This window comes from Lissotriton helveticus, chromosome 8 (assembly GCF_964261635.1).
Source record: "Lissotriton helveticus chromosome 8, aLisHel1.1, whole genome shotgun sequence".
NCBI lineage: Eukaryota > Metazoa > Chordata > Amphibia > Caudata > Salamandridae > Lissotriton > Lissotriton helveticus.
Genome location: NC_136069.1, coordinates 1,713,282,515 through 1,713,354,603, shown reverse-complemented (window position 1 = coordinate 1,713,354,603; position 72,089 = coordinate 1,713,282,515). Strand labels below are relative to the sequence as shown.

At 46.8% G+C, this 72,089-nt stretch overlaps 1 pseudogene across 1 annotated transcript; it reads right to left on the bottom strand.

The window, feature by feature from the left end:
- Window positions 1–39,723: 39,723 nt before the first annotated feature.
- On the bottom strand, window positions 39,724–51,017 carry LOC144772172 (uncharacterized; annotated as a pseudogene). Its single transcript, XR_013599680.1, has 2 exons — window positions 48,908–51,017; window positions 39,724–40,999 (listed from the first exon to the last, which is right to left on the bottom strand). The product of XR_013599680.1 is annotated as an uncharacterized LOC144772172 (transcript).
- Between the last annotated feature and the right edge of the window lie 21,072 nt (window positions 51,018–72,089).

The window sequence follows — 72,089 nt, the reverse complement described above, 5'->3', positions numbered from 1 at the left end:
CACTGCCGAGTTGTAAACCAATCGGAACGAACCACCGTCATCCGACCAAGTCGTCACCTGATCAGAGAGTGCAACACGAGCGTCTGTTGTCATGGTAATATATTTTCTCCGATGCCATTTCCCAAATGTTGTAGGTATTTGGGACAGCCCTCCGTTAAAGTATCAAAGCGGCCGTTGCAAGGTAATCATATGTGGGCATCAGATGTGGCTAGTGTCGCTTAAATACCAAAAGTGCTTCGTATCGCTTATAGTTACATGTGATAAGGATATGAGGGGAATAAAACCGCTATGCTGGCAGTAGTCTGACCCTTCGTATTACTTGTGGTTAGATCTGGCAAAGCTCAGAGGGAGTTGAGACCACTAACATAGCTGTCTGATATTAAGCTACATGGATCGTTTGTCTTCCGTTCACTGCATCACGGAATTCCATGGGATATCATCATTGAGTCCGAGCTGGTGGGTTGTACGTAGCAGATTTTGAAGCAAAGCACATCCTACAACCTAATAACCCCTTCTCTAGTTCAATCTACTTTTGGAAACGTTACATTGACGATATCCTGCTCATATGGATTGGTGATAATGAACAGCTACAGGCCTTTTTCATCTGGGTCAACACCCGAGACCAAAACTTAAAATTCACCCATGCCAGCAGTAAATCTGAGGCCATCTTCCTTGATGTAACAATCCATGTTAGGGGTACGAGGCTTACAACCAAGGCATACCACAAACCAACCGCTAAAAATAACCTTCTTGAATACACCAGTTTTCACCCTCGACCCCTAAAAGAAAATCTCCCATATGGCCAGTACCTACGGTTGTGACGGAACTGTTCCGAATTACAGGATTTCAAAACGCAATCTGCTGACTTAACATCTAAATTAAAGATGCGAGGTTATCCACAACCGATACTGGGAAAAAGTTATAAAAGAGCACGGAACCAGCCGAGGGAAGCTCTCCTGGAGGATAAGATCGTCACCACCAGAGATATTCCATTGACATGTGTAATGACACATAGCACCTTATCCAATTTCATAAAGAAGTCTATCAAAAAGAACTGGAGGATTCTGTCCAGTACTAATAAGACTTGGAAAAAACCTCTTTTTTCCTTCAAGAAGGGACGCAGCCTAAAGGATGCCCTGGTACATACCCGGCCTAAACAACAAACCACGGTGACTCCTAGATCTGTAACTGAAGTCTGGGGCTTACCAAAAGTAGTTGGCCATTATCCTTGCTCGAATTGCAGCGTCTGCCACCTGACAGTACACTCAAAAACCCTGGAACTTGAACCCGGCAAAACCTGGACTCAAAGAGATCACACTAACTGTAACACTGAAAATGTGATTGATCTCATTACCTGCCCTTGCAATCTACGCTATGTCGGCATGACTAGTAGGAAGGTAAAACTTCGAATCTGTGAGCACCGATCAAATGTGAGATGCCGGAAAGCAACAACTAAAATGAGCAGACACTTTCTCGAACTGAACCATACTCCAAATGATATGCGATGGACCATCATCGAACACTTGGATGGCGGCCACGATAATAACAACCGCCTATTTGAGAAAGAACAGCGATGGGTCCATAGGCTTGGGACCCACCAGCTCGGACTCAATGATGATATCCCATGGAATTCCGTGATGCAGTGAACGGAAGACAAACGATCCATGTAGCTTAATATCAGACAGCTATGTTAGTGGTCTCAACTCCCTCTGAGCTTTGCCAGATCTAACCACAAGTAATACGAAGGGTCAGACTACTGCCAGCATAGCGGTTTTATTCCCCTCATATCCTTATCACATGTAACTATAAGCGATACGAAGCACTTTTGGTATTTAAGCGAGAACTAGCCACATCTGATGCCCACATATGATTACCTTGCAACGGCCGCTTCGATACTTTAACGGAGGGCTGTCCCAAATACCTACAACATTTGGGAAATGGCATCGGAGAAAATATATTACCATGACAACAGACGCTCGTGTTGCACTCTCTGATCAGGTGACGACTTCGTCGGATGACTGTGGTAAATAAATAATTAATTACCGGTACTATTTTTCTATGCATTAACTAAAACAGATAGCTCAATAAATAAGAGGCAGGATCCGTGATATCTGAGTCAGAATGGGCTTTAATCAGATGGCTCGAGCCAATGGACCATCGGGTTCCATCACCTGTAAAGGCTCAGGAAGGGACAGACACAGGACAAAGGGAAGTAAAAGCCGCATGTCATATTAACATCATACAGTATATATAGTAAAATAGTATAATTGCATTGCATACAGTAGGCGTAACAAGTGACAAACTCTAGCGCCAAGAAACCGTATGGTGCACGCTGCGCTTTATAAATGTTTTAAATTAGAAATTAGAAGATAAGAACATATGGGCGTACAAAGAAGGCGTGCACAGGGCGTGCACGGAGACATGTGATGTAAACGTCACAGAAGTGTCATAAATGGGTGGATACATGGAGGGGGCTACCTGGGCAGCTGGAACCTTTAACCTACTGGTACGCGCAAACGGGCCATGACGTGTAACTGGGGAGAGCTGGGGGCTCTGACTTCTGCACTAGAAGAGGAGACTAAAGTCTGGGATGTCAGGACGACATGTACCTATAGCATATCTGGTATCTTGTGTTTGGAGTACATGTTGATAGAATCTAAATGTCATCAGAGCAAAGGCTACTTGACACTAAGGCTGGTGCATGCATATATTCTACATGTATTGCGTGTGCTATGAATCTTCTATGAATATTAATTCAGTAATTCTCTTGCATGGAGACAGGAAGACTAGACTATAGCTGAAGATGTTTATGCGGTTCGTTAGCTTAGGAATGTGAAGCCGGGGAGCTGGACTGATAACTAGAGGCATAACATATTCTTGGCAGACAGGCAGGCAGGCCAGGCCGGGCCCCGCGCTGCTTGGCAGAAAGTAAGTGAAGGGTCAGGGATGCGGGAGGGGCTGTATCGCTCCTCGGAGTGGTTTCAGGAGACTGGAGCTCGAATCTGGTGTCCGGGCCCCATGAGGCCTAGAAACGGGGACAACTCGATGAATTAACGTGCACAATGTAAAACGTTGGCAACATAGGCCTAATACTCGTTGCTTTCAAGAGGACTGGATAACTGGCATACTAACGTTGGATACAACTATAATTGCGTCTTTATTCGGTCAAGGGGGAACATATGCATATCGATCATGCACATATAACATATAATGGGGAACACGTAGGGACACATGACAAGGCAAAATTCAATTTTCCTCATTCCCTCCTTTTTCCCTACGTTTCCTTCAGGAAACATCAATATTCATGATACCATCTATCTGTTCATAGAGCATCATTTGCTCGTCTCTTATCTTCTTGGAACGGGACTTAGGACTTGGAATACAAGAGGTAGCGCACAAGCCGCAAATCGCAGGGCCACATTGTAAACATAGGCAACAACTGAATATGATCATTACTACTATTCCTAGGAATGACAATACTTTCCATCCCCAGGCAGATATTATACTCCAGAGCCAACCGGACCATGTCCAGGTGCCTGGATTCTGGTGTAACTGATGGGCTATTTTATGAAGTCTGGTTATAGCTGAATAAACAGACGGTGCGTTATTAGGAATGAAAATGCAACAACTAGATCCGATGACTCTACAAGCTCCGCCCCTATCGGCCAGTATGACGTCAAGAACAAGGCGGTTTTGAAGGACAACAAATCTCATAGCAGATTGTTCTTCGGTTAAGTTACCTAGAGCGGAAGTAGTCTCATTCACTACTGCTTCAAGGGTTCTGGTTAACCTACGTATTAGCTTACTATTCTGGACAGGACCTATGAAGAAAAAGAAACCTTTATTGAAGTCTGTATACTGTTCTAATGCAGTTTCAGTTTGATCGACAATTGGGGACTCGATCTCCCTTCTATGTCTAACGTGTACTAGATGTGTGTTTCTGTGATAATCGGATGGGGCTAGGAAAACTGGTGGCAGTAGGAAGGCAATGTAACATGTTCCATCCCAATCGAGGGGCAGACGTACATATGCGGTCTGACCACACACAAAATACGAATGACGTGAGGCTTTGAAAGTAGACTTCCCACTGTCACTATACTCGACCACAGTAGTACAATCACTATGTCCTAGATGTACTGAACCATTCTTTCGGACACATAATTCGCCTTTCACTGGTAGGACTGTAATAGCAGGCAAATCTGTAGTAGTCTCGGACTGAACATTCAAAACCATGAAATTCGAGGAATAATTACCTAGATCATATACTTCATTCTCTAGATCTAACCCTGTTCTGTGGGAAAGACCTTCCTTGTCTGGGAAACATGTTCTATTCAGAAGGGACTTATCGTCTGAGGATGATGTTAACGTAAACCATGCTCCACACGAACCATTGTGTGAAAACGGATAGGGAAAGAGTGGCAGAACTCCCTTCGGTGTCTGGAAAGGGGGGAGTCGACCACACACCCAACAATTAGTGGCATTGCTAGTCTGGTGTGAATAGTGTAACATTCGGATAAAAGTATTGTTGCGCATGGCAAGTCGATAGGATAACTCGTGAGGAGGTAGTTCACTAAAAGTGTGCTCTACTGTATAATTAGAGGAAAGATGTACATGTGAATCAATAGGAGGAAAATATACATGTAAAACATAACTTATGCATGTAATCGTAAGACTCAGAAATAACATAAACAATAAAGTGACGATACATCTGCTGCGCAGATTTTTACAGTAACATATTTTCTTGGGGTTTCGTCTAACTCTCTCACTATGGGGGTCTATCTCATACATGTCAGGAACCTGTCTAACCGCTTCACCCGAGAGGGACTTAAACAATTAAACTGTCTGACTTACTAGACCTGAGCTTGAGTTTATACTCCTGCTGTGGAGTTTTCTCTAACAGGGGGAGTTTAGAGTCAGTATCTGGGCAGTCTTTGAAAAAAGTCTTTGGACGGAGTCCATGAAAATGCTTTATGTGACTGGAGTGGAGCCATCCCTTTCGGCCCTCCACTTTTACGGTGGTCCTTGTGGTCATCAGAACTAGTTTCGGCTCTTTCCAGCGGGGCTCCAGCGGACTTGAACGATCAAAGTTCCTTATGAGTACGAGGTCGCCTGGTATGACCTCGTGCGGTTTTACTTGAGTGTTGTCTGGAAAGGCAGCCGCAACCTGTGAACGACAAGAGAGTAGTGCAGACATCAAGGAAGCTAGGTAATCTGTCAGCATATTACTGTCGACATCAGTTATTTTACGTGGCATTGGTGTACCCCACATGTTCGGGGGACGACCGAAAACAACCTCGAAAGGTGACAGACCTGAACGGGAGTGAGCGACCATTCTCATGTAAAAAAGGGCGACTGGCAGAGCTACCATCCAATCTACGCCTTTTTCTGCGCAAACCTTTGCAATGCGGATTTTCAGAGTCTGATTATGTCTCTCGACGAGGCCAGCTGCCTCGGGATGTCGTACACAATGGAACTTCCACTGGTACCCTAACAGAAGAGATACTTGTTTCATGAGTTCGGATGAGAATGGCTGGCCGTTGTCTGAATACACGACCCTGGGTAAACCATAGCGCGGGAAATACTCACGAACCAACTGCCTGGCAGTGGTCGCAGCAGTGTAATCTGGGACTGGATATGCTTCTGTCCATCTGGATAAAGCACATACTACTACGAGGACATACTTGAAACCTCGACATCGATCCATCTGAATATAATCCATCTGGAGGACTTCAAAAGGGTGGTCAGGAGGATGGAATACACCTTGTTCCACCGGAACACCTTTACCTGGATTGAACTGACAACATATCATGCAGGTACGTACTTTCTGTTTAGCTGCTGCTCGTAAATGCTTGTTAAACCAAATATTCGGGATGCTGTCTAACATGGCTTTCTCTCCTAAATGTGCTGGACTATGTGCGGTGTTAATAATGACTTGAACCATAGAGTCGGGGAGAAACCATGTGGCTTTTCACTTCGTCAACCATCCTTGATCTGTCTGGACCCCTCCTTGTTCAGACCATTTCTTGATTTCATCGGGAGTAGCATGTGTCTGTATGTCTAGTACATCTCGGGTAGGGTCTTTAACTGTCATACAAGTAGTCTGATCTAGAATATCTATCTTGATCGTATTAACTGGAACGTCTGGAGTCTGGGCTGTAAGCTTGGCTGTTCGATCTGCTAGATCGTTACCTTGAGAAATGGTGTCAGTATCTTTCGTATGTGCTTTGCACTTCATAATGGCAATGGCTTTCGGTAAATGTATTGCTTCTAACAGAGCTTGAATGAGGGGGCCATGCTGAATCTTGGCTCCATGAGAGGTCATGAAACCTCTTTCTTGCCAGAGTACTCCAAAGTCGTGTACGACTCCGAATGCATAACGTGAATCTGTATATATGTTTACTGTCAGGTTCTTGGCTTGTATGCAGGCTTGGGTCAGAGCAATGAGCTCTGCTGCTTGAGCAGACAGGGTGTCAATACGATGTGTTTCTATAACTTCAGTTTCAGTAGTCACTGCATACGCGGCTACTAGTTCTCCTGTACTTGTTCTCATACATGAACCATCCACATAAAGTGTCAGGTCTGGATCAGGCAATGCAATATCTGTCAAGTCTTGTCTTGGCTTCGTCATGGTGTTAATAACTTCCACACAGTCATGTGTGGCAGGATTCGATGTAATCGAGGGTAACAGTGTAGCAGGATTTAAAACGTTGCAGCGTCTGATTTCTATGTGTGGCTGAAACAGTGTCAGCTCATATCCTGTTAAACGTGCAATTGTCAGGTGCCGAGTCTGTGTTCGGTTTAAAAGAACTTCCACGGAGTGTGGAACTTGTACTGTCAGGGAGTGTCCTAACACTATGGAATCACTTTGTCTGATAGCTAAAGCTGTGGCTGCAACTGACTTGAGGCACGCAGGCAGAGCCTGGGCTACTGGATCTAATGTGCTAGAAAAATAAGCACAAGGCTTGTGTTGTCCTGCTTGATCTTGTGTGAGAACAGACAACGCTGTACCATCGCGTTCAGTGACAAAAAGTGTAAAAGGCTTACTGTAGTTCGGTGTTGCTAATACAGGTGCATTACATAAAGCTTTCTTTAACTCATTAAAAACAAGTGTATGTTCCTGGGTCCAAGGGAGGACAGTCGATGTCGCTGCCTCCTGTGTCGTTAACTGTATCAGTGGTTTGGCTAGATATGCATACTGAGGAATCCATTGTCTGCAGTAAGAAGTGAGGCCGATAAAAGCTCGTACCTCCTTCTGTGTCTTGGGCTGTGGAAGATGTGCTATTAACTGGATACGGTCAGGTGTCAACTGTCTACCCCTCTTGGACAGTAAGTGTCCAAGGTATACCACTTGCTGGACACAGAATTGCAGTTTCGAAGGGGACACCTTGTGCCCCATCTCGGCCAGAAAATACAGGACTGTAAGTGACGCACGTTCGCAGTCACGTTCTGAACGGGCTGTGATTAATAGATCATCGACATACTGGAGCAGGGCAGTGTCAGTTGGCATGTGAATACTGTCTAGTTGTCTCTTAAGTGCTTGACTATAAATACTAGGACTTTCAGTAAAACCTTGAGGAGCTCGTGTGAATTTATAGCTTCTTCCATTTAAACAGAAACCGAAAAGGAACTGGCTGTCTGGATGAATGGGGACACTAAAGAATGCGTTCTTGAGATCAATAACTGTAAAGAACGTTGCTTCAGAATCAATGGCAGTCAATAGGGAAGAGATATCTGGAACCACAGGGTACTGGGGTATGATACATTTATTAAGCTCTCGAAGATCAATCACTAATCGATATACTGGAGGTGCATTTGGATCAGTACGTTTAAGAATCGGAATGATAGGGGAATTACATACATTGGAGTCAGTTTCCACAACCACTCCTTGAGCAATGAGCTCGTCAATAATTTTCGATAAGGCTGCTACAGCCTCAGGTGGCAATTTGTACTGTCGGATTCGTGGTAATACAACACCTTGTTTCAGAGTGACACGATATGGTGTAATGTGCATACAACCTACATCAGTTGGGCCTTGCGCCCATAAATGCTGTGGTACATTCAGTAATCTTGGATCAAAATCTCGTAACACATAATGACCTTTAAAATCACGTAAAAATAATCTCACTCCTTCCGGAGAGCAGCATATTACCGCTCCTAATTCTTTCAATGTTTTAATACCAAGTAAATTTTCAGGACAGGATTTCGTAAGTAACAAGTCTGTAGTTCGGGACAATGGACCAACTTCTAGGGAAACTGGTTTCGATATTTCATTAACAATAGGCTTTCCTGAAAATCCCAGGGAAACGTTTCTTGAGCCTGAGAGTGGAGCCCCTGGAACCTCGTCATGACTGATGGTAGTCCTACTTGCCCCTGTATCAATCAGAAACTTTCTGTCTTTCCCTAATACCTGACTGTGTACATAGGGACCCTCTTGATCTACAGGAATCTCGATGAGAGGCAAGCCTACCTCCCTCTCTAGGCTGTTTCATGAATACTGCTGATATTCTGGATAATCTGACTGTGCGTACTGGTACATCTGTTGTGTAACGTGTTGTGTGGCAGCTATAGGCTGCGGTACTGTAACTGTCTGTTGTGCGTTCTGCGGTGGCTGGGAATTCTGCGGAACATGTTCTTGTCTAGGCGGACGCGGTCTCTCTTTCGTCTTACCTGTAGCTATGTTGTGTTTCAGAACTGCGCATTCGTTTATGTAGTGACCTGGCTGTTTACAGTAATTGCATGTCCCTTTAACGGGAGCTGTAGAATGACTAGTCTGACTCGGACCCCTCTTCTGACTATCTGGTTGAACAGACTGTGCAACTAGTACTTTCATTTTCGTGTCTTTCATACGTCTCCTTTCGTGTTCTTGCTCTTCCCTGATTCTGTTCTGGTGGTACTGTAACATCTGGAGCATTTGGGATGGGGTATTAGCTTGCCAAGTACTCTCGACTTTCAATACTCTATTTTTAACCTGCGGTAAAGAATTCTCAACTAGTTTGGTAACAAAAAGATGTGGATACGATTCACTACTTGCTTTCAGACCGCTATTAATAATGAAACATTTCTCAAATCTGGAATAAAAATCACTAGTGTCTTCGTCTTGTTTCTGTTTACAGGCTGAGATGGCATCCCAATCTTCCTTTTTCGTGGCTAGTAATCTTGGCAAGACTTGTATTAACAGTTCGGGCAACTCTTTGGCTCTATCCCCAAGACCAGTACCTGGGACCCGTGCATTATCTTCGTTCTCTAACGCGGTCCAGTCTATCTTTTTCTCTCCCACCTCCCATTCTTTTTCTTTAAGTTTTTCATATATGCCCGCAGGCAACAGGACCTTTAACATTTTGATGATATCAGGATACGTGTATTCTCCCATACGGAGCATGTCATTTAATTCTCGGTGGAACCCTGCTGGATCTTTATCGTGACAGGGTATTAACTTTTTCATTTCAAGTAGTTCTATTTTCGTGATAGGGGTGTAAACAAATACTCGTTCGAGATTACCCCCCCCCCCCCCGCTCCCTTAACTGGATGCACTTCTCGCAATGGATTCTGTCTGTCTATGTAGAACGGAGGTGAAACAGGAACAAAATGCGGAGTCAGAAACGTTCTGTATTTGTGGCGCTGTTCTAAAATGACGCTAATTAGATCGGTACCTAGACCTTTCCATCTGTTTAGTAGTAACTCGTTCAATACATTATATAAGGGACCTGGATCAGAATGCTGACTCTCGTACAGTGTGATGAGGTGCTGGATCATGTACATACCCACCAGTCGCTGCTCGGCTGGGGGCAGCTTCAGAAACATTTGAGCCACTACTTCGTCTGGAAACGTGGCAGAATCACTAGTCCATCGGACTGCTGATCGGGCTAGTTCTTGTTCATGCATGGTACTAAGCTCACTGTAACCTATTCGTAGTTCCAGAACTTTATCGGTAGCCTGGAATACCTGTTCAAGAGAACACTGTTCTGGTACGGGAGGAGGAAAAACTTTCTTGTAATCTAGGCGTGAATGTCTATCGGAAGGTCTTGTTCTACCTACATACGCTATTCTGGTGGGATTCTCGCTATCTACCTCTTCGCCTGAAGAGTCATTCTCTTTCTCGGCTACTCTCTGCGCTTCCTCCTTTTGGTGTATACTTATAATTTCTTTGCGAATCTTTTTGTACATAGATTCTATACAATTTTGTGTTCTGTGTTTTCCTTCTGTTATATTGTCACTCCATCTTGTCAGGACTTTCATATCTTCTTTGTTTTTATCAGGATAATCTTGTTCTCTTATTAAGCAATTTATCAGAAATTGCAATATCATGCCTTGAATCTCGACTTTCCTGTGTGCCATAGCTTCGTGAATACTTTCTGGATTCTCCCCTGTTTGGATAAAGTGATATATTTTGTCTAGATGTTGTTCCATATTCGATATGGTAACCAGGAAGCTTGCAACTCGACGTAAACGTATGGAATATATTAACATGCTATCTTCGCCTGGTACTGGGTCATATCTACAATCAGGTCCACACTCAGTAAGATACTTTCTGAGGGCGTCATATGTAGCCAGTTTTGGCGTACGCTGTAACGCTACATCTCTCAGCGTCCGTCGCCTTGTTTGAGGCGGGGTGATAGGAGTACCTCCCCCTGCTCCTCCTGAACTGGAATCATCAGTTAATACTGGATGTGCGGCTGCTGGTAACATGACTGGTACAGTAGGAGTACGTAATGTGGGTTGATCCTGGGGAACTAGCGCATGGACAGGACCAACGACTGGAGGCACAGTAATTACATTAACAGGAGGTGGAAGTTGAACCGGTGCAGGATTCGTATTAGCATATTCTGGGACAGTCTCGTCTAAATAGGAAGAAAGAAAAATGTCGGCTGCAGTCGGTTTATGACGTAGCTTAGTCGGGACCAAGGGTGGCGGTAAATTACAAGATATTTCCGGGGTCGCCTTCGGCAAACCCTCGGCGAGAAGAGGATACATACCTTTAATAAGGGCATTTCTCTGTCTGTCTGACTGTTCTGCTCTAACTCGTTCACCTTCTTCGATTAATTCCCTTTCTTGGGCTTTTTCGGAGGATTCCCTACTTAATTCTGCTTTTCTGAATTATTTCTCGGTTCTTTTATGGGATTCTTTACGCCATAACTCTATGGCATCTTTGTGGGACTGTCTGGCTTTCTTTTTCCATAATGCTTCTTCTACTCTCATGATGCACTCGGCATCCCATGTTCCTGAAACAGGCCATCTATATTTCTCTTCGAGATGTTTGGTATAGTCCACCCATAAATCTAGATACAGTATGGCATCTAAGCCATGCTTATGATACATGAAATGTCCAGGACTGTCCCTGGGAGGGACAGGAACTGATTCTTCGAGTAACCCTTTTCTCGTTTTTATCTGACGTAACTTCGAAAACAGAGGCATATTTGAACCGTACTTGAACTTGAACACAATACACAAAAACACAATGAACACAGTAATGAATAGCAAAACAATCATTCATACCACGACATCAAGAACACATTAATAACAGTTCGAACAGAATACTACCTGATACATTGAAAACATAATACTTGAACTTCTCGAGAACGGACTTACTAGAATTACTGGATGCACTGATAAAACAGTACAGAACATACCGGTCTCCTAACGAGACACGTCATACCGTATCCACCTAGGTGAACACGTCGGACCGGATCTGTGTACCCAAACCCGTCGGACCGGGCACAAATTAATGAACCCGTCTAGATACCCCCAGCAACGGTACTCACCGGGAAGCAAAACTGAAGGCCTCGGACTGGACTGCTACGACGTCTGGTTACTGCTACGCACTACGCATGCGCTTCGGGCTTCGGGCTTCGGGCTTCGGGCTTCGGTTATAGGTGGGCCTCCGGATACCTCGGACCTTGCTCTCTCGGCTTGGGCTCTGGTCGGGACGACCCGCCTTCCTCACCGCCTCGTCTGGATGCCGGACCGCAGTCTCCGTCTCCTCCGTGGGCCTGAGGGAGACTTGAAGCAGAAATATCTGCACGTGCACGTAGGGTTCCGTCACGGCTGTAGAAGGGTCAGGGGGCCTGCGTTACATCGCCGGCGCGTGGGGAAGGGGCTCGTTCCTATTCGGGCGCCATTTATGTGGTAAATAAATAATTAATTACCGGTACTATTTTTCTATGCATTAACTAAAACAGATAGCTCAATAAATAAGAGGCAGGATCCGTGATATCTGAGTCAGAATGGGCTTTAATCAGATGGCTCGAGCCAATGGACCATCGGGTTCCATCACCTGTAAAGGCTCAGGAAGGGACAGACACAGGACAAAGGGAAGTAAAAGCTGCATGTCATATTAACATCATACAGTATATATAGTAAAATAGTATAATTGCATTGCATACAGTAGGCGTAACAAGTGACAAACGGAAGATAAGAACATATGGGCGTACAAAGAAGGCGTGCACAGGGCGTGCACGGAGACATGTGATGTAAACGTCACAGAAGTGTCATAAATGGGTGGATACATGGAGGGGGCTACCTGGGCAGCTGGAACCTTTAACCTACTGGTACGCGCAAACGGGCCATGACGTGTAACTGGGGAGAGCTGGGGGCTCTGACTTCTGCACTAGAAGAGGAGACTAAAGTCTGGGATGTCAGGACGACATGTACCTATAGCATATCTGGTATCTTGTGTTTGGAGTACATGTTGATAGAATCTAAATGTCATCAGAGCAAAGGCTACTTGACACTAAGGCTGGTGCATGCATATATTCTACATGTATTGTGTGTGCTATGAATCTTCTATGAATATTAATTCAGTAATTCTCTTGCATGGAGACAGGAAGACTAGACTATAGCTGAAGATGTTTATGCGGTTCGTTAGCTTAGGAATGTGAAGCCGGGGAGCTGGACTGATAACTAGAGGCATAACATATTCTTGGCAGACAGGCAGGCAGGCCAGGCCGGGCACCGCGCTGCTTGGCAGAAAGTAAGTGAAGGGTCAGGGATGCGGGAGGGGCTGTATCGCTCCTCGGAGTGGTTTCAGGAGACTGGAGCTCGAATCTGGTGTCCGGGCCCCATGAGGCCTAGAAACGGGGACAACTCGATGAATTAACGTGCACAATGTAAAACGTTGGCAACATAGCCCTAATACTCGTTGCTTTCAAGAGGACTGGATAACTGGCATACTAACGTTGGACACAACTATAATTGCGTCTTTATTCGGTCAAGGGGAACATATGCATATCGATCATGCACATATAACATATAATGGGGAACACGTAGGGACACATGACAAGGCAAAATTCAATTTTCCTCATGACGATGGTTCGTTCCGATTGGTTTACAACTCGGCAGTGTAGACCCCGGACCACGCCTACCCAGAAGTGAGTTTCCAGTAACTTTCCAACTTAATGCTCTCCCGGATCCGCGTTCACATCTTCGGGGTCCGGTAGAGGGAAGACATAGGTGCCGAGCGGGTGCCGAATGTCGAGGGCGTGAGTAGAAAGTATCCCGCTCTAATTTCATTTGCATCGAGCTAAGTATTACGAAAACGCTACACGATTGATTGTGCTGCTTTTCCTTATTTTGACAAAATAACAGGGTGTGCCAATTACGTTCCCACCCCCCTCCTGAGACCCATGGTGAGAATTTCGAACATCAGAAAAGTGAGATATGTTTTACTTGAAAATTCGCATTTTGCTAGCACAGCCGTGCCTGCATTTTAACTTGATAGATATAAGGTTCAACACCTTTTGTTTTTAAATCAACCTGTTCTATTTAGCATGAATAGTACACAGCACTTCCCAGTGTGTATTATCTAAACAACCCAGGGACTTTGGTGGTGATAACGATATCGGTATTCTCATCACTTCTGTCCACTAAATCACATGTTGGAGCATTACCGATGTACAGTGTCTAACATCATCACTGAATGTATGTCTTGTCCTATCTGTATGTCTTGTCCTTCTTACCCTCAGGTGCAGAAACGCTCAAGTCGGAAGCCTCCTAAACCAGGAGTTATTAGGTAGAATAATTATTTCTTCCTAATTATTTTTGCACTTTTTTCACCATTTTTGTTAATTTTCACTTTCACGTCCCTAGGTTGGGGTGGGCCTTAGCGCGTCCATTTCCACCAGGGTTTATTTCACTATAGTCCTGATGAATGCCAGGTAAAATCACACCGTTTCATGGCTGAAACATGTCGACTGATACCTAAGAAATTCCCACTCTATTAATTGTGGACGCAATTTCCAGACACATAATTTTAAGTCTTTCCCTAGTGATCATCCTAATAAAGTTATTATTTTTGATACACTACGGACTGTTTTTATCATTCAACACTCACTACTTACTTTTACTTTCGCACAACACTGCCTGAACTCACTAAACCCGCTCCGCAGTAGATCTGGCGTCGCAGCACACCGAAGAGACACTCGGTCTCTTTGGTGGGCCCAATGATGAAGCATGTCATCACTAGGTGGTGAGTGAGGGCTTTCTAATAACCACTGAAACGCCTTAAATTGAAGCCGTTGTTTTTGCTCCCCTTTTGTGGTTGTGCTTGAACCTATAGCATTTGACAGTCTTCTATTGTTTATTTGTTATTACTGGGGTCTAAGAGTGTCACTCTACGCTCCCTACCTCTCCTTCTGTTTAACTACACATCTTTAAGGCTCCGTATAAAAACCCATCGTCCAATTGAGAGTGAGGGTTAAAATCGTCATTGCCTATGAAGAGTTTGCCCTCTGAATATTTTAAAGGACATTCTTGTCCACAGCTCAGCTGCCACCGCAGAGATATATCAGCTGCTTTATACAGTTTGGCCTCAACCCTGGAGATCTTAAATTTGCCCACAACAAACCTATTCTACAGGCTACGACCCAACACTCTCATCTGCATATGGATTAATGTGCGATGGTGCTCTCCTTGTAAAGTAGATTGAAAGAGGTATATATGCACAACAGATATGGCTACACTTAGGAGAATAATGACTTGACAACAACAAACAGGCCTTCCCCAGGCAGAAGCACAGGATCTGCACTCATCGTTATACGGGGCATATCAAAACTACAGTGGACCATGATTGTGTAGAGAGACTTTGCTGCAGAGACTCAAATCAATTGTGATCCTTTCTTCACTGCGCTGGTTCCATTCTAACAGGCCCCCCCATTCATCTCTCCATCCTTTCTTCACTGCGCTGGTTTCATTCTAACAGGCCCCCCATTCATCTCTCCATCCTTTCTTTACTGCGCTGGTTCCATTCTAACAGGCCCCCCCATTCAGATCTCCATCCTTTCTTCACTGCGCTGGTTCCATTCTAACAGGCCCCCCCATTCAGCTCTCCATCCTTTCTTCACTGCGCTGGTTCCATTCTAACAGGCCCCCCATTCATCTCTCCATCCTTTCTTCACTGCGCTGGTTCCATTCTAACAGGCCCCATTCATCTATCCATCCTTTCTTCACTGCGCTGGTTCCATTCTAACAGCCCCCCATTCATCTCTCCATCCTTTCTTCACTGTGCTGGTTCCATTCTAACAGGGCCCCCATTCATCTCTCCATCCTTTCTTCACTGCACTGGTTCCATTCTAACAGGCCCCCCCATTCATCTCTCCATCCTTTCTTCACTGTGCTGGTTCCATTCTAACAGGCCCCCCATTCATCTCTCCATCCTTTCTTCACTGCGCTGGTTCCATTCTAACAGGCTCCCATTCATCTCTCCATCCTTTTTTCACTGCGCTGGCTCCATTCTAACAGGCTCCCCATTCATCTCTCCATCCTTTCTTCACTGTGCTGGTTCCATTCTAACAGGCCCCCCATTCATCTGTCCATCCTTTCCTCATGGTGCTGGTTCCATTCTAACAGGCCCCCTTTCATCTCTCCATCCTTTCTTCACTGCGCTGGTTCCATTCTAACAGGCCCCCCATTCATCTCTCCATCCTTTTCTCACGGTGCTGGTTCCATTCTAACAGGCCCCCATTCATCTCTCCATCCTTTCTTCACTGCGCTGGTTCCATTCTAAAAGCCCCCCCATTCATCTATTCATCCTTTCTTCACTGCGCTGGTTCCATTCTAACAGGCCCCCCATTCATCTCTCCATCCTTTCCTCATGGTGCTGGTTCCATTCTAACAGGCCCCCATTCATCTCTCCATCCTTTCTTCACTGCTCTGGTTCCATTCTAACAGGCCCCCCATTCATCTCTCCATCCTTTCTTAACTGCGCTGGTTCCATTCTAACAGGCCCCCCCCCATTCATCTCTCCATCCTTTCTTCACTGTGCTGGTTCCATTCTAACAGGCTCCCATTCATCTCTCCATCCTTTCTTCACTGTGCTGGTTCCATTCTAACAGGCCCCCCATTCTTCTCTCCATCCTTTCTTCACTGCGCTGGTTCCATTCTAACAGGCCCCCCCATTCATCTCTCCATCCTTTCTTCACTGCGCTGGTTCCATTCTAACAGGCCCCCATTCATCTCTCCATCCTTTCTTCACTGTGCTGGTTCCATTCTAACAGGCCCCCCCATTCATCTCTCCATCCTTTCTTCACTGTGCTGGTTCCATTCTGACAGGCTCCCATTCATCTTTCCATCCTTTCTTCACTGCGCTGGTTCCATTCTAACAGGCCCCCCATTCATCTCTCCATCCTTTCTTCACTGTGCTGGTTCCATTCTAACAGGCCCCCCATTCATCTCTCCATCCTTTCTTCACTGCGCTGGTTCCATTCTAACAGGCTCCCATTCATCTCTCCATCCTTTCTTCACTGCGCTGGCTCCATTCTAACAGGCCCCCCATTCATCTCTCCATCCTTTCTTCACTGCGCTGGTTCCATTCTAACAGGCTCCCATTCATCTCTCCATCCTTTTTTCACTGCGCTGGCTCCATTCTAACAGGCTCCCCATTCATCTCTCCATCCTTTCTTCACTGTGCTGGTTCCATTCTAACAGGCCCCCTTTCATCTCTCCATCCTTTCTTCACTGCGCTGGTTCCATTCTAACAGGCCCCCCATTCATCTCTCCATCCTTTCCTCACGGTGCTGGTTCCATTCTAACAGGCCCCCATTCATCTCTCCATCCTTTCTTCACTGCGCTGGTTCCATTCTAAAAGCCCCCCCATTCATCTATCCATCCTTTCTTCACTGCGCTGGTTCCATTCTAACAGGCCCCCCATTTATCTCTCCATCCTTTCCTCATGGTGCTGGTTCCATTCTAACAGGCCCCCATTCATCTCTCCATCCTTTCTTCACTGCTCTGGTTCCATTCTAACAGGCCCCCCATTCATCTCTCCATCCTTTCTTCACTGCGCTGGTTCCATTCTAACAGGCCCCCCCCATTCATCTCTCCATCCTTTCTTCACTGTGCTGGTTCCATTCTAACAGGCTCCCATTCATCTCTCCATCCTTTCTTCACTGTGCTGGTTCCATTCTAACAGGCCCCCCATTCTTCTCTCCATCCTTTCTTCACTGCGCTGGTTCCATTCTAACAGGCCCCCCCATTCATCTCTCCATCCTTTCTTCACTGCGCTGGTTCCATTCTAACAGGCCCCCATTCATCTCTCCATCCTTTCTTCACTGTGCTGGTTCCATTCTAACAGGCCCCCCATTCATCTCTCCATCCTTTCTTCACTGTGCTGGTTCCATTCTAACAGGCTCCCATTCATCTCTCCATCCTTTCTTCACTGCGCTGGTTCCATTCTAACAGGCCCCCCATTCATCTCTCCATCCTTTCTTCACTGTGCTGGTTCCATTCTAACAGGCCCCCCATTCATCTCTCCATCCTTTCTTCACTGCGCTGGTTCCATTCTAACAGGCTCCCATTCATCTCTCCATCCTTCCTTCACTGCGCTGGCTCCATTCTAACAGGCCCCCCATTCATCTCTCCATCCTTTCTTCACTGTGCTGGTTCCATTCTAACAGGCCCCCCATTCATCTCTCCATCCTTTCCTCATGGTGCTGGTTCCATTCTAACAGGCCCCCATTCATCTCTCCATCCTTTCTTCACTGCTCTGGTTCCATTCTAACAGGCCCCCATTCATCTCTCCATCCTTTCTTCACTGCTCTGGTTCCATTCTAACAGGCCCCCCATTCATATCTCCATCCTTTCTTCACTGCGCTGGTTCCATTCTAACAGGCCCCCCATTCATCTCTCCATCCTTTCTTCACTGCGCTGGTTCCATTCTAACAGGCCCCCCATTCATCTCTCCATCCTTTCTTCACTGTGCTGGTTCCATTCTAACAGGCCCCCCCATTCATCTCTCCATCCTTTCTTCACTGTGCTGGTTCCATTCTAACAGGCTCCCATTCATCTCTCCATCCTTTCTTCACTGCGCTGGTTCCATTCTAACAGGCCCCCCATTCATCTCTCCATCCTTTCTTCACTGTGCTGGTTCCATTCTAACAGGCCCCCCCATTCATCTCTCCATCCTTTCTTCACTGCGCTGGCTCCATTCTAACAGGCCCTCCATTCATCTCTCCATCCTTTCTTCACTGCGCTGGTTCCATTCTAACAGGCCCCCCCCATTCATCTCTCCATCCTTTCTTCACTGCGCTGGTTCCATTCTAACAGGCCCCCCCATTCATCTCCTCATCCTTTCTTCACCGTGCTGGTTCCATTTTAACAGGCCCCCCTTCATCTCTCCATCCTTTCTTCACTGTGCTGGTTCCATTCTAACAGGCCCCCCATTCATCTCTCCATCCTTTCCTCATGGTGCTGGTTCCATTCTAACAGGCTCCCATTCATCTCTCCATCCTTTCTACACTGCGCTGGCTCCATTCTAACAGGGCCCCCATTCATCTCTCCATCCTTTCTTCACTGCTCTGGTTCCATTCTAACAGGCCCCCCATTCATCTCTCCATCCTTTCTTCACTGCGCTGGTTCCATTCTAACAGGCCCCCCCATTCATCTCTCCATCCTTTCTTCACTGTGCTGGTTCCATTCTAACAGGCTCCCATTCATCTCTCCATCCTTTCTTCACTGTGCTGGTTCCATTCTAACAGGCCCCCCATTCTTCTCTCCATCCTTTCTTCACTGCGCTGGTTCCATTCTAACAGGCCCCCCATTCATCTCTCCATCCTTTCTTCACTGCGCTGGTTCCATTCTAACGGGCCCCCCCATTCATCTCTCCATCCGTTCTTCACTGTGCTGGTTCCATTATAACAGGCTCCCATTCATCTCTCCATCCTTTCTTCACTGCGCTGGTTCCATTCTAACAGGCCCCCCATTCATCTCTCCATCCTTTCTTCACTGTGCTGGTTCCATTCTAACAGGCCCCCCCATTCATCTCTCCATCCTTTCTTCACTGCGCTGGCTCCATTCTAACAGGCCCCCCATTCATCTCTCCATCCTTTCTTCACTGCGCTGGTTCCATTCTAACAGGTCCCCCCATTCATCTCTCAATCCTTTCTTCACTGCGCTGGTTCCATTCTAACAGGCCCCCCATTCATCTCTCCATCCTTTCTTCACTGCGCTGGTTCCATTCTAACAGGCCCCCCCATTCATCTCTCCATCCTTTCTTCACTGCGCTGGTTCCATTCTAACAGGCTCCCATTCATCTCTCCATCCTTTCTTCACTGTGCTGGTTCCATTCTAACAGGCCCCCCATTCTTCTCTCCATCCTTTCTTCACTGCGCTGGTTCCATTCTAACAGGCCCCCCATTCATCTCTCCATCCTTTCTTCACTGCGCTGGTTCCATTCTAACAGGCCCCCCATTCATCTCTCCATCCTTTCTTCACTGTGCTGGTTCCATTCTAACAGGCCCCCCCATTCATCTCTCCGTCCTTTCTTCACTGTGCTGGTTCCATTCTAACAGGCTCCCATTCATCTCTCCATCCTTTCTTCACTGCGCTGGTTCCATTCTAACAGGCCACCCATTCATCTCTCCATCCTTTCTTCACTGTGCTGGTTCCATTCTAACAGGCCCCCCCATTCATCTCTCCATCCTTTCTTCACTGCGCTGGCTCCATTCTAACAGGCCCTCCATTCATCTCTCCATCCTTTCTTCACTGCGCTGGTTCCATTCTAACAGGCCCCCCCCATTCATCTCTCCATCCTTTCTTCACTGCGCTGGTTCCATTCTAACAGGCCCCCCCATTCATCTCCTCATCCTTTCTTCACCGTGCTGGTTCCATTTTAACAGGCCCCCCTTCATCTCTCCATCCTTTCTTCACTGTGCTGGTTCCATTCTAACAGGCCCCCCATTCATTTCTCCATCCTTTCCTCATGGTGCTGGTTCCATTCTAACAGGCTCCCATTCATCTCTCCATCCTTTCTACACTGCGCTGGCTCCATTCTAACAGGGCCCCCATTCATCTCTCCATCCTTTCTTCACTGCTCTGGTTCCATTCTAACAGGCCCCCCATTCATCTCTCCATCCTTTCTTCACTGCGCTGGTTCCATTCTAACAGGCCCCCCCATTCATCTCTCCATCCTTTCTTCACTGTGCTGGTTCCATTCTAACAGGCTCCCATTCATCTCTCCATCCTTTCTTCACTGTGCTGGTTCCATTCTAACAGGCCCCCCATTCTTCTCTCCATCCTTTCTTCACTGCGCTGGTTCCATTCTAACAGGCCCCCCATTCATCTCTCCATCCTTTCTTCACTGCGCTGGTTCCATTCTAACGGGCCCCCCCATTCATCTCTCCATCCGTTCTTCACTGTGCTGGTTCCATTATAACAGGCTCCCATTCATCTCTCCATCCTTTCTTCACTGCGCTGGTTCCATTCTAACAGGCCCCCCCATTCATCTCTCCATCCTTTCTTCACTGTGCTGGTTCCATTCTAACAGGCCCCCCCATTCATCTCTCCATCCTTTCTTTACTGCGCTGGCTCCATTCTAACAGGCCCCCCATTCATCTCTCCATCCTTTCTTCACTGCGCTGGTTCCATTCTAACAGGCCCCCCCATTCATCTCTCAATCCTTTCTTCACTGTGCTGGTTCCATTCTAACAGGCCCCCCCCATTCATCTCCTCATCCTTTCTTCGCTGTGCTGGTTCCATTCTAACAGGCCCCCCTTCATCTCTCCATCCTTTCTTCACTGTGCTGGTTCCATTCTAACAGGCCCCCCTTCATCTCTCCATCCTTTCGTCACTGCGCTGGTTCCATTCTAACAGGCCCCCCATTCATCTCTCCATCCTTTCTTCACTGTGCTGATTCCATTCTAACAGGCCCCCCCATTCATCTCTCCATCCTTTCTTCACTGCGCTGGCTCCATTCTAACAGGCCCCCCATTCATCTCTCCATCCTTTCTTCACTGCGCTGGTTCCATTCTAACAGGCCCCCCCCATTCATCTCTCCATCCTTTCTTCACTGCGCTGGTTCCATTCTAACAGGCCCCCCATTCATCTCCTCATCCTTTCTTCGCTGTGCTGGTTCCATTCTAACAGGCCCCCCTTCATCTCTCCATCCTTTCTTCACTGTGCTGGTTCCATTCTAACAGGCCCCCCATTCATCTCTCCATCCTTTCCTCATGGTGCTGGTTCCATTCTAACAGGCCCCCATTCATCTCTCCATCCTTTCTTCGCTGCGCTGGTTCCATTCTAACAGGCCCTCCATTCATCTCTCCATCCTTTCTTCACTGCGCTGGTTCCATTCTAACAGGCCCCCCATTCATCTCTCCATCCTTTCTTCACTGTGCTGGTTCCATTCTAACAGGCCCCCCCATTCGTCTCTCCATCCTTTCTTCACTGCGCTGGTTCCATTCTAACAGGCCCCCATTCATCTCTCCATCCATTCTTCACTGCGCTGGCTCCATTCTAACAGCCCCCCATTCATCTCTCCATCCTTTCTGTCCAACTATTATTCTTATTTAATTATTTGATCAATAACATGATCATACACAAGACAGAAAAACACAATACACACTTAATAATTTCATCAATAAAAAATACATACAAAATGTTAAAAATTAAACCCCATTCGAAGAGTCATATGTGACATCCAAAAGTAGGATCACAAATTTAGCTCATGTTCATTGTTAGACCTGGCACCATTGGCGTGGTTCTCCCTTCCATTTTTGCTGTTGCCTCATGTATTTTTGCTGGTGTTAGATGCTTTGGGCACTGTACCACTGCTATCCAGGGCCACAGTGCAAGTGCTCCCTACTGTAAATTGATGCATTAATCAGTGGTTCCATGTTTGGCTATTTGGTTTACTTGTCAGACCCTAGTCTATTGCACTGAGTGTGCCCAGGGCGTGTAAATCCAAATGCTGCTGGTGGGCCTGCAGCACTGGTTGTGCCACCCACAGAAGCAGCCTTGTAAGATGTGTCTAAGGTCTGCCATTGCAGAGCTTGCGTGCAGTCGTGTACTGTAAATGTAAATGTAAATGTAGTGTATTTTGTAAAGCGCACAGCTGCCCCAACGGGGCGTCCCGGCGCTGTGGAACCCTTCCTGGCTCTCCCTGTGAGAAGCCCCTCCTAGGCACCCCCAAGGCGAAGCCAGGCATCCCAGTGTTGTAGGGGCCATTGTGGAGATTAAGCAAGCTATTGCCCAGAGTTGCAGCGTGAGACCCATGATTAGAGTAGGCGCCGAGGCGAGAATTATCGAGTCCGCGGACATTGAGCTCAAGACCCTGCCGCGTCGGGACTTGAACCCTGATCCCGGGCCTGATCTCTGCTTCAGAGTCTGCCGCTCTAACCAGTGAGCCACACTTCTCCACACTTCTACTGTCATGCTGACTGGGCAAGTATACCCACTTCCCAGTCCCTAAACCTTCCCTTTTCTTCATATCAGTCACCCCTATGGTAGGCCCAAGGGCAGGGTGCATTGTAAGTATAAGGTAGGACAAGCCCTGATGTGTGTGGCATGTCCTAATAGTGAATTACAGCCATTTTCGTTATTCACTATTGCAAGGCTACCTGTTCTCCATAGGCCAGAATGGGCAGTTAGAATTGTTACATTTTATAATCCTAACAGGCTCAGAGAACATGGTAGAAATTCGAGTTTAGTATGCCTGAACTCAGAATAATAAAATACATCTTTTAGTAAAGTTTATTTTAATATTCTATGTTTGCAAATATCACTTTTAGAAAGTAGGTATTTGCTTGTCTAACCATTCAAACCTGCCTCTACTAGTTTGTGTATTCCTATGTCTGGTTTTGTGAGTGACAGGGCTTGGGAATTCCAGGAGACAGGATGAGTCACCCAGTGGTGTATAGAGAGATCTGCATCCAGATGGGTGGGAGGAGTGCACCTGAACTCTGAACAGGCCTGTGCCTGCCTTCCACAATGCTGGCTCCACCCCCTGGGGAGTGGCTGATGTATCTGCCCTGCACACTGAAAGAAGAGAAGGAGTCCTGTAAACAGAGTGCTCCAGGACTGTACTTGACTTCCACAATGCTGGCTCCGCCTCCTGTAGGGCTTCTGATGTGCCTGCCCTGCACTGTGAAAGGAAAGGAGAAGTCTGGTAAACGGAGTGCTTTATAACTGGGCAAAGGCCCCTCTCTCCTCAGAGAACAAAGGATTTCTGGGTATAAATATTGGGACCCTGATCCCATGAAATTAGATCACTTTGGACTACAGGAAGAAACCTTGACTGAGGAGAGGAACCTGAAGAAACTGAGGAGAGACTATTCCCAAGCTGAAGTGCTGCTTGGGGGATTGGCCTGCAGTGGTTGCCTTACTGCCAAAGGAAGGAGAAAGGAACTTTGTAACTTTGCTTTTAACTTGTGAAGGATCTCCAAGGGCTTGGAAAAGAGCTTGCCTCCTGCTGAAGTCTCAGGGACAACAGACTTCACCCCCCAGCTCCCCAGAGTTCTTTTGGTAGTGCCTGCTGCTGTTTTGGGCCTTCTGAGAAACTCCGTGTCGCAAGGAGCTGGAAGCGTTCCTCGGCAAGAAGAAGCGTGTCGCCGTCACTGTGCCTGCCTTCGCAACTCCGGAGAAAGGAGGGTGTCGCGGCTGGAACTGTCGCACTGCACCGCATCTGAGAGAAGCATGCCGCAACGAAGAGGAAGCGTGTCACCGTCGCTGCTGCTGCCGTCGTAACTCTGAAGAAGGAGTGTGTCACCGCTGGAGCTGTCGCATTGTACCGCATCGACCAAGAGCATCTTGAATGTCGCCGCTGTAGTTGTCGCATCGAGCGGAAGCTTCACGCATCGTGGAGAAGAGCGTCACCACTGGAGCTGTTGCCGTCGCATCGTAAGGGCGTCAACGATGCAGTCCATGCATCGAACCGAGAGTTCTCGCATCCCCAAGAAGCGTGCAGCATCTGGAAGATCTTCGTGTCTTTATTTCTTTGTATCTGAACTTTGCCGCATTTCCCATCGCTGCGACATTGCTTGTCGTTGAAGCGCAACGCAACTTACGGTACATCTATGCAGAGTGTCTCATCTAAGAACTGAACTGAACTAAGCTTAAATCTACCATCTTAAAGTAATCCTAGTGTATTTTTGTTGTGTATGGTCTTATGGTAACTCTATATAAAGTCTACTTATTTTTATATAAAACCTGTGTGGTGTCCATTTGTAGTGTTGTCACTGGGTTACTGTATGTGATCACAACTGCTTAACTTATAACGCCTCTGAAATAAGCCTTGACTGCTCGCACCACGCAACCTAGAGGGTGAGCAGGGGTTATTTTACGCGTGTAATCCCCTTGTGCAGACTAGAGGAAAGGGTCCCTGCTTGTCACAAGTACCTTCCTGTGCCAACCAGAGCCCCCCAAATCTAACATTCATAAATTATAAAGATTTGAGTTTTTAAAAATATAAAATAAATACAAATCAATTTAAATGAAGGGTGTATGAAGGTGGAATCTGACTACATGGTTGCCCCCACATTTTCCCAATGTTTTGTTGGTTTTTAACTTAGTTTGGCTGGGACCGTGCTATCCAGGACCCCAGCCTATCTGCTTCCTCTCTAAATTGATTGCATGTACATTAGGTACACTCCAGTTTGGTTACTGGGGTACCCTTGTGAGTTCCTAGTATATGGCACCTTAGGTACCAAGGGCATAGGTACCTCAGAGGCCTACCAGGGGCGGAAGCATGTATTATGCCACCCCTGGGAAGCCATACCAAATGACACCGCAGAACTGCTACAGCAGCCTGGGTAATGTGATGCATGCACCTCTTACTAAGATATAGGTTACTTATCTACCTTAAATCACTGACACATATAAACCTATCAGTCACTCCTATAGCAGGCCTTATCAATCCTGAATGCAGGGTGCTTGGTTTTGTGTGAGAGGGTGCCCAAGCATGAGCAGGACCCCTCTGCAGCTTTCGGAATCTATCCTCTGTGGCTGCTCTCTGATGCAGCCAGACCAATTACTCTTAAGTGTATTATAACCTCGTGGTAAATGCTAACTTTGGAATGGCTGCATCAAAACATGTCGTGTTTGGTGTCAAACACTTTGGAATCCTACCCCTACCTGCCGTTCCTGGCAGCGGGGTAGAGTTCCACACTTCTAGAGGGAGAGACATGTACACACTGGTCTGACCGGTAATAGTTTAAAAGAGCCCTGGCATTACAAAATGAATACTGCAGCAACAGACACTCGTCTGACCTCCTGCTGCTGGACGAAACTATGGCAGGGGAGGCCTGGACAATAGGTATCCTGTCACAGGGAGGTGTAACCAAATCCCAGGCAGGCTTTAGTAAATTGGGGCTGGGTGGGGGCACTCTGAGAGTGCCGGAAAGGCTCCACTGGGGGCACATTTGGTGTCCCTGTGCATAGTCCAGTTCAAACCGGTAGCAGGGGCACTCAGCCCCTGCTCTGGCGCAAAACTGGACAAACAAAATGGGTGTGTTGTAATTTGGCTGCGATCGGGGTTAGCATCTAGCTGAAGCCAACTTGTTTTTGGCAGCCATCTTGTTTGCCATGTGCTACCATATGCTCACCGTGTGCTCTGTCCTTCCTTACTGTTGTTTGCTCTTGTATTCTGCCTGTGAACAAACTATATTTAGCTTCTTCTACTCTGCACATGCTCAGTTGAGCTTGCAGCTGTCCATGCAGCTGTCCTTAGTTTGTAACTGTCAGGATGTGCTTACTAGAATTAGCCATTGCTAGCTCCTCCTTCTTGTTGACTGCATTTTCTGTATGAACCTTCTATGTACATAAAACCTTCTTTCTGTACTTGTACCGCCTTCTTTTGAGCCCCTGCGTGGGTATAAAAGGTCCACGTTCCTTCTGTTCAGGGTGCTACTTCATACACTACCGAAGGGTGTTGTGTGAATGTAGTTCCACCTCATGTAGTTAATAAATACTTTGTTTTATATTGCAGTTTCTGTGCCAACTTCTATTCTATTGGTCTGAGGACTTATGCAGAGAAGGGTGAACCCCTAGCACTGGTAGGCCTTGCTGAGGCCCACCATGACAAATTGCGCCCAACGTGGAGCTCATCGGTGACTCGTATGCCCGTAGAAGTAGTCGAAACGAAGTATTGGAATCTCACTTTGAACGATCACTGCCCGAGGAGACCCGCGTCTTGGCACCCACGGCGTTTTTCCTTTCTTTCTAATCTGACCCTCCAGGTGGTGCCAGTCCTCGACTGAGATCTCTTCTGTTGATTCACCGTGCAGTGACCATTTGGGCGATTCGAGAACTTGGCAGTTGGAATCTGGACACCAGCGATTGGTAAGAGTCGGTTTGATGCAGCGCTTGTTGTTGGTGTTGATATTTGGGATTGGTAAGGTCGTTTCATGTGGTACTTGCTGTTTTGGTTTGGTATTTGCATTGGCCAATGATTTGGGATTTTGGGACTATATAAATTGCAATTTATATAGGCAGGTAATGAGGAGAATTTCTGTACTTTGAATAAGATTTGAACGGCACAACTTGATTTAAGTGCTACTTTGTATATAATACTGTATATATTGCACTATTTTTGGCATGCTTGTTTCTAGCACACTTCGTAGAATGTGTTGCTTTTGTGATAGTACCAGTTTGAGACTTGAGGAGACACAACCGGCCCCCCGGAGGGGACGCCTAATAGGGATATGTATATTAAATATGGTATTTCTTCTATAATGTACAGCACGTTATGGAATAAATATACTAACAAGGATCCTAAGTTGCAGTGGTCTATGCATGGGTCATTTGAATTACGAAAGATTCAGTATGTGGAACAATGTATGTTTAAGCAAAAGACTAAGCAAGATATGTTTGACTGTGTACGAATGTGGGAGAAAGAAGTGTGTGAGCGAATGAAGTGAGAGCAAGCCTTGATCGAGAAAGAGCAATGGAAAAATATTTATGCGAAAGCATTAGAAATGAAAAATAAAGAAATGAAAGATATAAAAGAGAGAGAAGATAGGGAGTGTCATTTGCAGGTAACTGGCCAATACGCTGTTCGGCGACCCCTCTATCCTATCTTTAATAAATCAAAAGATTATTCTCTTTTGTTTGACCATTCTCCGCCTCCGTATACTTTCCCTTCTGCCCCTCATGATTCGGGTGGGGACTCTTCTACAGAGCAGGAGAAAGCACAGAAAACTCGTTCTATGTTGACCACTGAGCGTTCGTCTGAACTTAGATCCTCTGCTCGCACAGCCGTTCGTGGTACTGCTTCTGCTTCTGAACTTATAGATAACATGCGAAACTGGCAGGAAAGGGAGCAAATATATTTTACAGAGGTATTTGCCGCAGAAGTTGTTGAGCAGTTTAGGAAATATTCTGATAAGTTGGAGCCCGAAGATATAGCAAATTACTGTAAGCAACTGCTTGTTGGTCTTTTTGTCTTATCTCAGGTTGCTGACTCAATCAGAGGTTTGGTTAAATTATGTGTTGATACAGTCTGTTTGCGGGAAGACAAAAAGGCAGCAGAAGCAGCTGCAAAAAAATCCCAGACCAGCGTGACACAGGCTTTTACTTCCGAAACAGATAAGAATGTGGTAGTTCATGTGAGACCTACTCGGGAAGCCTCACTTTTGTATGTCCCTCCTAAAGGACCGGGTACGGATGATGATAAGAATTCCACGGATGCAAAGGGTTATTTTATTTATAATTGGGTTTACACTCCCTGGAATAGAGCCGATGTTATGGCGCTTGAAACTGCATTGCCTGATCCGCGGAAAAATCTAGCCGCTTTTTATGAGGAAGTTGAGGGAGCCATTAGCTCTTGTACCATGACTCTGCCTGCTATCGACATTTTCTTGGGATTGATATTACCCCCTGATATATGGAGAACTGTTCCTAAAGTTGATGATCGTGCGATTTTTGGGGGATTATGGAAAGACTTAGAACAAATGGACATAGAAAGGGAACCCGCACAGAAATCATGTCAGTTAATTTTAGATTTTCCCTCAGCTAAATTGGTTAAGTTAAAGACGATTATTCCCCCTAAAAAGATAGACTGGACTGTATTAGCATCTTGTATATAAAAAACAGATGAATCGGTTTCTGACTTCTTTACACGTTTTGAGGAGGCATTCCATGATTTTAGTGGCCAATTATTGACAGGTGACACGGGTAGGCATTTGTTTATCGATAAATATGTCACCAACTTGTTGCCAGGAATAGCTAGTCGCCTAAAGGCCAGTGAGAGTTCATGGACTACCTCTTCTCTGGTTTCTCTTTTGACTATGGCTCAGTATTATGAACGCCAGGAATTAGAAGCGAAGGGTAATGAGCATAAAAAGACTAAGGAGTTAAAAACTGAGGTTATGTTAGCTCAGGCTTATGTCTGCCTTATAGAGGTAATGAAAGAGAAGAACGTGGGTCTTATGGTCCGTCTTTTCCCCCTTATGCTCGTCCATTTTTGTATTCTGATCAGTGTGCGTACTGTAGGAAATTTGGACATTGGGCTGCTGATTGTCCGGTATTGCGCGCTCCGCAGTATCCGCGGGGAAGGGGACAAATGAGAACTCGTTCAGGATATCCAGGGCCTAGAGGAAGCATGGATGAAGATGCTAGGTTTGATACTAATATGCGTGGACAGAATGTTTTTTACACTTTCGATAGATGGAGCCAATATCAAATGACTGTCGATTTGCCGTCTGATTTGAAGGACTCTGCTTATGCATAGGACTGCCTAGGATGGGGTATGGAATCAGTTGAAGTTCTGGTAGATCAGAAGGGTCCCTATATTATAGCACATGTTTGGGGTTCTACTGATCAGTTTCTGGTTGATACTGGAGCTACTCGTAGCGCCTTGTCTCAACAATTAGTTCCAACGGCTCTCCTGTCTCGTTTAACCATTACATCGATAGATTTCGATGGAACACCTTCCCATAGCCCATTGTCACACCACTTGCATTCCATGTTGACAAATTTACCGCTCCTTGTCCATTTTTGCTTTCTCCGAACACACCAGACAATATTGTGGGTCTTGATATGCTCAAGTATTTTAGGGCTATGATACTATGTTCTCCTGAAGGTGCGCGTGTTATTTTGAATGACAACTACCCCGTGATTGAGAGATCTTGTCTTGTAAAAGAGGACATTGCATTAGCTTCACTTCCTACTACTTTGTGGGCTACCTCAGACACCGATGTATGGCAAATGGTTATTCCACCAGTACATATTAGTGTCAAGGAGGGTGCTTCATTGCCACGCTTGCCTCAATACAACTTTTCTCAAGAAGGTGAAGAGACACTCGTACGCATTGTTCATGATTTGATTGACATGGGAGTTGTGGAAGAAGTTCCTTACAATATTTCCAACAGTCCTATTCTTCCCATTTTGAAAAAAGATACTGATACTAGGGTATACAGATTCATCATTGATTTGTGAGAAGTTAACAAGACTGTAGTACCGCAATACCCATTGGTTTCTGACATAACAACACTTCTTACTTTGGTTCCTCTGACAGCAACTACATTTACTATAATTGACCTAAAGAACGCTTTCTTTTTGCTTCCTATTCATCCTGATAGCCGATATTTGTTTAGTTTCACTTTGAATAATCGATTGTACAAATTTTGTAGAATTCCTCAAGGGTATACTGAGAGTCCTAGTATTTATAGCCTAGCACTGAAAAGATAACTTGATTCTTTCACTTTACCTGAAGGAGTGTCTCTCATACAATATGTCGATGACATCATGTTGGCAGTCGATACGCCCGAACAGTGTGAAAAATGTACTTTGTCTTTACTTTCCTTTCTTGCTTCACACCACCATAAAGTGTCATGGAAGAAATTACAATATTGTAGACCGAAGGTTACCTACTCAGGTCACCTTCTGTCTAAGGAGGGCCGTGCACTTACATCAGATCACATTCAAGCAATTTTAGATACACCAGTGCCTTCTACTCAGAAAGATGTCCGTGCATTCATTGGTCTTACTTCTTTTTGTAGGCAATGGATATTAGGTTTTTCACACATTGCTAAACCCTTGTTGGCGCTTTTGAAGAAAGACACTCCAGTGCCCCTTCCATGGACGACTGAATGCCAGAATGCTTTTCATCTGTTACGTCAAGCTCTTTGTTCTGCACAAGTGTTAGGCACTCCAGATTACATGAAGGGTTTTACACTTTATGTACACAAGAAAGATGGGTGTGCATTATCACTTTTAGTATAGACACACGGTGACAAGCAGCGTCCCTGTGCATATTTTCAGCTGTTCTTGATCCTGTTGCTCGTACATTGCCTGGGTGTTTCCGTTCAGTTGCAGCGGCAGCTGTGTCCATACGTCAGAGTGAAGGGATAGGTTTGTCACATAAATTGTTGGCGTTAGTACCCCATGGGGTAGATGCCCTTTTGAACCAGACTAAGACGCAACACTTGACTAGTGCTCGCCTGACAGGATACGAATTGACACTCTTGGCCCCTCACATTACCCTAAAGAGGTGTGCGACTTTGAACCCCGCTACTTTGTTGCCATATCCAGCGATTCAGTCTCAGTCAAATGAGCCTCATGATTGTACATTCCTTACTGAGGAACAGACAAAGGTTTGCGTCGATTTGTAAGATATGCCCCTTTCAGATGTAGATGGGGAACTGTGGGTTGATGGGTCTTGTTTGAAGTTACCAGATGGCATGACCTCAGCTGCATATGCAATTACAACACTTCAGACAGTAGTGGAGACAGCTCGTATACCACAGAAGTCAGCTCAAGCAGCTGAGCTAATAGCTTTGACACGAGCGTCTGAACTTAGTACAGGCTTGTGTTTGAACATCTATACAGACAGCCGCTATGTTTTTGGCCTGCTTTGGAAGGAAAGAGGTTTTCTTACATTCCACCGGATGCAGCTAATGCATGGAGAACTAGTGCATAATCTTCTGACTGCACTAACATATCCGGAGAAAATAGCTATTGTTAAGTATAGCGCACACAAGAAAGTGACTGACAAGACAGGACAAGGCAATGCCTTTGCAGATCGCATAGCCATTGAGACTGCGATGCAACGAAGCACTACATCTATATATGTAGTAAAATTACAAGCTGAACATTGGCATGACGCTAGACAAGAAGTGCTAGATATACAGAGATCTGATTCTGTGGAAGAACTTGAGCAATGGGCTAAAGAGGGAATATTGGATGATGAAGGCTGTTGGCGCAATAAAGAGATGGATAGGTGGAAATTGCCCATAGCCTATTTACAGCCTATGGTTCGTATGGCACATGGGCCGGCACATGTTGGAGCCTCTGCAATAATAAATATGCTTACGCAAGTTGGGGAGCATCCTGAAATTGCCGGCACTGATAAAAGGATAGTACATTCCTGTTTGATCTGTTGGCAGTACAATCCTGGTAAAGGGACACAAACTCCTACAGGAGGGTTTGCTACACCAACCGCACCTTTTTGAAGTTTTGCAAATGGATTACATCCAACTTGAATGCTGCAACAACTTGAAGTATCTTCTAGTGGTGGTATGTGCCTTCAGTAAATGGATAGAGGCATACCCTACAAAGGATAATACTGCTCTCACCACAGCAAAGGTGCTTTTAAAAGAATACTTTCCTAGATTGGGTGTTTGCAAACTTTTGTGGAGTGACAATGGACCTCATTTTATTGGGCAAGTTGTCGAGTATATTCTGAAAGGTTTAGGGATCAAACAGAAGTTCCATGCAGTCTTCCACCCGCAATCAGCAGAGCTAGTAGAAAGGTCTAATGCTACTTTGAAGCTGAAACTAGCAAAAATACTGGCTTCCATGTCTTTGAAATGGCCTGACGGTTGCCTTTGGCATTATTGTCTATTAGATTGGTGCCACATTCACGATCTGGGCTTACACCATATGAAGTGGTTTTTGGGAGACTGATGAACATTTGGGGAGTTCCTAAGCCACGTCCCATACATGATGTACCATGTGTTCTGATGAGTGACTATCTATCACAGTTGACTGACAGTTTGATTTCTATTCATCAACAGGTTCGAGAAGCTCTTCCTGACAGGTCCACAGGTGAGGCCCATGAACTCTGACCCAGTGACCACGTAATGGTCAAGGTCTTTGAGAGGTTGAACAGCTTGGAGCCAAGGTGGCAAGCACCGGAACAAGTGCTCTTAGCCACTAGGACAGCGATTCAAGTGAAGAACAGGAAGAATTGGGTTCATAGCACTCACTGTAAGCGAGTGTCGCCTACTTTGGTGGAACCTGCTGTTCTGACTGTTCATCGAGATATCCTGGTTACAGAGAAAAAGCAAGCCATGTCACCTGACGAATCTGAGGAAGTCTTCCCGGACCATACGATCCCTGGAGTATCGCAATACCAACTGAGACCACGGAAAGAGTATGCATTGTTGAAAAAGACTGGTTGAGCTACCGTCCTGGGTTTGTGAAATGGCGCTGATGTGGCAAGGGGGGGGCGGCTCAGTCCTACATAGTGACACCCGTCTTGACCCTTGGTGAAGAAACCAACAGCTGCACAGGACTTTAGAGCTCCAACGATTGATTCAACAATGAATTGATTATGTCTACAGGGAGATCAACTGTTGCTGAGATCTGTAGCAAGAAAATCATTTGTGCTGTAGGACTTGTTGTTGCTGTGGTAGTTGTAGCAGTGACTACCTGGTTTGTTGAGATAGTGGGTCCTGCTCGGCAGCTGCTGATCGCCACTACCCCAGTACCAGTTGAACATCATTACTTTACGCTTCCATATCATGAGCAAAAGCATCAACAATCCTACTTGAACAACACGTTTATTCAGATGCTGCATCACACTCACAATGCCACAAATACTACTGACTGTTGGGTGTGTGGGATGATACCTGCTCACCAGAAGAAAGGAGGAACACCCTTATTCCTCTTCTTTTTTCTCACAATGGTTCTTGCCAAGCCTGGTTTGCGCTTTTATTTGCTATAAAGAACAGTGGACCATTTTTGATTTCTTTTACCAGGGCTAAAGCGGATTTATGTATAGGTAGTGTTGGGAGAATTCCAGTAGGAAGGAGTGAGTGTACTGTGGTTCTTACTATTGAAGGTGCTTATAACAGCAGTTTCATATCCTCACATAGGGCCAGATGTAGGAGCCCTAATACCGATCGGAAACGGCCGATTTTGGCCATTTCCGACCGGTATTAGGGTTTTCAGATGTAGGGGGCTGAAACTGACAGAATCGGTATATTTACCGATTTAGTAAAGTTACCGATTCAGTAAATTACCGAATCGGTAAATATACCGATTCTGTAATTGCAAATGTAGGTGGCACAGTTTACAGTGCCACAGGCCCTTAAGAGTCGCTATTTTACCACACAATCCTATTGTGTGGTAAAATACCGAATTCAGGTGTGCATGCACATCTGTGCATGCCCACCTGTGCAATGTGACACACAGACATGCCCCTAGGGCATGTATGTGTGCCACATGTCACACAAGCCAGTACTTGGGGTGCTAGAGGGTGTCAAAGTGACACCCCCTGCACCCTTGCAGGATTCGGTATTTACCGATACGGTAAATACCGAATTGGTATTGCCTATTGATTCCTATGGGCTTCAAGGCCAAACTGATTTCGGAATTACCTACATCTGCCCCCTTCCCATTTACAGACTCTTAAATACCGAATCGGTAAAATTCGGTATTTAAGAGTCTGTAAATGGGAATTACCTACATCTAGCCCATAATACTTGTTTTGTGTGTTGTAACAAAGGATATTACTAACTACCAGTTGGATGGTCTGGAGTATGCTATGTGCCTTTTCTGTTGCCTCCTGTGTTTTTGGCGCCTGCATCGCATCATAGGGACTTTAAATTGTACAGCGATATTTCCAAGAACAGAAATAAGAGGACAATAAGTATTGATGGAGTGGACCAGACTGACACCGCTTTGCAACAATATGTTGATTTCAATTTGGGCTTGTTTTTCTTTGTGGGTGCTGCATTAAACAGCAGAAAGATAAGACGATTGACTAAAGTTGAGGAAGCTGTTACCAATCAGACAGCTATGTCAATTGGGAACATTACAGAAGAGCTGCAAGTTGTGAGGATTGTAGTACTTCAAAATCATATGGTTTTAGATCTGATTGTGGCTGATCGAGGTGGGTCATGTCGCATCATCGGTAGTAGTTATTGTGTTTACATTCCAGATCACTCTCCTTAAGTGTTTGATGCAATCTCTAAACTGCATAAGATTGCTGCAGAAATTCACCCAGAGACTGGTACATGGACTTTTTCAAGCTGGTTTTGGACATTGTTTGTTGCCTGGGGCTGGAAGCTACTTACCATCCTATGTATAAAATGTGGTCCAATGCTTTGGTCCGTATGCATCACTGCTTGTACACCTGCTAAGAGAAATGTTGCAGAAATAAAAGCCAAACAAATGCTAAATAAGGAAATTACTGAAATAATGTTAATAAACATACAGGATGCATATTTAGATTACCCCAAATGAACGAATATCTTCAGCTAATGCTAAAAGGGTCATTTGTTGTAATTTGGCAGCGATCGGGGTTAGCATCTAGCTGAAGCCATCTTGTTTTCGGCAGCCTTCTTGTCTGTCATGTGCTACCATGTGCTCACCATGTACTCTGTCCTTCCTTACTGTTGTTTGCTCTTGTATTCTGCCTGTGAAAAAAACTATATTTAGCTTCTGCTACTCTGCACATGCTCAGTTGAGCTTGCAGCTGTCTATGCAGCTGTCCTTAGTTTGTAACTGTCAGGATGTGCTTACTAGAATTAGTCATTGCTAGCTCCTCCTTCTTGTTGATTGTGCATTTTCTGTATGAGCTTATATGTACATAAAACCTTCTTTCTGTACTTGTACCGCCTTCTTTTGAGCCCCTATGTGGGTATAAAAGGTCCATGTTCCTTCTGTTCAGGGTGCTACTTCATACACTACCGAAGGGTGTGGTGTGAATGTACTTCCACCTCATGAGGTTAATAAATACTTTGTTTTATATTACAATTTCCATGCCAACTTCTATTCTATTGGTCTGAGGACTTCTGCAGAGAAGGGCAAACCCCTAACACTGGTAGGCCTTGCTGAGGTCCACCACGACAGGTGTAACCACCCCTCTTTCTAAACCCTCCAATAGGTGGGTCCCCAGAGTATGTCCAACATCTTTTTTAGTATACGTAAGGGACCCGTGGCAACAGGACTTTAGATTACACCTGGATGACACTCTGAAACTGAATCCTGGAACTTCAACACTCTTAAAATGACTAGAGGACGGAAGAACCTCCCTCAGGGTCGAGGAGTGACTCCCCTGTTCAAGCAGGCACCAACATAACATTTGCCTGTCTGCATCTTCGAAGCTCCCGCTGGACTCCGAAATACCTGCAGCCCAGGAAGAGGATTTGCAGACTTCCTAAAGGCCGACGCGAGTCCCCAGCAAAGCTGAGACCTCCAGCATTCACGAGTGACGCGGAACAGGAACTCCTGACACCACGCACATTTGCTAAGTGCATTGACTTCCCGATCTTTCCTGAAGATGTCCTTTGGGTTACTTATAGACCAAGCCCCAAGCATCATCTGCACTGAAGATTGTGGGCCTACACTCCACAAGTGTTCTGTGGGCCTGCTTCTGGCATTTCCGCTCGAGGCTCCTTTGTGATCCCTAGTCCATTGACTGGTGCATCCCCTCGAAGGTAACTCTAATTTCCTTGGGTTTCCCTGGTTGATCCAGACGTGCCCTGACTCCCTACCAAGTGGTGAGTTGCCCAGACCTTGATGGTCTGCACCGAAGCCTATCACTGCTTTCGGCATGGTTTGCTGTTGCTAAGGCTTGTTGGGTCCAATCCGGGCACTGACACTGCAGCACTCGACATCCTTTGTGAGAAAGTTTGAATCCAGCTCCTGGTTGTCGTCGACATCTCCGGGACCTCGTGGCTGAAGAGTCAATCTTCACCTCCCTCACCTGAAATCACCCGACATCGGTGGGCATCCACCTATCGTGCCCCTGGTCACTGGCAAGTTACCCAGACTCTGTCCCCTCTGCTTTCAGGTTCTTCTCATCTTTGATCCAGGCTTGGATCCATCCAGACACTTTCCTCTTCGACGGCAGCAGCACTTTGCAGCAGATCGCCATTGAAAACGACAACGAAACCCAACACAAAAAGACACCTATGCATCTGGTTTCCCTGGGTGAGGTAACTCAAGTACTCTAGTGCTCCTGTGGGTGTTGACTCTAGAACGTCCTAGTTCTAAAAGGTTTTGCTACAAGTCCTCCTCGAAGTGTCCTTTATCTTTAAATTTCCAACCCCGACTTTCCCATTGAAGTTAATGGTGATTCGTGGCTGTGTTTAGACACTACACGCGTCCCCCGTGGGTCCCCTGTGTCACTACCTTGGGTGGTTCCTGGTGGCCCCAGCAGTTTTAAAGGCTCTAGGCCTTGTATCTATGCAAGTCGTGGTTCTTATACCACTTTATTGATATATGGTTTGGTACGCCACTAGGGCTCAACGTATATTGTGCTAATTTACTGTGTGCTAAATAAGTTTACTGAATGTACTTTTGCCTCTAGCCTCATACAGAGACTAGAGGGATGTGTTTAAAATAAATACGTATATTTTATATATATGCCTGGTGTGGTTCTCCTTTCATTTGATAATTCAAGAGAATATAGACTGGTACAACAAGCTGCTTTACATTCCTCCAAGACTCAGCCTGAAGGCTGCTCTCCAAAGGTTGTCTTTAAACCTACCATCAATAAGGGTCGTTTGTTACTGGGGCAAGGTGCCCACTAGAATAGCAGACAGCATATGCCAGGCCAACTTCTCACTAAGGGGAGCTATAACATTTATCCTACATCATTGTTTGCACTTGGCCCTCAGCCTGGGGCGTCTCTGTGGGTATCCACAACTCCTGTAGTGGAGCTTAAGTGGCCACTAGACCTCTGCCACCAGGCACAGAGAATATATCTAGATATAGTCAAAACAAGCCATTTGGTCGTATCAGAGCTAAATACACGACGAGCGTCTGAAGGGCAAGAGAATGACAACAGCCGACATGCAGGAATGATCCATGTTTTCCTCAGATTAGCATATGCAGGACAAAAAAACACATAGGGGCAGATTTACAAGAAAGTGCAGCAACGCTGAAATGCAAGCCCTTTGTGTGCTCCACACTGCAGCACTTACGAAGCACAGGAATGCAACATATTTACAATATGTCACACTCCTGTGCTCTCCCCTACGTTGGCGCACAAACTACTGCCATGCGCCAGCGCAGGCACCCTTGCACCATGGTGCAAGGATGCCTGCATCATGGGGAGATTGTTTCTGTGCAGGAAGGGGCACCTTCCTGCACAAAAACAAATACTAAAGGCATTTTCCTCTTCCAATGGGTGCCGTAAATGCAGCACGCATTTAAAGAGGAAAACACGAGGAGAAATGAAAACATTTCTCCTTGTTGAGCCTCGCTACGCAACCTCTACGATTCCTTGTAAATCTGGAAATGTGTCTGGTTTCATGGGTGTTGAGTGGGAACACCCACAGCAACACCCATGGAACGCCCCTTTCACGCAAAGTGCTGCGTGTGAAGGGGCCGTATTTACAAGGACAGGTAAAGTCACGCAGGGTGGCTTTTCCTTTCCTTGTAAATATGGGGCAGTGAAATGCACCCGCCGGTGCATCATGAAAAGTGATGCACTGGTGGCACAGGGGGCTTGAATATCTGCCCCATAGTGTTCAATAGTTTCTATAGTGGAGTTACAGGACGGACACATAGGTGTTATGTTAATGTTCGCCCACCTGCTTCTCATGGCATTCAGGGGTAAGGTGCCAAATCTAATTTGTATGTAAAGTGCTGGAGCTTGGGGTGGTTTAACATCGTCCATGTAAGTATCAAAGGTAAAACAGCTTTTGACATTGACATTAACTTGTGGTTAAAGTGCCAAGTGAATTGGACTCAGTGCCAGAAAGATCGATAAAGTTAGAGTACATTATTTTTAGCTGTGGTAACATTTGTTTTGTAACAGACTGCGGGTCGTCCCACTTATTCCCCAGCCCCAACTGAAAGAACCACTCGTTAACTCTTTCAAACCATGGCAAGAGTCCTGATTTCCTTTGGAGCATTAATAGTTCCTCCACAGCATCTTTTACTGGTACGCGAGTATTGCTAATCGAAAGTCTTATCCAAAACGTAAGTACCTTCAAGACAGCAAAATGGGAAATGGACTTCAGACCAAGATCGAGGCGTGAGGGTAATATGAGTGTGTTCTTTGGGAGATTTAAAAGGGCTCTTACAAATGTATCTCCTGTAACTTCTAGTTGGTTAACATGCTCCAGACGCCACACACGCTTTGGCCCTGGGACTTTCTAGTGTGGGAGAGATTGGGCAAAAAGCTGAATGTTTAACTCTTTCGACACCTGCACAATCCACGGGCTAAAGGGTCAGGACACTTTTCTGAGATTGGGGAGACCATGACCTTTCGATTGAACCAGGTTACAAAGGGATCAATTTACAGGATGAGATGTCTATGTTGAATAGTCTCGTATTTAAAATTCCATCAAAAGTGCCAATCACCACCAGCCCGGGGCTCTCCCTATTAGATGACATGAAAGATATAAAGCTTGGAGCAGCTCACCTGGTAATTACAAAGATAAAGAACCCAGAACGCAGCTGCAAAACTATTCCAGATCATACTTCTCTTCCGCCCTCTTAGCTCTATATTGGTTACCAGAGGCTTAAAGCTTCAGCTTTCAATGACGGCTACAGCTTTTCCTGCTGTTCAAGGCCCAGGGCCCACCTCCTTTAACAAAAACTCCATATTACAATCCACCTACAGCACGTCATTCCAGGCAAGCTCTACTTGTTTGTGCAACAAATCTCAAACCAGAGGACACGTCCGGCAGCCCAAACGGCTCTGTGATTGAACTCACTTTCTGCAGGAAATAAGAGTAGGTACACAGATCTCAACTCATGCTATGGCTGCTTAGTTCATCAATCCACCTCCTATGAAGCTGCTCTAATGCAGTTCACAAGGGACAGTTTTATAGCAAAAAAAACCCATCAATTACACTTTATGTCAAATTCAGTTTTTTGTACTCTGCCTGAACTGTGTACAAAGCAATCATTTTTTCACAGCTAGACATTTTGTTTCAATAATGGGAAAAATAAAATGCATTTCAAAGCATAACAAAGGAGCCATTCCTTCTATTGTTTCATTTAAAGAACCAACCTTTGATGTCTAGCAACCAAGTTACAACACATCTGGCTTCTCTCCTGCGGCTGGGTCTCTGCTAAATACAAATTCAGGGCAATTGATGACTTCTGAAATTCCCAGTATTTCCGGCTTATAAAATGCATCCCAGACATATTAGCTTTGGCAATGCTTGTTGAGATAGCATTTCATACTGCAGTTTTTCACTGTGTAGAACTATTAATACAAGTAATATTAGTGCACAATTTATAAATCAGATGAATGCAAGGTTAAGGTTATCCTGCAAGAGTACGCCACTGTGATCTGAAGCTCATATATATATCTTGGTAATTTGACATAGTTCATTTCCTGTGTGTCACCTGGTGTATATGCAATGACGCTGGCCGACTGAAACTTTTGTCACATTCAGTACAATTATATGGTTTTTTACCAGTATGCCTCCATCGGTGTAACTGCAGTGATTCTTTCAATCTGAAAGCCTGCCCACATTTTGAACAGGTGTATGGTTTCTCCCCTGTGTGAATGTGTTGGTGTTTCTGAAAAGAACCTTTTAATATGAATGCCTTCCCACGTTCTGAACATTTGTACAGTTTCTCGCGTGTGTGCATTTGTTGGTGTTTCCGTAAAGAGTCCTTTAACTTGAAAGACTTCCCACAGTCTGAACATGCAAACAGTTTTACACCTTTGTGAATCTTCAAGTGTTGCTGGAATGATCTTTGAAATCTGAACATGTTTCCACACTCAATACATGTATATGCAGTTTCACCAGTATGTCTCCACTGGTGATGCTGCAATGATACTTTCAATCTGACCGCTTTCCCACATTCTGAACATACATAAGATGTTTCACCTGTGTGTATTTGTTAGTGTTGCATAAAACATGCTTTCAATATAAAAGCTTACCCACAATCGGAACAGGAGTATGGTTTTTCACCTGTGTGAATTTGTTTATGTTGCTGAAAAGAAATCTTTAATCTGAAAGCCTTCCCACACTCACTGCAGTGAAATGGCTTTTCACCTGTGTGTATTAATTGGTGATTATACAGTGATGACAGGTCACTCAAACCTTTCCACACTCTGTACATTTATATGGTTTTTCACCAGTATGTTTCCACTGATGTCGCTGCAATGTTGCTTTTAATCGGAAAGCCTTCCCACACTCTGTACAAGCAAATGGGGTCTCACCGGTGTGTATACTCTGGTGCGTGCACAAAGATGACAGTTCCCTAATACCTTTCCAGCACACAGTGCACTCGAATGGTCTCTCACCAGTGTGTGTCCGCTGGTGACGTCCCAATGATGTTAAGGAATTGAAACTCTTTCCACATTCACTGCATTTTTAGGGCTTCTCACCAGTGTGTCTTTGTTCATGTTGAGTTAGTCCTGAAAAGTGAGTGAAGCACCTTCGATCCTCCTTACATGAATATGGCTTCTCTCCAATGTGTATTTGTTGATGTGTATCAAATGACCATTGGGTCCTAAAACTCTTCCCACACTCAGAACATGTGTATGGTTTCTCTCCAGTGTGAATATGAAAGTGCTGAATCAATGCTTCTGGGAACCTAAAAGTCTTTCCACATTCTGAGCACAGCTGTGCTTTTTCACGCACATGTTTTTTTTTAGAGTCAATCATTGTTAGACGGGGACCTGGAGGGTCGGCCGAGCACAAGGGGAGAGGCCTCCGGTGAGGGCCGTCTCCAGCGATCGTACAGACCAGTAACTTCCCCCCCACAGATGGACACCACACGAAGATAAGATTCAACACTCTTTATAGGCCGTTCTTGGAATGAGGTAATACGGTACAGTGAGGATAGGACACGAGGATCCTCTCAATTCTAGTCTCTAGTAAGGGAAGGGGGTAGCGGGACAGTCTTGGTACCCACGGGTACTGAGATGAGGCGGTTGCAGCTCACAATCCTCGAGCTCGGTGTTCGGACAGGTCGGACCGCGGCAGCGCCGGCAGGTCCCGAAGAGGTCGTAGGTGGTGACGGGCCGCGGCAGCGCCTGCAGGTCCCAGCAAAGATGGCAGTTACAACGGGCCGCGGCAGCGCCAGCAGGTCCCCACGAAGAAGATGGTCACAACGGGCCGCGGCAGCGCCAGCAGGTCCCACGAGGATGAAGGTTACAACGGGCCGCGGCAGCGCCAGCAGGTCCCACGAGGATGAAGGTTACAACGGGCCGCGGCAGCGCCAGCAGGTCCCCACGAAGATGATGGTCACAACAGGCCGCGGCAGCGCCAGCAGGCAGGACAATAGTTCGCAAGGCAGGGCTGCGGCAGCGCCAGCAGTCCGTCAAGGATGAGTTCGTCGCGGTGTCTCTCGACTCCAGGATACAACTGCCTTCCTGTCCTGGGGCTGCCTCAGTTATAGGTCTGGCACCCTTTGATGTCCGGACCCTCGCTCTTGGAGGTCGGGAGGTCTGGGATGAGGGAGTCCAGACACCCAGCAGGGGGGTGGAGCCAGCGCCCGAGGAGGTTGGGGGTGCTCGGCACCTGGCGGGGGAGAGCCATCGACACTTCTTACCCCCATTGACCTGCCAAGTGGTCCGTTCACCTCCTGGGTGGATGGTGGTGCCGGGATGTCGGGGCCTGGCCAGGCCCAGGGTCGGGGTCGGGCGGAGGCCGCGCGGCCGCGTGGTGCCGTGTCCAAGATGGCGGCTGGGCCGGGCAATGGTGCTGACGGTGGCCCGGGCCCGTGACACAGGGACATCCGGGAGCAGGCGTCCCATGGGGGACGGGGTGCGGGTTTGTTCTGTGGGTAGTACCTGGAAGGCCGGGACCCGGGCCCTGTCCTGCGGGGAGGGAGCGAGCCCTTCATGGGGCCTGTCCAACATGCTTCCCCCCCAGCTGAAGGCGGGGAGAGTCACCCATCTTCTTGGGGACTTTCCTCGTCGAGGCGGAAAAAGCGGGACAGGCCGTCCGCGTTGGCGTGGTCTTGACCAGGGCGATGCTCCACAGTGAAGTCCATCCCCTGCAGGGAGATGGACCACCGCAATAGTTTGGGGTTCTCCCCCCGCATCTGCATGAGCCATTGCAGGGGCCGATGATCTGTCTGTACCCGGAAATGGGTTCCGAAGAGGTACGGCCGGAGCTTCTTGAGGGCCCATACCACTGCGAATGCTTCTCGCTCAATGGTGCTCCAGCGCTGTTCTCGGGGCAGTAGGCGTCTGCTGATGAAGGCCACTGGTTGGTCCACCCCTTCGGGGTTCAGTTGGGAGAGGACGGCCCCAATACCATGGTCGGAGGCATCGGTCTGCACGATGAACTCGCGGCTGTAGTCGGGGCCTGGAGCACAGGAGCGGTGCACATGGCGGCCTTCAGCGTCTCGAAGGCTGCTTGACAGTCGGGCGTCCAGTTGACTCTTTTTGGGTGGTTTTTAGACGTGAGTTCCGTGAGGGGCCCCACAATGCTGCCATAGTCCCTTACAAACCGCCGGTAGTATCCGGTGAGCCCCAGGAAGGCTCGGACCTCGGTTTGTGTTTCGGGGGGTTGCCAGGACTGAATGGCAGCTACCTTGAGTTGGAGGGGGGCCACCAGACCACTCCCCACTTGGTGTCCGAGGTAGGTCACGGACCCCTGGCCGATTTGGCACTTGCTGGCCTTTATGGTGAGGCCGGCCTGTTGGAGGGACTGCAGGACCTCTCTGAGGTGGTGGAGGTGGTCTGTCCAGTGGCGGCTGTATACCGCGATGTCGTCCAGGTAGGCGGCGCAGAATTCTTCGAGGCCCGCCAATACCTGGTTCACCAGTCTTCGAAAAGTGGCTGGAGCGTTCTTCATGCCGAAGGGCATCACTCTGAAATGGTAGTGTCCATCCGGGGTGGAAAAAGCGGAACGTTCTTGGGCTCTGGGGGTGAGGCCGATCTGCCAGTAGCCCGCTGTCAGGTCGAAGATGCTTAGGTAGCGGGCTGCCCCCATGCGGTCGACTAGTTCATCTGCTCGGGGGATAGGGTGAGTGTCGGTTCGGGTGACCGCGTTCAGACCCCGATAGTCAATGCAGAACCGGAGTTCAGGGGTGGTACCCGGGGCCGCGGCCTTGGGGACCAGGACGACCGGGCTGGCCCAGGGACTGTCCGAAGGTTCGATGACTCCGAGGGCGAGCATCTTGGAGACCTCTTCTTGGATGCATGTACGTACCCGATCCGGTACTCGGTACGCCCGGTGTCGAACAGGAGGACTGTCCCCCGTGTCCACGTTGTGCAGGCACCAGGAGGTGACTCCGGTTGCGAGGGAGAACAGGTTTGCGAACGGCAGCAGGAGGGCCCGGCAATCTTGACGCTGCTCTGGGGTCAGGGCCTCGGAGAGTCGGACCCCGTCCACCGAACCATCTCTTTCCCGGGTCCTCAGTAGGTCAGGGAGGGGCTCGGAGTCTCCTTCTGCGCCACTGTCGGTAGCCATCAGCAGGCTGAGCTCGGAGCGCACGAAGTGGGGTTTGAGTCTGTTGGCGTGGAGGACCCGGAGGGGGTTCCGGGGGGACTCCAGGTCGATGAGATAAGTGACGGGACTCTTGCGCTCAATCACCTTGAAGGGCCCCGTCCATTTGTCCTGCAAGGCACACGGTTCGGTGGGGGACATCACCCATACCTGCTGACCCGGTTCAAACTCGATGGAGGAGGCATGTTGGTCGTACCACTTCTTCATGTCCTCTTGACTGGCCTCCAGATTGGCTTTAGCGATGTCCCGGAATTTCCGGGTCTGATTGCGGAGGGTCAGGAGGTATTTGTAGACGTCTGGAGGGGCTTTTAGGGGGGCCATTTCCCATTCTTCCTTCACTAGGCTGAGAGGCCCGCGAACAGGGTGTCCGTACAGGAGTTCGAAGGGGCTGAAGCCGAGGGACTTCTGGGGGACTTCTCGGTAGGCGAAGAGGAGGCACGGTAGTAGCACGTCCCACTGGCGGCGTAGGGGTTCTTCCAGCCCCATAATCATCCCCTTGAGAGTGCGGTTGAACCGCTCGACCAGTCCGTTCCCCTGGGGGTGATAGGGTGTTGTGAATCGGTAAGTGACCCCGCACTGCTGCCAGAGGGATTTCATATACTTTGAAATAAAGTTCGTACCCCTGTCGCTGACGACTTCCCGGGGGAAGCCCACTCGAGAGAAGATCCCCATTAAGGCTCGACCCACTACTGGGGCTGTTATAGTGCGAAGGGGGACCGCCTCAGGATAGCGGGTAGCGTGGTCCACCAGGACCAGGATGAAGCGATGCCCCTGTGCTGTTCGGGGGTCCAGGGGCCCCACAATGTCTATTCCCACCCTTTCGAACGGGGTGCTCACCACGGGGAAGGGTTGCAGGGGTGCCTTGAGTTTGCGGCCGCTCTTCCCGCTGGCCTGGCAGGTCGGGCAGGACCGGCAGTGGTTGGAGACGTCATTTCTCATTTTGGGCCAAAAAAAATGAGTCACTAGGCGGTGGTAGGTCTTGTCTTGCCCCAGGTGCCCAGCCAGGGGGACATCATGGGCCAGGTTCAACAGGAAGTCTCTGAAGTGGAGGGGCACCACCAGCACTCGACCGGCCCCCAGTTCTGCGATTCTCTGCTCGCTGTACAAGAGATCATTGTCCCAATAAACCCAGTGGGCCCCGGTGGTGTCTCCTTGGCCCTGGGCGAGCGCTTGCTGTCGCAATCCCTCGAGGGAGGGGCAGGTCTTTTGCTCCCGCCGGAATTGTTCTTGGGTGGGCCCCCCTTCTTGACGCCACTGAGCCAGGTCGGGAAGCTCGGGGGGCTGTGTGGACCCCTCTGTGGTGGGGTCCGGGTGGTCGGTCTGGAGGAGGTCCTCTTCTGGAGCGATCGAGGGCGGAGGTGCTGCCCATTCGGGTTCTTCTGGTCCAGGGATGGTGCGAGTGGCCATGGACCGGGTGGTCACGCACGCCCAGTCCGGGAGACCCAACATCCCCAGATGCTCTCTTCTTTCAACAGCTGCCCACGGGGAGCTCTCAAGATCGTTCCCCAGGAGGCAGTCCACGGGGGCATCGTCGTGGACAGTTACTTTCAGCATGCCGGACACTCCTCCCCATTCGAAGGGGACGCAGGCCATCCGACACAGGCTCTCCGAGTTATCTGCCGATCGGACGGGGCAAAGCACGTTTGGCAGGATTTGTTCTGGGGTCACCAGGTGACAACGGACGGCCGTCACACTGGCCCCGGTGTCACGCAGGGCCTCGGCCTTGCGCCCATTTATGCTCACCCATTGGCTGTACTTCCGAGTGTTGGCGGGCAGGGGAGTCCGCGGGACCATGTCTCTCCCTCCTAGGCATGCCAGGGTCATGGCGGCGGGTTCCCACTCGCACTGCTCCGACTCGTAGGCCTCCGAGTCTTCGGAGACTTGTTCTTCTCCTAGGGTGGCGGCCGCCATCTGGCGGGGCCCGGGAACCTGGTTCTTCGGGCAGGTCGGGTCACTGGCATAGTGGCCGACTCGCTGGCATCGATGACACGTCACGTTGGCTCGGAACCCCGGGCGCATCGGGGGGTTTCCCCGGCCCGCTGGGGGCGGGGTGGCGTTGGTGGGAGCGGCTGGGACCGCGTCTCTGCCCCGGCCCGGTCCTCCACCTCCTCCCCGGGGGCGATGATGACCTTGGTTGGTTCTGTTCTGCTCGTTCGGCCCACTCCGGACCACTCGGGTGCTTTCCCACCGGTCAGCCTCGGTGGCGAGCTGCCGTGGGTCGGTCAATTTACTGTCGAGGAGGTGCTGCCTGAGTTCGACGAAGCAGTTGTTGGAGAGGTGCTCCCACACAATGAGATCGAAGAGTTGTTCGTACGTGGTTACGTTGTTGCCCTTGATCCATCCCTCGAAGGCCCGGCTGAAATAGTTCACGTATTCCAACCATGTTGTACCTGGGATCCGGGTGCAGTTGCGGAACCTCTGGCGGTACATTTCGGGCGTAAGCCCATATCGACTGAGGAGGGCGGCCTTCATGTGGTCATAGGACGTCATTTGATGGTCCGGAAGCTGCAGCAGGGCATCACGGCCCTCATTGACGAATCTCCCCCATAGACCGGCCCCCCAGTCACTTCGAGCGATCCGGTGGGCAGTCATGGCGATCTCATAGGCCTTGAACCACTGCTGTATGTCGTCGTTTCGGTGATATTCTCGGACCACATCCTTGGGGATGTGGACCTTCTGCTCGGTAGTACCCGGGGAGCGCAGTGTCTCGGGCACCCCTAGGCTTTTGTTCAGTTTGCGTATTTCTATCTCCGCTAGTTTGCACTCGTGCTCGTATGCCAGTCTTTTTTCTTCGAGATCCCTCTGTCTCTGTTTTTCCTCTCGCTCTTCTCTGAGCCGTAAGTGTTCTAAGTTTATTTTTTGTTCCGCCAGCTTCAATTCTCCGTCTAATTTGAGTCGTGCCAAGTCTAACTCGTGTAATCTATTTTTCTCCCGTTCCTGGATCTCTTCTCGGGAGGGGCCGGTTCTACGTTCTTCCGTCAGGGAGGTGTTGACTTCCGGGGCTACGGGGTCCCGGGGGGTTGCGGTATTCGTCTCTGTCCAGGCCTCTAGGGCGCTTTTGAAGTCTTCTTTTGTGCTTAGCCCGGTGGTAGCAATGCCTAAGTCCATGCAAAACTGTTTTAGCTCTCGGTGGTTGTATTCCTCCAGTTTTTCCATCTGGAACTTCTCTGCAGATCCGCTCTCTTTGGTCGTCATTGTGGTTTAGTCGTAGGGTGAGTTACTATCTGTACGGTACGCGTTGGTTCGGATCGCGCCGCTGGCCACCAATGTTAGACGGGGACCTGGAGGGTCGGCCGAGCACAAGGGGAGAGGCCTCCGGTGAGGGCCGTCTCCAGCGATCGTACAGACCAGTAACTTCCCCCCCACAGATGGACACCACACGAAGATAAGATTCAACACTCTTTATAGGCCGTTCTTGGAATGAGGTAATACGGTACAGTGAGGATAGGACACGAGGATCCTCTCAATTCTAGTCTCTAGTAAGGGAAGGGGGTAGCGGGACAGTCTTGGTACCCACGGGTACTGAGATGAGGCGGTTGCAGCTCACAATCCTCGAGCTCGGTGTTCGGACAGGTCGGACCGCGGCAGCGCCGGCAGGTCCCGAAGAGGTCGTAAGTGGTGACGGGCCGCGGCAGCGCCTGCAGGTCCCAGCAAAGATGGCAGTTACAACGGGCCGCGGCAGCGCCAGCAGGTCCCCACGAAGAAGATGGTCACAACGGGCCGCGGCAGCGCCAGCAGGTCCCACGAGGATGAAGGTTACAACGGGCCGCGGCAGCGCCAGCAGGTCCCACGAGGATGAAGGTTACAACGGGCCGCGGCAGCGCCAGCAGGTCCCCACGAAGATGATGGTCACAACAGGCCGCGGCAGCGCCAGCAGGCAGGACAATAGTTCGCAAGGCAGGGCTGCGGCAGCGCCAGCAGTCCGTCAAGGATGAGTTTGTCGCGGTGTCTCTCGACTCCAGGATACAACTGCCTTCCTGTCCTGGGGCTGCCTCAGTTATAGGTCTGGCGCCCTTTGATGTCCGGACCCTCGCTCTTGGAGGTCGGGAGGTCTGGGATGAGGGAGTCCAGACACCCAGCAGGGCGGTGGAGCCAGCGCCCGAGGAGGTTGGGGGTGCTCGGCACCTGGCGGGGGAGAGCCATCGACACTTCTAACTCCCATTGACCTGCCAAGTGGTCCGTTCACCTCCTGGGTGGATGGTGGTGCCGGGATGTCGGGGCCTGGCCAGGCCCAGGGTCGGGGTCGGGCGGAGGCCGCGCGGCCGCGTGGTGCCGTGTCCAAGATGGCGGCTGGCCCGGGCAATGGTGCTGACGGTGGCCCGGGCCCGTGACACAGGGACATCCGGGAGCAGGCGTCCCATGGGGGACGGGGTGCGGGTTTGTTCTGTGGGTAGTACCTGGAAGGCCGGGACCCGGGCCCTGTCCTGCGGGGAGGGAGCGAGCCCTTCATGGGGCCTGTCCAACAATCATTTTTATTATGCGGAAATCAGAATCATAGTACACAGTGTCCTGCCTACATCCTAAGGCCGGCAGAGCAAAAATGAATACCAAAGCATCGCTATAAGACATACAACATGAAGGATTAACACAGTAACGGCCAACGAGTAGGACTGTCATACTGATTTCCTATTTATGGACATCGGTAAGAACAAAACAGCAAATCAAAGAAGAAGACAATCTAACTAAACAACCCCCACCTCCCAATACCCCACCCCCCACCCACCTCCGCACCAGTTCCATCAATACTTGAAGACCCTCCATCATTCATATCCAGGACAATCTAACTAAACAACCGCCACCTACCAATCCCTGCCCCACCCACCTCTGCACCAGTTCCATCAATACTTGAAGACCCTCCATCATTCATATCGGGTATTTGTAAAATCCACCTAAGATTGAAAGGGGCCCAAGGACTCCAGGGGGACGAGCTTGAGGATCTGTAAATATTTCAGGCATGTCACTTCTCTCATGTCTTGAGAGAGGACATGCATTAAAGGTGCCTAGAGTTTCACTAAATCTTTACCCTTCCCATCCACGCTTAGTGACATACGCCCCATAACTAGGAGATGGCACAGGCGATGCACCCACTTGTTTTTGTGTGTGTCGGTTTAATTTGATTTTTTGACTAAATTTTATTCTGCATTCATCACATGAATATGATTTCTTACCTTTGTGTATTTGCTGATGCCTATACAGTAACAATGGAAAACTAATAATATTCTCACACTCAGAACACGTGTGTGGTTTATCACCTGTGTGTTTTTGCTGGTGTCTATACATTAATGATGGGTACCTGAAACATTTCCCACATTCAGTGCATGCATAAGGTTTCTCATCAGTGTGTTTTTTCTGGGACATACTCATTGCTGATAGGTCACTGAAACCAGTTCCATACTTGAGCTCATAGTTTCTCAATAGGCTGTGACCTTTGACTTGTTTCCAGTCGATATGAAAAAATGAAACATTTGTGTACACTTTTAGTTCATTCTTGATTCATGTTGTTTGCCGAAAGATTTTACTGGCTGCCAACTGATTATTTCTTTGTTTTGTTTTACGATGTTTTCTGCTCAGTGCAATTGCTGCCAAAGTGATTTGAGAGCACCTCAGATGGTACCAGTGGAGTCTGAATGGCCGTTTCATTACTTGACGTCCATGCCCTGTAGAATATAGAACACAAATTACTTCAGGATGTTATGCAGAATACATTGTCTTTTCAGAGCAGTGGTAACCATGTAGGCTCGGAAGGGACAAGTCCCAGACAGATTCTCGGGATAACCACTGATTTGACATTTAAATTTCATTTAGATTAAGTGAATGCAAATGCATTTGATGTGGACATCCTAAAAAGATGGATTCTGGGTCTACTTTGGCTCCCTCTGATTCAGAGATATAGATGCATGCGCACACACATTCAAGGCACTCCACAGCTCAGGCCCCAACTACTAGAACAGCCTGCACGCACGCACACACACACACGCACACGCACACACACACACTCTCTCAAGGCACTCCACAACTCAGGCCCCACCTACCTGAACAGCCTGTACACACACACACACACACACGCACACACACACACACACACATACACTCTCAAGGCACTCCACAATTCAGGCCCCACCTACCTGAACAGCCTGCACACATACACACACACACACACACACACATACACTCTCAAGGCACTCCACAATTCAGGCCCCACCTACCTGAACAGTTGCATCTCCTTCCACCAACCTTTCTGACACTTCATCTCTGCATTAATTCCTCCTTGCAACCAAACCCACACATAGAAGGAACCAGATCAGAAGGATGAGCGTTCTATGACATTGCTTTTTAATGCTTTGAACAACCTCCCTCTCCACATCAGAGCCTCCTCCTCTCTTCTTGAATTTCACACACAGCTAAAGAACTGGCTTTTCAATTACCCAACGTACCATAGGTAGGGCTAGGCACACACGACTATTCAGTGCCAGGATCCCTCGCAGGTGACAGTGCGCTTTGCGGATACACTTACCATAACATGTGACAGGAAACCAGCACTGCTTGCAAAACCTGCTCATTCTTTAAAGTCCATTTTAGGAGATTATTAGACTAAACACTGAAAAATCCACAGTGCCAGAAACATCATATTGTGTACATTTGTGAGTGACAAAATTGTGAATTTTAACACATACAAATAAGCATTTGATATTGAGCAGTGGGGCAAACACATAAAAAGTAAACTCTGCTGTCCACTCATGAAATCTTATCTAATATACAAAGCTCAACCTGGTTAACACTGCTGACATTCCCAGGTCAGTTTCAAGGTCACAGGTAGCTTACTTGAAAACATATTTTGGATGTTTTTGAGTTCACATTTATCAACAGGCGGGATAGAAGAGTAAAATATGTTCTCACTAAGCGGTTTAATGACAACTTAAGACTCTGCTAGTTGGAATATCCTTGGTCTGAAGGACAAGGTCAGTGACCCCGAAACACAGAGTTATTTCCACACATTTTCAATCATAGCGCTCCAGGAAACGTGGGCATCAGAACTAATATCAATTCCGGTATTTATTAATGCCAGGATTTACTCATTCCTCGGTCCTGGCCACCTAAGACCCAATATTTGTTGGTTGGAAAGGTGGCTTAGGAGTATATTTATCAACAGCTCTTAAAGTGAGGAGCAAGAACACAACAGAACAAGAGAGACTCCAGATACGGCTTCCATCTCTTGTAACTAAGGGAAGGAACAGGACCTCGTGCTGAGAACATGTACGAGCCACCAGCACGGAAAGATCACGGCGAGCTGTAAAAAAGCTGATAGAACACATCATCCAACTGGAAGGACATCACCAGGCACCCCACTAAAAGTGACAACGGACTTCAATATGACGCGTGCAGAACACTCCATGAGGAGAGAAGTCACTGCTACTCAGGAACGGGAGTGGAGTATCCCCTAACAAAACCAAATCAGCACAGGCAGAAAGGATCAAATGGACCTAACCCTGGTCAGGATTTGGGTCAGCATGTTCTAAATGGCCGCACCAACAGAGACATCCCCAAGTCCTCTCGTTTCACTCTCAATCTGGACCCTCACTAATAGACTACACCTTGGTATCTATTCCCCTACTACACTCAGTTCTCTCCTTTAAAATGGGCTCAAAGCCCAAAAGTGATCATCTACCCCAGGAGCTGGAATTTGCCATAACTCTCACAGAGAGTAACTGCAGAGCAGAAGTAGTAGGGTCCATATTTTCAATCAATTTAAAAATAATTAAATGGTCCTCTGAAACAATAGGAACCCTGGTACAGGAGGCAGTGCACCATCTGCAAAAGGTTCAACAACTCCACGGCACCGCCAAAGATAACTGGAGGCATTTACAGGCACCTACACAAACCAGTTCACTATAAAAGTAAATCCAGCAAAGGAGCAGTACGAACACACCATATTGAATAGTCAAAAACTATACAAGGCGTGCACCCAAACAACTGAAATGGAAAGACATGCAGTCACATTCACTGTCACCATGGACAGTACCCGGGCGAAGCTTTAAACCTGAGGATCAAAAGCTGATTCCTGTCTTGCCACTTGGGTTCTTTACCATCGCAACCGCACAATGGACCCTGGTTGTGGTCAGAAGGGGACACGACCTGTCGGCTATGTGGCCTCGCAGCTGGAAACATGATCCACACCATCTGCCCCTGTGAGACCCCCCTAGACATACGGCACAAATGACTGAACACGCAATTGAACCTGCAAGGGGAGCGCAGCTGCAGAGAAGCCATTCTGGCCGCTTTCATGCCTCGGACCAGAGACCAATTTCTCAAACTGTAAAGTACATCCAAGGCATAGAGAGGACCCTCAGAAAGGCTACAGGCGCAAACATCTCTGTACACAACCAACCCACAGCCCCAGCAACTGGACCCTCAGCCTTCCTCCACACGAAAACAGACTCTTTCCTAACAGGGTTAGTACTAGGATAGATCCCAAATCTATATTGCGCACCCGCACGTGCACTTTTGGCTATCGGTCCTTTACTTTATGTTTGATGATGCACTAGATTTTTATCCTAATCTCTTGTACATAAGTCAGGTTTTTACTAAAGTACCATATTTAGCTATGACTCCTGCATATTGTAACAATTTTAATAAATGTAACAATAAAGACTATTCATTAAGTGGTTTAATGAAAATCAAAGAGATCACCAAAGACAATGCAACTTATGCAGCTGCATAGCACAGCTTGAGGGCAAAAACTGTCCAAGATTAATATCGCCAACCCTTGCAGCCGTTAAACAGTTAGATCAGCTAAGCAGCTCAATATTTGCTTGCCAGGTTTTTTATACCTGCAGAAATGTCGCGATGAAATACTATTTTCATTTTGGATAAATAATCTCAATTGACCAAAATAAAAAATTGTCTGGGTACAGGCATCTTCTTCCCGCTCTGGCCTCCTAGCTGCCACCTTTTTACTTTGTGGTGGTTCCAAAGGACATGTTGTTTCCTAGCTTTCATCTGCTTGGGGCATGTTAGATTTGGGGGTCTCTAGTTGGCAGAGGTAGGTACCTTCATCCAAATAAGGACCCTTGCGTCTAGTCAGGGTAAAGGGGGTACACTCCTAAAATAACCCCTGCTCACCCCCTTGGTAGCTTGGAATGAGCAGACAGGCTTATCATAGAAGAAGAGTGTTAAGCATTTGTGAACACATACAGTAACCCAGACAACACTACAGATGGACACCACACAAGTTGTAGTATAAAAATAAGTATTTTCATATTGAATTAACACAAGACCACAAACAACAAAAATCCACAATACTGTACTCAAGATATGCTTAAAAATAGGTTGTTCACTTAAATCAGTCACTAGCAACCGATAACTCCAAAGTGAGTTATCACAACGTCGTAACAGGAGAAATCCCAAAGTACGGCGCCGACCGTGAGGTGCGCAGCGTCGGGGCTGGAGTCAAACAGACCACCAAAGAACAGTACCTTGGAAAAGCAATGAAAAACCAAAGGCAGCTTACGGGGTCTGGGAGGTGCGGCTTATTTGGCACTGTGCGTCATCGGTTCCTTACGACCCCAGGGGAGGTGTAGACTCAGTTCCTTACTGCAGCGCAGGGTAGGTGAGACAACGGTACCTTACTGCGTCGGGAGGTGATGTCACAATGGCACCCAAACCAATGTTCCTTACGATGTCGTGCTATCGATGGATTCTCGGTCACCCACGTCAAGGATCGGCTCCGCGATGTTGATATCGGCTTTGGAGGCGATGCCGCCCAGCAGCCGGCGTCAGGACCACAGCAGAAGTCGGAGCACGCTCACGCCTTCGGGCAGGTTACAGCATCGCTCGCTGGCGTCGATGTGGCACGGCGGCCGGTCTGTGGTGCATGTTGGAGCAGTGCTCACGGCTTTGGTGCATCAGACGACATCGCTTGCCGGCATCGGTGTTGCAAGCTCCTTCTGCAGCAGCTAAAACTGCATTTCTAGATGCAGGCAAGCAGAAGGAGTGACATCTTGTATCCCTGAGACTTTAGGCAGGAGGCAAGCTCTTCCTCAAGCCCTTGGAGATCCTTCACAAGTTGATGAAAGTACACACAAAATTCCTCTCTCCTCTCTTTGGCAGTCAGGCAACCACTGCAGGCCAATCCCTCAGGCTTAGGGATAGTCTCTAATCAGTATCTCTGGTTCCTCTCCTCAGAAAAGGTTTCTTCTTGTTTCCAAAAAGTGATCAACAATTCTGGGGTATGGGTCCCCCTATTTATACACAGTTTCTCTTTGTTCTCTGAAGGCAGAGATGCCTTTGCCTAGTCCAAACCAGTTCTGGTCAGTCCTGGAGCACTCTGATTACATGACTCCTTCTTTCCTTTCACAGTGCAGGGCAGGGACATCAGACACACCACAGGAGGTGGAGCCTGCATTGTGGAGAGAAGGCACAGCTCTATTCAGGTCCCAGGTGCAACTCCTCCCTCCCATCTGCATCCAGATCTCGCTATTCAGCCTTGTGCTGACTCACCCTATCTCATGGAATCCCCCAGCCCCTGTCACTCAAACTCCAGACAAGGAATACACACCCTAGCAAAGGCAGGCTTGGATGGTTAGACAAGAAAATACCTACTTTCTAAAAGTGGTATTTTCAAACACAGAATGTTAAAACCACTTCACTAAAAGATGCATTTTATCATTCTGAGTTCAGGCATACTAAACTCGAATTTCTACAATGTTCCCTGAGTCAGTTAGGATTATAGGCTGTAATAATCAAACTACCCATTGTGGCCTATGGAGAACTGGTAGCTTTGCAAAAGTGAAAAAAGAAAAGGGCTGCAATTCACTATTCAGACATGTCACACACATCAGGGCTTGTCCTACCTTTTACCTACAATGCACCCTACCCTTGGGCCTACCATAGGGGGGACTAATATGAAGAAAAAGGAAGGCTTAGGGACTGGCAAGTGGATACACTTGCACAGTCAACATGGCAGTACCAGACTGCACGCAGGCTCTGCAATGGCAGACGTGAGACACACTTTTACAGGCTGCTTATGTGGGTGGCACAAGCAGTGCTGCAAGCCCACCAGCAGCATTTGGATTTACAAGCCCTCGGCACACTCAGTGCACTGTACTAGGGTCTGACGAGTAAACCAAACCAAGCAATCATGGAATCACTAATCCATACATCAATTTACCATAGGGAGCACTTGCACTGTGGCACTGGACAGCAGTGCCACAGTGCCCAAAGCATAAAACACGAGCAAAAACACATGAGGCAACAGCAAAAAATGGGAGGGAGACCCAAGCCAAGGTGCCTTGACTAGCAGGGCAACTCTCAAGCCTAGACAGCGAGAGTTGAATTCCCTAAAGGTGAATTCAGCCAGCAGGAATGTGTGTGTGTTGCTTGCCTGCCAGGCTGCTACCAACTTCCTTTCATGGATGGATTGGGGTGCAATATCATTGTGCTGCACCATTCATACTGTTGACCGGGAGTTAAGGTTTAGAGCGGCGGCCATATTGAGTGAGGGGCTAGAGCAGTGAGAGTGCTCTAGCGTCCTCTACTTAAGGATACGTCCGCCTACCGCGCTAGCGGTCGCGTTTGCGGACGCCCCTCATCAGCGCCGGAGTCACGCCTGAGTCAGCCCGCCTGCGCTCGTCCGCGTCTCGGATGTGCCTCTGGGCCATGGCCGCTCCACATGTGTCTGGCACCACTACAACTCAGGTAATTCCCTTAACTCAGGCTAGAATCCCCACATGTAGCAAGTATACGTCTGCCTTCATGAAGACTTTACAACCAGTGAGACCTTCTGCATGTAGACTGCTTAAGATGGGATGGGAGAAAGATACATGCCAAAACTGCTTTTTGCCTATTGATCCTGTAGGAACAAAAGCCTCTAAGGCAAATCCCCCCAAACTACCTTTGTCATCTATATTTCAACCTTTTTCGTTCCTCAGCCTAAATAGCCGCTCCCTACCAATGCATAGAACGGAAATATTTAACATCTTAATGGATGAAACACCAGATGCCTTATTTCTGACCGAGACCTGGCTCAAGGAAAGCTCAGGACCGGATATAGCCATGGCACTCCCAGATACATATGCGATAGTTAGACAAGATCGCGATAAGAAACCTGGGGGCGGAATAGCTATTATATTTAAAAGAACTTACGGTTGCGATTTCAAACCCCTTAGCTGGGACGGATGCGAGGCTGCAACTTTCAAACTCTCACTGGCCCCAAATTTCACCCTCTCAGGAGTTTTGGTCTATCGACCCCCAGGGTCGGCGTCCAAATGGTTGACCAATCTCTTAGATCTTATTGGCCCACTGGCGATGAAAACTGCCAACTTCACCATCCTGGGGGATATTAATTTACACTTAGAGGATGATAACTGTTCCCTGGCTAAATGTCTGATTGGGGACCTAGCTTCTCTTAATTTGATATTGAAAAATTCAGGATCAACACATCGTGCAGGCCATCTGCTAGACCCCATACTCTCTAATCTTAATAATATCAATATGTACCCTGCCCTGCCCTTGCCCTGGTCAGACCACTACATGGTCAAATTCACACTTCAGGATGAAATAATTAATAAAGATTACATCCAAGCACCAAATAAGTGCATTAGAAAATGGAAGCAAGTAGACATGGAGAGTCTTAATGCTTTCCTAGAAAATCACGACCCAAGGACTAAGCCCACAGTTCAGCAGCTTTCGACCGCAGTGCAGAGCTGGCTCTTAGCAGCCATCGATCACACTTTGCCTATAACCAATTTAAAACAAAACCCTCACCGATGCCCAGCCCCCTGGTTTAATGACGCACTAAAAAATGAAAAAACTAGATGTAAAAATCTGGAAAGGCTATGGAGAAGATATTATTCCCCCGAAGATAAGTACAAATATAAAATCCAACTCACATAATACCAAAAAATGTGCAGTATAGCAAGATCTGAATATGTCAGCACTAAAATCACAAATGCACTGGAGCAATCAAAAACACTTTTTAATTTGGTAAGGGAGTTGGCTGGTTCAAATACATCACAATCCCCACCAGACCTGAACAAAACGCAATGTGATCTTTTGGCCGCCTATTTCATGAACAAAGTTGACTTAATTCACTCAGATATAAATCAAGATCCCACTAAAACTCCCCCCGTAACCCCGGCTACATCCAGTGGGATACCCCCTACTCCCATTGGGGATACCCGCACTGTAGAGGGTTTCACCTCAGTGGAGGCGGCGGCTGGTACACTGGAAGAATGGCCCTTGTTAAATCCTGACACGGTTCAGAGCCTGCTCAAAACTATTAAATCAGGCTCACCGAAAGATCCACTGCCATGCACGATCCTAAAGTTACTCAGTAGCAATGTCTTTTCAATAATTACAGATCTTTTGAACTCATCGCTACTGGAGGCAACCGTACCTAGTGAATGGAAACATGCCATGATCCATCCACTCCTGAAGAAAGCTGGAGCTGACCCCAATTTGCCATCTAATTTTTGTCCCATCTCCTTGTTGCCCACCTTTGCTAAAATACTGGAAAAGCATGTGCATCGATGCCTTACTGATTTTATTTCTACTCATGACTTACTTCCCTCTCATCAATCTGGTTTCCGTTCAGGATTCTCCACTGAGACCACCCTGCTGGGCGTTACTGAAAACATTCGCCGCATGGTGGACCAGGGTGAAACGGTAGCACTTGTGCTGCTCGACCTCAGCGCGGCATTTGATACCGTTTCACACGCTATCCTTGCCCAGACACTCCATTCTATAGGCATTCGAGGTAGGGCTCTCGATTGGATTAAATCACTACTAAAAGATCGAACATTTCAAATCTTTTCACAAACCGCCAGTTCAGACATCAAGTCATTCAAACATGGAGTACCTCAGGGCTCAATTTTGAGCCTGTTACTCTTTAATATTTACATGAGCCCCTTAGCTAAATTAGTGGAGGAAACAGGACTTTTGATGTTCTCATACGCTGATGATTCTCAGTTGCTCTTTTCTCTTTCATCAACAGATGCAAGCACTCCCTCCGCTCTGCAACTTGGACTCAGAAACATCTCGAATTGGATGAATAATTTTTTTTTTAAATTAAACGGCGCAAAAACGGAGTTAATCCTGCTGGGGAAAAACAAAGAGTTATGGGGCCCCCAGCACTGGCCCTCTGAAATGGGTACTCCCCCCATACCGGTCACAAATGCCCGCAATCTGGGAGTCATTATTGATGACTCGCTCAACCTTCACCAACAAACGATAAAAACCACTGCCACTTGTTTTGCCATCTTAAAGTGGCTAAAAAAGATATGCTGGATGCTACCGGAAAATTCTAAAAAAAACGTAGTCAATGCTTTAGTGACATCAAGGCTCGACTACGGTAATGTCTTGTACCTGGGGGCAAATAAGGCCACTGTCCGCAGACTACAGACTGTACAGAATGCAGCAGCATGACTGTTATGTAAAATTCCATTCTCTACACCTACCACCAAATATATCAGGAAACCTCACTGGTTAAAGGTTGAGAACTGAGTCAAATTCAAAACTTTATGTTTTATGCATAGAATTTCCACTAACACTGCCCCTAAATACCTGCAGAACCTGGTGCGCCCCTATCGCCCCACCAGGACTCTGCGGTCCTCCACGACCAATCATTTTGTAATTCCAAAATTCAAACTGGCGCGCATGGGTGGTAAGTCCTTCTCAGTTCTTGGACCATCTCTCTGGAACTCAATGCCACCGACATTGAGAACAGAGCTGAACTACGTAAAATTCAGGAAGACCATAAAAGCCTGGCTATTCAATATCTAGCATGCCATAGCTTATCATATCGGGATCTGTTGCGCCGGGAAACCCTTTGGGTAGCTGTGCGCCCTATAAATGAAATAAATAAATAAAAATAATACTCGCTGCAGGTCATAAAGGGAACCTATGGAACTGAGCGGGGTCTTTATGAAGGCGGACTAAATGCAGTAGAATACAAGCTAACTACAGAGGGTGACCGTGTGATGGAGCCAGCAGCTCCAGGAAGGAAGGCTGGGCCCACCTGCCTGGGCACGATGATGGCACAGGTAAAAAAAATTCTGTAGGAAAAGCAGGAAAGAATAGAGAGAGCACAGAGAAGGCAGTAAACAATGGATAAGGTCAACAGAATGCTGCAGAAAGGGACGGTGAAGGCGATGGGAAGAGAGGAGCCGGAGAGGACAAGAAAGACAAGGGAGAAGTTTCAAGATCAGGTATGAGGTCGCTCAAGGTAAGGTGTTAGGATGTGAACAGCAGCAGAAAGGTGGGATAGGGGCAAAAGGTTGACATGAATGCCGGAGAAATGGAACAGGATCTGAACCAGGATCCAATTATTTTGGAAGATTGAAGGGAAAATATGGAATCAAAAGGGGGAGAGAAGAGGAAGGTGGGGAAGAGCAAGGGTCACTGGAGGGAAGAGGAGGATTTAAGGGGCACCAAGCTGGTGGAACTTTGGGCTGGGAGAGCTTGTGGAAAGGCGGGGTTCAGCAGTGCTCGCTGTGAGAGGTAAAAGCAGGGAGATGATTGGGAATGAAGGAGGTGAATGAGGGGAATTGAGGAGGATGAATTAGATGATGATGGCCAAAGGGACATAAAAGGGATGAGGTCCTTTGAGGGATATTAATGGAAGAGCTTTGAAAGTTTGGAGAAGGAAAGCATGGAGAGGTCAAACTGGGAAAACAACAGGAGAATGGGATCAGGGCCAAAGGAAGGGGGCTCAAGCAAAAAGGAGTAGGGGGAGGTCAGAGGGAGTACCGGCAGCAAGGGACAAGGGACGGAAGCTGGTAAATGTAAATTAGTGACCATGAAGGAGGCTTTGCTGGTGTGTTTGTCCATCCAAAGAGATACAGAGAGAGTTAAGGCCAGCAAGAGAGGTGCCGCAATGGTGGACAAAGATTGTGTGGTAAGGGAACAAGGTATGGTCATTTTGTGATCCCTTCTAATTTTGGGAGCACACCATTTAGACAACCTAAGCCTCAAGAGAAAGTATCTGTAACACCCCATTGAATAAGCAAGATGGTGTCTGCTTGACCGCCGCACTAGCTGCTCCCTGAGACACTAGCCCTAATGGCTGAAAGATGGTGAAAGAACTGACCCGTCAGGGGAAGAAGAGGGGGTGATATGGTGGAAGAGACATACCTTTCTGGTTTTGCTTGGTTCTGGTTTCGGAGTGGCCTCTCGCTCCAAGGGCCATAAGTTGCTGTGGCAGCGGCATTCCATCTGGTTGAATCCATGGTCCGTGCATTGCGCGGGAGGCTCCGGCAACGTCTCCTACAAAAAAATGCCTCTGAAACCCAGCAACGCAGGGAAGGACGCTCCTGATACAGGACGGACTTCAGTTCAGCCACATCGTGGTGTGCCGGCTAGCAAGCGGAGGACGCTGCTGCTCCAGCAAAGGAAGGGCTTGAGAACGTGAGTAAAAAGAGGCAACCGGCATGGAAAGCCAGCACTAAACTGGGGGGGGGTCTAAGCAGCCCTCAATAGTGGAGGTCTTCTCGTCAGCTGCCACGGTACCGAGGCTGTACTCTAGTGACTCTAAAGCAGAGAGCACCCCCACTACTCTTGGAAAAGCTTGATTGGCGGGTGGGGTGCAAATCAGCGCTCTCTTTGCGTCGGAGTACAATGAAACAATGTTGCAGCCTCGAGGAGGTAGGCCAGCTGGAGCTGGTACAGGTGTGCTTGTGCAGAGCAATCTGGTGGGAGAAGGGTCCAAGAGAAGGCCTCTGGGCTTGAGATCACTGGAAAAAGGGAGAACTCGTCTTTCTAAGCTGTAGCTGTAAACCTTGAACTTTTTGCTCGACCTATATTCCCTGGGACCTGTCGGCTGGAAGCCAATATCAGGAAGGAACTGGGGTCCCCAGAGCTTGGGTAATCATTTCGTCTTTAACGGATGAGTCTGAGTTGTTAGTGTCAAGTGTCCGTTTACCTGAAGAGTAGTCTGGAACTGGGGCCTCAGTGGCCACTCCAGGGGGTAGTCATGGTAAACCTTCTACCCAGAAATGGAGAAAGAAAACCAGGGCAAGCAGAATTAGCCAAGCCACTGTTACTAGCATTGCCAGTAAGTTGAAGTGGGATTACTTTGCCACAAGGCAGGTCTACAATGAAGATGGGGGGGGCAAAGGGCACACTCCATGCCGGGCTCGGCAATATCTCAGGCTCTGCAGATATTCCCTCTATCACGTTCATTTATTCTACCCTAAAACAAATGCAAGGGGAAGCATGGCTGGAGAATCGTAGGGCCACGAAGAACCTGCTGCTGTCAATTTGGAAAATTAGTAAGGCTTGCTCGAAAATTGAGGAAAGAGTAACCCCCGTGGAAGGGCTGGAGCGGTAGAGGCAGAAATTGAAAAACTGCAAAACCACAAGGAGGCACATGAATCACCAATGATGCATGTGATGTGGAAGCTCAAGGAATTTGAGAATCTCCAGCGCTAAAACAACTTAAGGTTCCTAGGACTAGCAGAAAACATCGAGGGGAATGACATTAGATCTTTCATGGTGGATCCCCTTAAGGGAGATTTCCCTGACCTCCCTCAGTGGGACTGGAAGTTTGAGGTGCAATGTGCCCATCGTTTCCAATGATAATCAGGAAAAATCAAGCTACACAACAACCTGAAAGGTCCTGGGCAATCCCGGTCTTTTTTGGCAATTTCCTCCTTCGACAAGCTATATTTGACAAGGCAAGACCAGAAGCCAAGCGTACCTTTGAGGGCCATACCTTCCTCGCCTGTCCAGACTTTTGCCATACCACTGTGGAAAGGTGGTGGCGGCTGCGCCAGCTGATCTCACCTTTTCAGGGACTCGGCTGTGAGGCATTTCTATTGAATCCGGCCTGGCTCAAGGTCATCTCTAAAAGGAAGATGCGGATCTACACATTTAAAATCAAAGCCCAGGTGTTCCTGAAGGAGATCAAAGGAGGGTCCGGGATCGTCGGACTATAAAGGAAACTTCTATGGCTTTATCTCTGGGAGAACAGCTGTAGTCTGGATCCCAAGGACACTGAGTTGGGGCTTTTCTTCTTCGACTCTGTACTCCTTAAACTAAATCTTTCTATTCTTTACTTTCTCACTTATGTCTTTTACATGTGGGAGGAGCCCGTGGGCACCTCGGAGAGGAGTGGCAGTGGGTGGCATCACTAGGGTCATGTTTGACCTACTTGCTTGATTGTGGTGGGGCGGGTGGGTGGGGGTGAAGGGTGGGTTGGGGCAGGGCTTGGGGGGTAGGATACACAAGTAGACAGGGAAATTTACGTAAAAAGTAGATGGATAAAGTATACCAGGTGGAATACTGGTTTCTTTTCTACACACTAAGAATGAGTAATCTGTGGACTACAACGATTAACATATGTGGTTTAACTAACCCGATCAAGAAACACAGTGTGGCCATAGATATACAATATCTCAAAGCAAACATTATTTGCCTGCAGGAGATGTGCATCGAGTGGCCAAGAAAAAAGGTTCTGGACTGGATATTGAGTGCTACGCAGTGCTTCACAGAGGCACGCACACAGGGGTGGCAATTTTGGCTTGGAAGGTGGGGGTACTCTCCGTCACGTTCGGGAGCATGAGTAAAGGCGATGGGCTATTACGGAGTGCCGGCTCCCCATAGTGGATTTTACGTTTTGTTCAGTATACGGGTCAGTCCTTGATGACCCAACAATATTTGAGCGGCTAAACTTTGAGCTGGTCTTAAGGCCACTTCGGCTTAAGTGTGGGGATTTCAATATTAATCTGAACATGGATCTGTTGGACACGGGGCTAAACTGTACAAAGGTCGTAAACCCAAGGTTCTTAGATCTTTATTGGACATAAGGTTAGCTCATGGTTTGAGGGAGTTTAAAGGGAGAAATGTCTCTTTGATCCTGGCTTTACATATTTTTCAGCTCCACATCAAGTGCATGCGAGGTTGGATTACTATTTTATCACCCAAGAACTCGTAATCTGCTGGTTCGGGAAGTTCCTTTATCTGATAGTCCGGTCAACTACGGTCCGCGTCTTTTCAACAGGCTCTTTTGTTGGCTGAGGAATATCTCAGGAGGATGCAGGAGTGGAGTCCCGCCTTTATGTTAAAAAATCTGGCAGCGCTCCCGCTGGGATAATTTGGGACTCTTTCAAGGCAGGGGTTCAGGGGGAGACAGCTGAGCCCATCAAAAAGAAAGAGAAGCGATGCCTGGGGAATTTGTACAAAAGGCTGTCACTTGCAGAGACTAAGTTGGTAGATGCGGTGGCATGGGGCACAGATATTCAGATGGCACAAATAAAGGTGATCGCTGCAAAAGCAGCAATAGTGAGTATTTCGACACAGTGAGCTGCAGATAAATTTGTGGCACAGAAACCTCAATTCTACCAATACAGTGAGAGGATGTTTTTTTTTCTGCAGCTCAGACTAGGCAGCAAACAGTTCAGTCTCAATCAACGGAAATTCGGGATCCCCTGGTAGGATCGGTGTCTGACCGAGTTGGAATAAGGGCTGCCTTCCAGAGATTCTACCAGAGGTTATACTCTAATGATGTGGGAATGGGGCTTGAGGTTATGACATCGTATTTAAATGTGGTCCCAATGGGAATATTATACCCGGAGAGTTTTATAAGATCTTATCCCCCAGCCTCAAAAAGTACTTGTAGGAACTTTTTCTGCAAGAAGGGGAGGAACCACCCGGGCCCTTGGCCTTAGATATCATCATAGTATTCCCTAAAAAAGGGAAGTCCCCGTTAGAATTAGGCTCTTATCTGATGATTACTCTAATGAATAGCGATTCTATAATTTTGGCGACAAGGCTCTCTGGAATAATTAGTAAAATCGTCTCTCCTTGGCAGCATGGTTTCATTCCAGGATGAGGAGCAACAGACTACATTGGGTGGGTTATTACACTTTCTGACGCAACCGCAGTTAGGGGAGACCATTCAATAGGCTCTCCTGGTCCTATCTCTAGACCTTGATTGAAAAGACTGGCCTTGGCCCTAAAGGCACTCTATCAGCAGTCCATATCAAGTATCCCTCTGATGGGGGGGGGGGCAGTCGGAATCGATAATGATACAATGGGGTACAAGACAGGGATGTCCTGGGCCACCCCTGCTGTTTGCCCTGTATATCGATCCTTTGATAAGGAGGATAGAAAATAACAAATTAATACTGCCTGGTAGAGCTCAAGATTGGAAAACAAAAATCTTGGCTTACGCTGATGACTTAGTGCCAGTTACTCCAGCTCCGGGGATGGCACTAAGAGAAATAGAGGACGGCAAATGTTCAGGTTTCCTGTTAAACCAGGACAAAACTCAAATTATAAAGAATGGAGAGGTGGAGTTGGAGGATAGGCTGGTGGCGGAAAGGGCTATCGACTTGGGGATAAATACAGAACCCAAAAGTAGACAAAATTGTGGAGACAAATCTGGATCCAATAATTTGAAAACTAGAGTGGATTTTGGAAGAATAAATAACCTACGTTTGTCTTTGATAGGAAGAACTAATGTGCTGAAGATGGTTTGTCTCTAGATTTTTGTGCTTGGTCGAGAAGGGGGCTCAAATATTTGACTCTCCGAGATAGCGTGGGGGGCTAGCGATATCTCATATTGCACTTTACTACTGGGCCACTGCCTTGCAATGGATGGCTTGTTTGTTTGGGATAAAAGGGGAGGTCAATGGAACTGTCCAACTCTGTATGAGCTCCTGGTTGGGGATGAGGCATGGGGGGGTCACAGGCCGCAACTTGAGTATGGGTACTATAAAAGAGTCAGATTCGAGACACTCAGCTGATCTTTTCAAATTTGGGCAGTGGTCTGGTAGAAAGTAGGTTATTGGACGGCTTCATGTTTATACCCCGTTACACAAGAACCCTAATCTTCCGGAAATGTTCTGGGACTCTCACATGAATCGATGGGAAGTGGGTAGCCCAAACAAGCTAGCGGGTTTTATTTCAGGAGGGGGGAAACAATCACATGCGAGACCCTACGGCTCGCTTTTAATCTAGGGCATAATGAACTCTTAAAACATATTCATATTCTGAATTTCTTGCGAAAAAAAGCAGGAGGTCCCGAAGGGTTTATCAGGACTGAGCTGGTCGAAAGGGCCCTGATAATGAAAAACCCTATTGGATGTTTTATCAGCTGTTGAACCTGTTAATGCCAGACGGTATAGATAAGAAGGAAAAGTGATGGCAGGAGAAGGTCCAGGCAGGAAAAGATGTCCTCTCTGAGTCTCGGAACCTCGCGTAGTCAATTTTAACCTCAATAAATTTGCAAGTTTAGCACTTTAAAACCAGTTATATGTTATACTACACCCCGGGGAAAATAGCGAAATATGGCAGGACTAAAAATGTGCAGTGTCCCCGATGTCACTTATACTGCGTAGATTTGGGACCCATGTTTGCAAGCTGTCCTGCCTTGGGGAACTGATAGGGGACATCACTGAGATACTGGAGGGAAGACTGGGTCTAGATATAGAACTAAACCTGCAACTTGTACTACTTGGGGTTAGTGAAGCAGTCCCAAGTCATGCACAGGCATTTGTGTTAATTGCAATGACGGTTTTAAGACTGTGCCTGGCGACGGCTTGGCTAGATCTTTCCATCAATCGAGTCAACAATGGTGTTACGAAAGAGTCCAATATTCAATACATTTTGAAGTAGGTTTATTCTCAGCACAGCAATGTAAGTCCATCCATAAACAGCTCCAGATGCAACTCGGCAACAGACAAGGGGGCATATTAGCAAGGACCTTGTTAAAATGATCGCCGTTTTAGCAGCAGGAAACTGCAGCTGAAACGGCGATAATGGGCTTGCTATTATGCATTATAGAATTCTAACAGAAGCCCAGGTTAGATTGGAATTCTATAATGCATATTAGCAAGCCTATTATCGCCGTTTTAGCAGCAGTTTCCTGCCGCTAAAACTGCGATAATTTTAACGAGGTTCTTGCTAATATTCCCCAAGATTCCAGTATAAAACAAACCATGCAGAGTCTGGAATGTGAATGGAAAGTAAACATAGCACATGCCAGGGCTGGCGAGGAACCAGATGATGTAACAAAGGAGTAAGGATGGGGAAGGAAGGAAAAAGAAGTGAAGGAAGGATGAAACACATGGCTTGCCCGCCTCATGACTATGTATCACAACGAGATGTCAGTTTATGCACGAAAAGGCAAGGGCGCTAGGAAAAAAGGGCTACGGTGTGAACTCCTTTCTCGGCTGGATCTCTGCAATGGTTGAGGGATGGGAGAGATTTTTCTTTTCTTCTCCAGGATAGGGCAATAGGTGGTAGGGGGGTTATTTTATAGGGCTTCTTTCTTTCTTATTTTTTCAGTGCACTCTTCATGGGATGAATGTAATTTTGTGTATCTCTAATAAAAGAGAGGGACCCAACAGCCAAAGGGGTAGGGTACCGTAAAGACAAATGCCAAAAAATGAAATCCCCTTTGGGCAATTTAAATCACATATATTCAATGCACAGCAAACTCTAATCAAAGAACCTTAATTCACACAATGTGATGAACAAAGAGGAAATGTGAAAATTATGTTAAAAAATGTATACAGTTTATTCAAACAGATATTAAAAACATTTAAGGCTTATTGGGAGCACATGATCCAAGCCTATCATAGGTACAATATTGTTAAAAACAGTATAAAACACATAGGCACAAAACTAAACAGAATAAAATAGGATAAGATAGAATGGGAACAACACTAAGGAAAAATAGTTCCTATTGCACAAAGGAAAATACAAAAGTTATCCAGAGATCAATTCTGATCAATATTCCAATTCTCCGTCAGAATTATTGCCTCCACAGACTTAGAGTAATAATCCCTTGCTTGAGCATCGACGCGTTTCGGTGGGCAAATTAATAAATAACCAACACCTTCTTCAGGAAAATATTATATTCATTCCCATTAAAACATTACGTTTCTGTAAAGAAAAAAGTAAGAATAAACACTTTTTACTAAACACATTCCAAAAACAGATACATCATTAAATTTACATAACCTCTAAGTTCAAACTGAATAAATAATTCACTTTGTAATGCATAGCCAGCAACAATCAAAACACGATTCAATCTCCAAGTTAACATATACATATAGTTGTAAATACATTCTAGACAAAGGGTAGGGCCTCAAGATAGATGCACAAAGATCCGCCTACTCCCTATATTTTGTGTAAACAGGTAAATTTAACTCCACGATGCTTATTGGATATGAATTGATTGTAAGATGATTTGTCTTCTTGGGTTGGGTGGCGTGGCGGGGGCTTTAAGAAATTTAAGGAAATGCAATAAATATCTTTAATTAAAAAGAAAACACCTTTGCCAATTTTCATGCATGTCTGATGTTTTTTACCATCTTAAAGTATGTAACGACACTGTTGATCACAATGCCAAATCGTATCCATTATATGTACTGTATGTCTTTCATATGCCCTGCTATTGTTCTTAATAAAAACAAATACAAATAAAAAAACACCCTATCTTTTGAGAAAAGAAGAACAACAGGTGTCTCGCAGTCCTCTCTCAAATGGGAGCATCAGGAGTCTGAGAACCCCGTCAGAAACCCTCTCATCTACAGTGGGTGTATCCTTGGAGCCCGCCCTCAACCCTAGACACAACGTACACACAATAATTGGTATTTTACAATATACAATATTTATTGTACTTCATTCGTCTACAAATAATTTGTGTATCAGAATAGTGATAATTATTGTGAAAACCTCAAGTCTTTTTAAAAAGTAAAGCAAGACTTAAATTTCCTGTTGCCATTTTTATTGCACAAACCTACTCTGATAGTCTGATCTCTATTCATTTTGCATAAAAGCTCTCAGCCCTAAAACTACTCAGTCATGTTTGGTTATTGCATTTCCCTAAATTCTATCATGCCACGACATGGGGTTTTCCCCACATACCTCAACAAGCATTGGCATAGCCAATAGGTCTCGTTTTTGGGACCTTCTAAGTGTTTAGTTATTGTTAGACCTGGCACCTTGGCGTGAGTTTCCCTTCCACTTTTTGCTGATGTGCCGCAGGTGTTTTTGCTGGTGTCCGCTACTCAGGGCACTGCGCCACGGCCAACCCGTGCCGCAGTGCAAGTGCTCCCTACTGTAAAGTGTATCTGTGATTGATGTCCATGATTGGTTCATTGGATTTACTGTCAGTCCTTAGTAAAGTGCACCAGGAGTGCCAGGGCTAGTAAATGCCAATGCTGCTAGTGGGCCTGCAGCGCTGGTTGCGCCACCCACAGAAGCAGCCTTTTAAAATGTGTCTAGGGTCTGCCATTGCAGAACCTGCGTGCAGTCTGGTACTGTCATGCTGGCTGGGCAAGTGCACACTCTTGCCAGCCTCTAGACCTTCCCTTAACTTCATATTAGTCACCCCTATGTTAGGCCTGAGGGCAGGGTGCATTGTAAGTGTAAGGTAGGACATGCTCTGATGTGAGTGGCATGTCCTAATAGTGAATTACAGCCAAATTCGTTTTTCACTATTGTAAGGCTACCTGTTCCCTTTAGGCCAGATGGGCTGCTAGAATTATTACACTCTATAATCCCAGCAGGCTCAGGGAACATGGTAGAAATTAGTGTTTAGTATGCCTGAACTCAGAATAATAAAATACTTCTTTTAGTAAAGTTTATTTTAATATCCTGTGTTTGCAAATGCTACTTTTAGAAAGCTAGCATTTGCTTGCCTAACCATTTCAGCCCGCCTCTGCTTGGATGTGTATCTGACTGTCTGGGTTGTGTGAGTGACAGGGCTGGGGGATGACAGGTGGTGAATACCAGGATTACACCTTAGTGGGAGGTGGGAGTTTCCCTGGACTATGCATTAGGCTGTGCTCTGCCACCACAATGCTGGCTCCGCCCCCCTGGGGAGCGACTGATGACTCAGCCTGCACCTGTCCCAGGAAGGGCGAAACCTGTCAACAAAGTACTCCTGGCTGCCCCTGTCCTCACAATGCTGGCTCCGCCCCCCTGGGGAGCGTCTGATGTGCCTGCCCTCACACTGAATGCAGAAGCCAGAAGTACCCCCAACAAGTGCTCAGGGGCTGAGAGCAGTTATGCAAAGGCCCCCCTGGCCTGTAAGAACAAAAGAAACTGTGTATAAAAGTAGGAGCCCTGCTCCTTGTAAATCAGATCCTGTTTGTGCTACAGAAGAAACTCTGCCGAAGAGAAGGACCTGGAAGAAGACTACAAGGAGGAGTGCTGTCTTTGTCCTGTGTCTGGTGCCTTGCTGCAGAAGGAGAGGAGAGAATAGACTACAAGAGACTTTTGCTTTTATTGAACTTTGTGCCAAACTCTGCTAAAGATCTCCAAGGGCTTGCTGTGGAACTTGCCCCCTGACCTGATTTGTGTTAATTGCAATGACGGTTTTAAGACTGTGCCTGGCGACGGCTTGGCTAGATCTTTCCATCAATCGAGTCAACAATGGTGTTACGAAAGAGTCCAATATTCAATACATTTTGAAGTAGGTTTATTCTCAGCACAGCAATGTAAGTCCATCCATAAACAGCTCCAGATGCAACTCGGCAACAGACAAGGGGGCATATTAGCAAGGACCTTTTTAAAATGATCGCCGTTTTAGCAGCAGGAAACTGCAGCTGAAACGGCGATAATGGGCTTGCTATTATGCATTATAGAATTCTAACAGAAGCCCAGGTTAGATTGGAATTCTATAATGCATATTAGCAAGCCTATTATCGCCGTTTTAGCAGCAGTTTCCCGCTGCTAAAACTGTGATAATTTTAACGAGGTTCTTGCTAATATTCCCCAAGATTCCAGTATAAAACAAACCATGCAGAGTCTGGAATGTGAATGGAAAGTAAACATAGCACATGCCAGGGCTGGCGAGGAACCAGATGATGTAACAAATGAGTAAGGATGGGGAAGGAAGGAAAAAGAAGTGAAGGAAGGATGAAACACATGGCTTGCCCGCCTTATGACTATGTATCACAACGAGATGTCAGTTTATGCACGAAAAGGCAAGGGCGCTAGGCAAAAAGGGCTACGGTGTGAACTCCTTTCTCGGCAGGATCTCTGCAATGGTTGAGGGATAGGAGAGATTTTTCTTTTCTTCTCCAGGATAGGGCAATAGGTGGTAGGTGGGTTATTTTATAGGGCTTCTTTCTTTCTTATTTTTTCGGTGCACTCTTCATGGGATGAATGTCATTTTGTGTATCTCTAATAAAAGAGAGGGACCCAACAGCCAAAGGGGTAGGGTACCGTAAAGACAAATGCCAAAAAATGAAATCCCCTTTGGGCAATTTAAATCACATATATTCAATGCACAGCAAACTCTAATCAAAGAACCTTAATTCACACAATGTGATGAACAAAGAGGAAATGTGAAAATTATATTAAAAAATGTATACAGTTTATTCAAACAGATATTAAAAACATTTAAGGCTTATTGGGAGCACATGATCCAAGCCTATCATAGGTACAATATTGTTAAAAACAGTATAAAACACATAGGCACAAAACTAAACAGAATAAAATAGGATAAGATAGAATGGGAACAACACTAAGGAAAAATAGTTCCTATTGCACAAAGGAAAATACAAAAGTTATCCAGAGATCAATTCTGATCAATATTCCAATTCTCCGTCAGAATTATTGCCTCCACAGACTTAGAGTAATAATCCCTTGCTTGAGCATCGACGCGTTTCGGTGGGCAAATTAATAAATAACCAACACCTTCTTCAGGAAAATATTATATTCATTCCCATTAAAACATTACGTTTCTGTAAAGAAAAAAGTAAGAATAAACACTTTTTACTAAACACATTCCAAAAACAGATACATCATTAAATTTACATAACCTCTAAGTTCAAACTGAATAAATAATTCACTTTGTAATGCATAGCCAGCAACAATCAAAACACGATTCAATCTCCAAGTTAACATATACATATAGTTGTAAATACATTCTAGAAAAAGGGTAGGGCCTCAAGATAGATGCACAAAGCTCCGCCTACTCCCTATATTTTGTGTAAACAGGTAAATTTAACTCCACGATGCTTATTGGATATGAATTGATTGTAAGATGATTTGTCTTCTTGGGTTGGGTGGCGTGGCGGGGGCTTTAAGAAATTTAAGGAAATGCAATAAATATCTTTAATTAAAAAGAAAACACCTTTGCCAATTTTCATGCATGTCTGATGTTTTTTACCATCTTAAAGTATGTAACGACACTGTTGATCACAATGCCAAATCGTATCCATTATATGTACTGTATGTCTTTCATATGCCCTGCTATTGTTCTTAATAAAAACAAATACAAATAAAAAAACACCCTATCTTTTGAGAAAAGAAGAACAACAGGTGTCTCGCAGTCCTCTCTCAAATGGGAGCATCAGGAGTCTGAGAACCCCGTCAGAAACCCTCTCATCTACAGTGGGTGTATCCTTGGAGCCCGCCCTCAACCCTAGACACAACGTACACACAATAATTGGTATTTTACAATATACAATATTTATTGTACTTCATTCGTCTACAAATAATTTGTGTATCAGAATAGTGATAATTATTGTGAAAACCTCAAGTCTTTTTAAAAAGTAAAGCAAGACTTAAATTTCCTGTTGCCATTTTTATTGCACAAACCTACTCTGATAGTCTGATCTCTATTCATTTTGCATAAAAGCTCTCAGCCCTAAAACTACTCAGTCATGTTTGGTTATTGCATTTCCCTAAATTCTATCATGCCACGACATGGGGCTTTCCCCACATACCTCAACAAGCATTGGCATAGCCAATAGGTCTCGTTTTTGGGACCTTCTAAGTGTTTAGTTATTGTTAGACCTGGCACCTTGGCGTGAGTTTCCCTTCCACTTTTTGCTGATGTGCCGCAGGTGTTTTTGCTGGTGTCCGCTACTCAGGGCACTGCGCCACGGCCAACCCGTGCCGCAGTGCAAGTGCTCCCTACTGTAAAGTGTATCTGTGATTGATGTCCATGATTGGTTCATTGGATTTACTGTCAGTCCTTAGTAAAGTGCACCAGGAGTGCCAGGGCTTGTAAATGCCAATGCTGCTAGTGGGCCTGCAGCGCTGGTTGCGCCACCCACAGAAGCAGCCTTTTAAAATGTGTCTAGGGTCTGCCATTGCAGAACCTGCGTGCAGTCTGGTACTGTCATGCTGGCTGGGCAAGTGCACACTCTTGCCAGCCTCTAAACCTTCCCTTAACTTCATATTAGTCACCCCTATGTTAGGCCTGAGGGCAGGGTGCATTGTAAGTGTAAGGTAGGACATGCTCTGATGTGTGTGGCATGTCCTAATAGTGAATTACAGCCAAATTCGTTTTTCACTATTGTAAGGCTACCTGTT